Source organism: Primulina tabacum, chromosome 12 (genome assembly GCF_025594145.1).
Source record: "Primulina tabacum isolate GXHZ01 chromosome 12, ASM2559414v2, whole genome shotgun sequence".
In the NCBI taxonomy this organism is placed as follows: Eukaryota; Viridiplantae; Streptophyta; class Magnoliopsida; order Lamiales; family Gesneriaceae; genus Primulina; species Primulina tabacum.
The window spans coordinates 33,823,235-33,895,323 of NC_134561.1; the positions used below are offsets into that span (position 1 = coordinate 33,823,235).

At 33.8% G+C, this 72,089-nt stretch overlaps 3 protein-coding genes across 5 annotated transcripts in view; 1 reads left to right on the forward strand and 2 right to left on the reverse strand.

Moving 5' to 3' along the window:
- LOC142520757 (ABC transporter G family member 11-like) overlaps positions 1–3,951 on the reverse strand; it is a 4,523-nt gene extending 572 nt beyond the window's left edge. Inside the window, exons 1-10 of the mRNA XM_075623874.1 lie at positions 3,247–3,951; positions 2,689–2,978; positions 2,419–2,590; positions 2,208–2,330; positions 1,246–1,374; positions 948–1,142; positions 740–826; positions 379–651; positions 181–288; positions 1–104 (exon numbers count right to left, since the gene is read on the reverse strand). The exon at positions 1–104 is cut by the window's left edge and continues 572 nt beyond it. Coding sequence (XP_075479989.1) covers positions 1–104; positions 181–288; positions 379–651; positions 740–826; positions 948–1,142; positions 1,246–1,374; positions 2,208–2,330; positions 2,419–2,590; positions 2,689–2,978; positions 3,247–3,645 — 1,880 coding nt within the window. The 5' untranslated portion in view covers positions 3,646–3,951. The remainder of the gene's footprint in view (positions 105–180; positions 289–378; positions 652–739; positions 827–947; positions 1,143–1,245; positions 1,375–2,207; positions 2,331–2,418; positions 2,591–2,688; positions 2,979–3,246) is intronic.
- An 18,372-nt stretch (positions 3,952–22,323) lies between these two features.
- Positions 22,324–36,084, forward strand: LOC142521150 (uncharacterized). The gene is made up of 7 exons (XM_075624374.1): positions 22,324–22,664; positions 23,682–23,917; positions 24,956–25,628; positions 31,744–32,104; positions 32,613–32,707; positions 33,507–33,701; positions 35,315–36,084. Exons 1-7 carry the CDS (start codon positions 22,482–22,484, stop codon positions 35,939–35,941), a joined length of 2,370 nt encoding a protein of 789 aa, XP_075480489.1. The 5' UTR covers positions 22,324–22,481; the 3' UTR covers positions 35,942–36,084.
- Positions 36,085–37,451: 1,367 nt separating this feature from the next.
- LOC142520750 (alpha-galactosidase-like) lies at positions 37,452–52,377 on the reverse strand. 3 transcript variants are annotated; one of them, XM_075623861.1, is made up of 14 exons: positions 51,702–52,377; positions 51,374–51,432; positions 51,228–51,284; positions 51,021–51,159; positions 50,859–50,934; positions 40,144–40,202; positions 39,984–40,049; positions 39,531–39,614; positions 39,309–39,373; positions 39,006–39,088; positions 38,829–38,919; positions 38,687–38,736; positions 38,252–38,392; positions 37,452–37,633 (listed from the first exon to the last, which is right to left on the reverse strand). In XM_075623861.1, the coding sequence occupies exons 1-14, from the start codon at positions 51,899–51,901 to the stop codon at positions 37,550–37,552; spliced, it is 1,254 nt and encodes a 417-aa protein (XP_075479976.1). In that variant the 5' UTR covers positions 51,902–52,377; the 3' UTR covers positions 37,452–37,549. The 3 variants fall into 3 exon arrangements, with proteins under 3 accessions (XP_075479976.1, XP_075479975.1, XP_075479974.1); XM_075623860.1 differs by lacking the exons at positions 38,687–38,736; positions 38,829–38,919; positions 39,006–39,088; ... (2 more) ...; positions 39,984–40,049; positions 40,144–40,202 and adding exons at positions 48,073–48,122; positions 48,194–48,284; positions 48,375–48,457; ... (2 more) ...; positions 49,093–49,158; positions 49,624–49,682 and having other exon boundaries at positions 51,702–52,375; XM_075623859.1 differs by lacking the exons at positions 37,452–37,633; positions 38,252–38,392; positions 38,687–38,736; ... (4 more) ...; positions 39,984–40,049; positions 40,144–40,202 and adding exons at positions 47,232–47,454; positions 47,549–47,689; positions 48,073–48,122; ... (4 more) ...; positions 49,093–49,158; positions 49,624–49,682 and having other exon boundaries at positions 51,702–52,370.
- Positions 52,378–72,089: the final 19,712 nt, after the last annotated feature.

Sequence of the window (72,089 nt, forward strand, 5' to 3'; positions counted from 1 at the left end):
TCAATTTGGAACACGTTTTCTAGAATATATTCTCCTGGAATCTTCGGAAGGTCGGGTGTCTGATTATCGAAAATCAGTCCTTTCAGATCATTTTGATATTGCCCCTGTTAGTATTTTCAGGTGTGTCAGATTACCCTAAACTTAAAAAGAGAGACGTTACATTTATGGCGTTTTTTTTACCTGCAGAGCCCAGAAGTGGAAACTTATGTAAGACATTGGGTAACGCCAGAAGGGCTTCGGGATATCATTCGGGAGTCGAAAGTAACCGGAGACAAGCATGAATATTCCCTACATACACAACGCAGAGCATATAACCAGTCAGTTGAGTCTATTTTCTGCTTTATCTCAAGTTTAATTGATCTGTCAGCTATCCACAACCTGGATTCCTGCACCTATGATAATTCCCATGAGGAAATTAGGAACAACACTGGCTATGGCCATCATGAGGCTCTCAACAACGGTGACACTCGCGAGAAGGCACAAGACAAAGAATAGATAATGTGAAAATCCGGGGTGGAGGCGGACCATGAAGTAGCACACAGTGCCGGAAATAAAGGTGATCAGTATGAGAAATGGCGCAGCAGATAAAGTATTGCTGATCACGAAAACACTCACGCCGTAGTGCCCATTAAGCCTTTCCCTTTGGAAAACCTGGGGTAACAAGACAGAACAAGTTATTTAATTTCATCCTCTTCTTTTTCTACTCGCAGGAATTAATTCACCAATCGATGTGATGTACCTTCATGTCTTCCACAAACGAAGGAAACCCACCAATGGACATGAAGGTCACGAACCCGAAGACAAATGATGCACATGCACCTCTAGCCTGTAAATTCAACAGGTAAATACTCCCAAGGTTTTTAATATCATCAGGACTTGGACTAGCTTAAACTCAGACGAGGTATATAGTTTAAGAAGATTCAAAATGCATCAGCAATAAACGTTACCAGGATCGAATTGTATCCAGTTCCCACATTCAAGTAAATGGTTCCAATGCAAATCGTGACAACGATGTAGATGACAAGCCTCAGCCAGTAATAGCCGAAATCCCTCGACATATTCACGAAAGAGCGTTTGGTTAAGGTGTAAGCCTGCATGAAAAAACTGGCCTGGCTCCCTCCAGAATCCAGCACGGTTCCAGTCTGTAATCAACGCATATCATAGCAAGTCATATTCGAATCAGGTCATATAATCTGATGAATGGATCAAGTTAAACTCGAACAAGTGGGAAAAAATGACACTCACAACTTTCGACATCCCCTCGATCTTTTCTTTTGCTGAGTAACAGTAGGTTGAGGTACGATATGAGTCTAGAAGTGCTCGGATTGCTTCGTTTGTTGTCACTCTATCTAGAGGATCGTCGTCCGACACAAACTGATCGGATAAACATGGGAGAGAGGAGTCAAAAAAAGATTAAATGACAACTGCAAATGGAACTAACACGAGTTTCTTGCATATGCGAGAGACGTATGTCCCAAGTATCATACTTCAACAACAAAGTTTCTAGAGTATCAGAGTCAGATAAATTCAAATTCATCTCCTTTCAATTTAGTAGTAATTGTAAAGAATTGAAGGTATTTAAAATTCATTTTGCGAGTCATCACACTCTAATCAAAATCCCTCTGTCAAATCCAATTCTTCCATCCTAGCTAGCAAATGGACTATTTTTTTGGGTCATTTTTTATCTTGAACAAGTGTGGTTCACCTAATCAATTGTGTATCATGAATTTTCATTGGATCCAGGTCATTTTTTATCTTGAACAATGGCTCTCTAAAAATTCAACGATAACGTATTTGTGCATGTAATAACTCTTCGATCACATAAGTTCTTAGGAAACTTTATATATATATATATAAATCCCACAATAAAAATTTTCAAATTCCAATTCGAAAAATGTACCCAAAATTTTCTTTTCTTGTGGGACGGTTTCACGAATATTTATATGTGAGACGAGTCAATCTTACCGATATTCACAATAAAAAGTATGATTCTTAGCATAAAAAGTAGTATTTTTTCATGGATGACCTAAATAAGAGATCTGTTTCATAAAATACGACCCGTGAGATACACTCACATAAGTTTTTGTCATAATAATATAGCTATTTTTTTTATCTCAAATAACTATAAAATTTGAATAAAACACGAGAAAATGAGAGGATGATATCTAATCCATTGGTGCCGAAGACAAGAGTCAAGAATGGTATACCCGCAATTTCATGGATCCTTTGAGAGTTGCTTTAACTTTATCAAAGTCAGAATTGATGCAGCGTAGAAAATGGTCTGATGGGTTTCGGAGAGCCGGACATGGGAAGCCAGCTTGTGCAAAAAACTGCAAATTCAACATCAAGAACATGAGATTTCTATCCTAAATGTAAGTCCCACAAGAAAATGTACCGTTTAATGATGAGATTTCTTGCCTCGTAAGCTTCTGAAGCTTGGCCGAAGTACACTGTTTTCCCATTAGAGAGCAGGTACAATCGATCAAACAGCTCAAAAACCTCACTGCTCGGCTGGTGTATGGAGGCAATAACAGTGCGCCCGTCTCTGGACAAAGCTCGCAACGTTTGTGTCACAAAGAATGCCGATGCACTGCCGCGAGTAAGAAGAAGATTTAATGAGTTTCATCAGACAAATATGCGATCAAGAAGAGTTTTTGAGTGAGGAAATTTCGGAACTTTTTTTATCACCTGTCTAGTCCACTGGTTGGTTCGTCGAGGAAAAGCAATCTTGGCCTCATCAGGATCTCGATTGCGATGCTGACCCTTCTCCTCTCTCCGCCACTCACGCCTCGCAAGTGCCAGTTTCCAATAACAGTGTCCGCGCAATCCTGAAGCCCCATCTCGATTATGGTGCTCTCCACAAGCGCCCGCTTGTCCGACCAAGGCATTCGATCTGGGAGGCGCAATCGAGCCGAATAGGAAATCGTTTCTCGAACTGTCAAAGTGCCGATCAAGTTGTCGTCTTGAGTAACATATGCCTGCATTTGCAGCAGAGGAGCTTATTCTGGTAACTATCTTTTTTAGAAACAAAAACATTTCTGTTTTTTATATGTAATTTTTATAAACAAACAGTACAAATCTCCATTCTTGACTGTAGTAGAATCTTTAAACTTGGAGCAGAGAAATCAACTACAGAGCAACGTAATCTTCTGGACCTTTGAACTCTATTTCGAGTTGTCTAACTGTACTACACAAACTAGCTTAAATTCTTTAGCAAGAACGAAAATGGGTGTCAAAATTACTTACAGCAGTCCCGAATGACAACTTGGCTTTACGGCCATTGAGCATAACGATCCCGGACATGAACGCGTTAGCAGCAAGCCTTCCGGAGAGCGCATCAAGAAGCGTAGACTTCCCGGATCCAGACGGCCCCATGAGCGCCGTAAACGTCCCCGGCTCCGCATAACCCGAAAGCTTCTCCAGAACATTCTGCGTGCCCCCGTTACTCAGAGTCACCACCACAGTCAAATCCTTCCATGTAAGCCTCGCAGAGACATCGCCCACGAACTCCGTATTTGCTTTCTCCTTCCACAGGCTCTCACTCAAAGGGCTCAATCCCCCCACTATCATTCCCTTACCCTGCGGCTTACTCGACTCGATCTCCATCATAACATCGTCCGCCTCCGAGCTCCGTGTCGCTGCCATTTTTCCTTCCCTCTCTTCTACATATCCCAAGCTCCAGCAATCAGTGAAGTATATATATTTATTATATTATCAAACACAGACGCAAAACTTGTGAATTTGACTGGGGGCACAGGAGTTCGATCATGAACATGGATCGATAACGCCAAATCCCATTCCCACGCAAAAGGAGCCTGTCAAGAAAACGCAACTGCAACACCGCAGACAGCTAACTTCTACTCATTACACCAAAAACCCACCATGTGTAATAGCACGTATAACGAGTCTAGCTGCTAGGCAAGAAGAGGAGACTCCGACACCGTTTAATTAATTCTATCCCTTTCTCCATGGTTAAGTGCTACGAATTAATGGTTGCTGGTGGGTGTTGGTGAGCGCATTGAATACGCATCGGCCCGTTTGAATTTAGCCTTTTTAGTTGGTTAGCACATAAATTGCATTGCATGCCCCATTGCCGCAGCCTGCGTTGCGTACGTACGCATGTGCCAAAGTCTTTATTAGACACTTATCTGTATAGCATGCGGGCCGAAGGGTCCTGTTTTTAAACTAAAAGAAAAAATTCCGATTTTATAATTTTAAGAAGACATTGTTGGTATTTGAAAAATTTATCATGACATCAAAATTTGTCATTTTAGGTATCCCGATGTAATAATATAGTATAGAACTAGTGATTTTATTTGATATTTTCATAATATGCACCGGCTATTTGTTATATATTTTGGATTATCCACAAGGGTAAATTTAATTTAAATCACCACTTAGATTTGCATTAAGTCTCTGGTAGAAAATTTATGTGTTTGTACTTTCGGATCCACAACAAAATGTATTTGCATTCCCTGAGCACACGTGTCTTTTCTCAGATGAAAATCGATACAAAAAATTAAAAATATGGTACTAGTATATGATATTTGAGTATCAAATGTTTTAGATCTGGTGCTAATATAAGATTTTTGAGTACCAAACATTTATAATAAATAGTGATATTAATGACACATTTTTTTCGAATAAAAATCAGTACAAAACTGATAGAATTGATTGAAGTGTTTAGAAGGAGGGTTGAATAGACATTTACTAAAAATTTCTTTGTTTATTGATAATTCAGTCTGGCTAGAAACTGAACTTAGTATTCTCGATTGTCAATGTTAGTTGAGTAACAAAATATGTGCGAAAAGAAGTCAAACTGATATATTAAAACAGTTCAAATAATGGATTGGATACGTAAACTGAAAATAAAATGTATATAAGTTTGTTTCTGGATGTTCGGAGAACTTAAGCTCCTACGTCACCCATTCTTCCTATTGAGAAGGCATTCACTAGAAGGTTTTAATCTTTACATACAATTTGTTAAAACTCAATTCAATTTGGACTTAAAACTACAAAAATTGAAACTCCTGGTCTACTCAATTGAACGAGAAAACAATATGCAAACCATTCTCAAATACAATGAATTATCCTAGCACTTGATGATATTCAATGATCAAGTACAATTCTTTGTAAAGTGTGCTCGACTGACTAAGTTTAGCGCAAAAACTTAAAAGCTTGAATCTATGCAAAGGTCGTAGAGTTTTACCAAACTGAACTCTTGCTCTATTTGTAGACTCTGAGTCCAACAGTATCGAGTTTCAAAAAAACCCGTTCCACATAAAAATTTATGTGGATTTGTCTTTTGTCCACATCATCATTTTCTGACATCCGTACAAAATGTAGTGCGGTTTTAATAGAGTACATAAAAAATTATCCAATAATCAATTTAGCCCTATGATGTAAACTGATGTCCTTAAAAATGAATGATGATCTTTTAAACTGAACTTGATAAAAGGTGCTCTGATGTAATTCAGTTTAGGTCCGAGCCAGTTTTGTTTGACTAGTCCAGTTACAGTAAACCAGTTTAGCTTGTAGACATAGTCAATTCCGTTCGGTTCGATGACTCAGTTTTAGTTAAGTTCAATTTAGCTTCGATCGGTTTTGCCTTAAAATGTTTCTTAACACCAAAGCATAATTGTTCTAACAATTTTTATTTTTTTGTGTTTGACAAAATTAAGCCAAAGACCGAAAGTTCTGATAAGAAAATATATGATAAATTGATAACTTCTGAAAAACTATGAAAACTGATAAAATAAACAAAAAAACCTATTATATTATTTGTTCCTTGTCTTCACCCTTTTTTCTCTGACTTCTTTGAAGCAGTTTCAGCCTTAGACTCAATAACCTTGTCATCTTCTTTTTTTTGTCAACACCACAGGGAGCAACATATTTTTTCAGAATATGGATTCTTTGTTCCTTGTCTTCACCCTTTTTTCTCTGACTTCTTTGAAGCAGTTTCAGCATTAGACTTGATATACTTGTCATCCTTTTTTTTTCAACACAAAGGGGAGCAACATATTTTTTCAGAATGTATACAACTGAAGTCAGCTTAACTGACATATTGTCGAATTTTGCATAGAGCAGGGTATGCATTGAATCTATCATCAAATTTAAACTGTCATGCATGGAATCCATCTTCTGTGTAAGAGCACCATGAGAACTAGATAGTTCAGATGTTGAGCACAATTTTTCTTAATGGACTCCAGCTTGATAAACAATGTGTTGACATCTCTTGATAGACATGAGATGTCCTTAAACACTTTGTCTTTGAGATTCTCAACAATAGTTGTAGTCAATTTTGGGCTTGTGTTGACCAGTGAAAGAAGAGCGTCGATTCCAGTCAGACTCGAAATAATATGATATACCAGAAGATCATCTCCAAGATCTAATTCTTGTGATTCAGAAATACTATGAGCTTTTGGACAAGGAAAGATAATCAACTGACTGTTTGGTTCAACAATATCAACTTGCTCAACTGCCTGAACAACTTCTTTTTCAGTTTCTTGAAATTCAATCTGGTTTGCTATTGCAATTGATTCTTCAACTATTGATGAGTTCGTAGCAAGCTAGTTCCTCAAAGATTCAGACATGAAATATATCTCAGGAATTACAACTTCAGTAATTTGAGATGATTCTATCATTGTTATTTCCCGGGTTTTCATTACAGTTGCATCAGTTCTTTCAATTTCTACAATGTTTTCACTCAGTGTCTTTACAATTTCATCGGCATCAATCAGTGGTGCTTTCTCAACCGGTTCAATTGACAATTGCACTTCTGTGGTTAAACTGATTAAACATTCGGTTGAGCCAACAACTTGCTCAGCCAAACAGGAAGATGGAACTGATGAATCCTTTCTTAATTTCTTTGGTTTCTCTTGATTCAGTTCAGTTGATTCTTTGGTAGATTTCTTACTCTTGTTGTCAAACGGAATGAACAACTGTTGGTCCATTTCATTTATAGTTAGCTCAAATCTACATCCCATTGAGTGAACATATATCATCATGGGCAGTTGGATAGGTTGGATCATAATTCCTCTCCAGTTCTTCACTAATCAGGGTTAGTTTCTTAATTTGCATTGGATCAAATAAATAATCTCTCCTCTCCAACGCATGAGCCACTGATACTGCTTTCACAGCCTTCATCACCATCTTATCCAGAGCAATGACCTTCTTCAAGGTCTCATTTATTTCAGTTTGCGAGCAAGGGTAACTATCCTAACTTGATATCATTGATCATAATATTTAATTTTGGTGTTTGTGTACTCATTCACTTCGTCCATCAACAAATCTATCTAAGTTTGAACTGCAGAAAGTGATTTAGGATCCTCAGTTTCTACCAACTTTCCTTTTATTTTCCCTTTGTTTCTTTTGAGGAGAATCTTGAATCCAGTCCAGACCTGGTACACTCAATAGGATCCTAGTAATCACATCTTTAGGCTTTGCTGCCGGTAGAATAGTAGGTAGAGCAACTGTTAGCAGAGGAGCAACTCTCCCAACAAGGTCAAAGTTTCTGCAAGCTTAGCATAAACTTTCTCGTCAGTTGCCTTAGCAGTAGCTGTCTTAGCATCATTTTTGGGCAAAAGCGCATCAATTTCCTTCACTTCGGTCTTTTTATTCTCCTTCTTGTCAACAGACAATGGTGCTAGCTTACTTAGTGATGAGGCTCGTTTATTCTTGGTGGTTCTAGATTTCTTGACTGGTGGTGGAGGTGTTGTCTCAAAATCACTCTCATGAGTGATCAGTTTCCTCCTGGCTTTTATCTTGGGAGCTAAACTGATTTTGCACTTGACATCCTTTGATTTCTTAGCTCGAGCTACCTCCCCTCCAATATCTTTCTTAACCTCTATCAGTCTTGCCGATGAAATATTCTTGGGCCTCAAAGCCATGATGCTTTGTGCATTCAGCATCCTGAGTTTGTGGAAAGTTATTGCTGCATTTAGAGGAATTTCATAATCCTCGAGGTAAACTCACTTATGTCTTATTAGTTGACTTTCTATCTTATCAGTTGACCTTATTAACAATAGATAACCCCCTAAATTAAGCATTAAAATAAATCAATAAGTCCTAAAATATTTATAAAGTAAGAAAACTAAGTCTCTGGTACTGGCTTAGTGAAAATATCCGTTGCTTGTTGATCAGTTGAGACATATTATATTCTTATGTCTTTTTTCAATGTATGATCTCTGATGAAGTGATGTCTGACATCAATGTATTTGGTCCTAGAATTTAGAATTGGATTGTAGGTGATTGTTATAGTACTTGTATTGTCACAAAAGATTGGTGACTCATGTGAAATGATCACATAATCTCTCAACTATTGTTGAATCTAGAACATTTGAGCACAACAGCTTCTAGCAGCTATGTAATCTGCTTCAGTTGTAGATGTTGCAATGGAAGTATGCTTCTTTCTAAACCAAGAGATCGGCTTCTCCTAAAAACTGACATGATCCACCGTTTCTTTAAGATATTTAATAATTCGCTTGGCAGCTAAATAATGAGATTTCTTAGGATCAGATTGAAACCAAGAATACATACAGACAGAAAAAACAATATTAAGTCGACTTGCAGTTAGGTGCAATAAAGACCCTATTAAGTCTCGATACATGGTTACATTAACTCATATTCCCCTTTCATCTTCGTTTAGTTTAACTGATGATCTCATTGGGGTTGCTGCTGCGAAACATGTTTCCATGCCAAATTTCTTGAGTAGTTCCTTTGTGTACTTAGTTTGACTGATAAAAGTACAATTATCTAATTTTTTCACTTGCAGACCAAGAAATAATTCAAGTTCACTCATCATACTTAACTCAAATTTGGCATGCGTCAGTTTAACAAACTTTTCACATAGTTTGGGGTTAGTTGGCCCAAAAATAATATCATCATTCTAAATTTGTACTAATAAGGTGTTATCTTCTTTGGTAAATTTAAATAAATTCTTATCAATAGTTCTTATAACAAAGTCATGTTCAATTAAAAATTTAGAAAATGTTTCATACCAAGCTCTTGAAACTTGTTTTAAACTATATAATGTTTTTTTTAAAGTGATGGATGACTTCCAGTCTAGCTAATTGTGCATATATTTTATCATAATCAATTTCTTCTTCTTGCCTGAATCAATGGGTAACTAGTCTTGCTTTGTTCCTTATTATAGTTCCATATTCATTTAGTTTATTCATGTACACCGATCTTGTATCTATTACCAATCTAGATGAATGATTCTTGTTCCATCTATAATATGGTTCATCATTGTTTTTCTATGGAACTAGGTCGTTTGGGTTCTCAGTTGAGATGACAATAGTTTGTTTTGCATTAGTTGAATTCTCATCGGATCTTTGTGAATCAATAAAATGTTCAATTTGAGCATCATCTCGATCAACTGATTGATCAAACAGCTCAGGCTCAGGAGATAAAAATGTCATTTTTTTGATATAGTCCTCATCTTCACTTTTATCCTCCAGATTGATATCTTCAAGTCGATTGGTCAGTTCACCTGGATCAATTGACATTGTTTCATAAAAAACAATGTGCACAAATTTTTCGACATTTAAATCTCTTCTGTTAAATACTAGATAAGCTTTACTAACTGAAAAATAACTAAGAAATATACTCTCATTTGACTTAGCATCAAATGCAGTCAAATGAATTTTATTATTGTTTTGGATAAAAGATTTGCAAACCAAAAATTTTGAAGTATGATACCACAGGTTGTTTGCCATACCTGATCTCATATGGTGTCTTGTCATGTTTCTTGTTAATCATTTATCTGTTCTGAGTATAGCATGCAGTGTTCACTGCCTCAACCCAAAATCTCTGAGAAATTTCAGAATCAGCAAGTATTATTATTCTAGCAGCCTCTTTAAAGGTCTTATTTCTTCTCTTGTCAACTCTATTTTTCTGAGTGTTCTAGTTGCTGAAAACTCATGTCTGATTCCATGATTTTCCAAAAAAGTAGACAAAGTGTGATTGAAAAATCAGTTCCTCTATTAGATCTGATTTTTCAATTGATTTTGAATTTTCATTTAAAATTCTTTTGAAAATTTTGATCAGTTGAGCAGCAGTTTGGTCTTCTGATTTAAAAAATTTTACCCAAGTAAACCTTGAGAAATTATCAACAAGAACTAGAGTGTATTTCATTTTCCCTAAACTTGTTACTGAGATATGATCAAACAAGTCCATGTGCAACAGTTCTAAGCTTTGGATTTATGAGTTACACCATTTGTTCTTAAAAAATGATCTAATTTGTTTCCAAACTGACAAGATGGACAAAATTTATCTTTGAGAAATTAAATTTTGGTTAAAGCAGTGACCAAGTTATGCTTGTTCAGATTGGCAATGACCTTGAAATTTAGATGATTTAACATCTTATGCCACGACCAGTTCTTTGGTAAGTTTGAAGCAATGAAGCACACTGATCCACTTGGTTGAGTAGTTTAACTGATTTTGTTATGTATTGCCACATCTGTCACATGTCATTATAATGCATCCAAAAATATCTTTGACAATATGGAACTCAATTGAGTAGCCATGATCACAAAGTTGGCTTATGCCAATCAAATTATATTTAAGTTTTTTTAACAAGTAGTATATCTTCAATATTAATGTTGACATGAATAAGCGTACCCTTGCCCACGGTTCTACCTTGAGAAGCATCTCAAAAAGTAATCTTAGGTCAAATAAACTGAGTCAGTTTGATAGCAGTTTAGTTTCACCAGTCATGTGCCTTGAATATCCACTGTCCAAGTACCAAACTGACTTCTTGATTAGTGCTTTTGGAACCCAAACTTGTTGTGTGTGGTATGCTCTGTGTGAAATAGATACAATTTTTTTTTATCCCTTTGAACTTAATTGATCTTCATATATTTATCTGAACATGCTTGCTGTTAAAATATCGTTAGGCTTGTCTTTCATCGAGCTATGCTTAACTAAACTAGTTCGGTTATGCTTCCAGTTTGTCTTAGCATTGGAATTCTCAGGCACATAATCAACACCAAACTATCTGCGTTTACTCATATTTTCAACAAGCTTTACAACTTGAGGGATGAGTTCTTTTTATTCGTATAACAAACTGGATTTAAAAAAATAAATATACTTTCATTTGCACATTTCCAGTTTTGGTTGAGTATTTGTCTCAGCAATGTTTTTATTGTTGTTGAAACCGATACCACTTATGTCTCCAAATGGTTTCTGCAACTCTTGCATTTCAATTAAGGAAATATAAGACTTGTTTTAGGAAGAAACTAGTTCATTTAGCTCCATATTCTCAGATTTTAACATCTGGTTATCATCATGTATTCTTTCATTCTTAGTTTTTAGTTTAACAATCTCTATCTTTAGACTCAACATTTCATTAGATTGTTCCCAGTCATGTTCAGTTTTTTTGTCTAGCAGATGAGTTTGCTTAGCTTTAACTTCTTCGGATGAGAGAGAACCTCTTTGATACTCATTGACCATGTTATAAAATGTATTGACAAGGTCCTCTAGTGTAAAATCAGTTGAGCTAAAATTAAATACATGTTCACTGGTAGATTCTAGCTCAGCATCCCATCAAGCACTTCCCTTCCTCATCATCCTCGGCCACCAATACCTTCTGGTCATGTTTCTTCTTGAAAATTTTGTTCTCATCCTTGGATCTCCTATTTTTGTCAATAGATATTTTGCCTTCTCAGATGACCTCATGTCATCTTTCCTAGGTTGACGGCAGCCTAGTATGAAGTGGTCATTCTTGCCACAGTTGAAACAAGCATTGGAGTCATTAGTTCACTCCCTCTTTCGATAAGATCTTCGGTGGGATCCTTGATTCTTCCTTAGGAACTTTTCAAAAAATTTAACAAACAATAACACGATATCATTGCTTAATTGTTCAGCTGATTTATCATTTGAAATTGATGGTTCCAGTTTCACAGTAGTTAGAGCCTTAGTCAACATAGAGGTAGATTGATCAAGAGAGAAAATTAATCAAAGAACAACTGATGGAGCCCAACTACTAGCATTGTATTTTCAGTCAATTAAACAGCCCGAATCCAAATATTTTTTGAAGATTAACAATATACTTAGTGATTAAGAATCAGAATCTAGCTGAAATATCGAATAAAATTGTTCGTATTAACGATCATTGATTCCCAACAGAATGTCAAAATTAATATTCACTACCAGAATATGTCCGAAAGGACGATGACACGACAATAATGACATCTGTATTTATAAAGAGATATATGATTTTAAAATATGACTGTTGCATATGAAGTTTATAAATAGAACAGTTAGATAAGCTTTTAAAACTCTTTGGATTCTTATAACTCCTTAATTTCTTTAAATGAATTCTGTGATCCAAACTGATAAAAACAAGCATACATTGATAAGTTATAATGTAATCAACTTAGGAACAATTTTTGTTTATAATTTCTTTGTTAAATCCTTGTAATTGAGAGTAAGAGTCTAACCGGTCATTTAATTAAGATTGAATTTTTATAGAGTTTCATTTAGGCAGTGATAAGTCATATTGAAGTGAGTAATTTCAAATCTTTTGTAATTATCAAAGTCTTTTAGTATAATCCTTCCGTATGAAAGAGGAGGAGACGTAGGAGTATTGAAGTCTCCGAAATGAGTGACATCATTTTTTTGTAATTATCAAAGTCTTTGAATGTAATCTTTTTGCAAAGAATAAAATGAGACGTAGGATTATTGAAGCCTCCGAACATCCAAAAATATACATGTGCCAATTTACATTTAAGTCTACCTGCATTTTCTTTCTATTTGATAGTCCCAAACATGATTACTTGAGCAGAAGTTTGATCTTTTGATTTTAAAGAGATTACCCAACTAAACCTTAAGAAATTATCAACAATAACTAGAGTGTATTCCATTTTCCCTAAACTTGTGACTGAGATATGACCAAACAAGTCCATATGCAACAGTTCTAAGCTTTGGATTTATGAGTTACACACTTTGTTCTTAAAAGATGATCTAATTTGTTTCCAAACTGACAAGATGGACAAACTTTATCTTTGAGAAATTCAATTTTAGTTAAAGCAGTGACCAAGTTATGCTTGTTCAGATTGGCAATGACCTTGAAATTTAGATGATTTAACCTCTTATACAACAACCAGTTCTTTGGTAAGTTTGAAGCAATGAAGCATACTGATCCACTTGGTTTAGTAGTTTAACTGATTTTGTTATGTATTGCCACATCTGTCACATGTCATTATAATGCATCCAAAAATATCTTTGACAATATGGAACTCAATTGAGTAGCCATGATCACACAGTTGGCTTATGCTAATCAAATTATATTTAAGTTTTTTTAACAAGTAGTATATCTTCAATATTAATGTTTACATGAATAAGCGTACCATTGCCCACGGTTCTACCTTGAGAAGCATCTCCAAAAGTAATCTTAGGTCAAATAAACTGAGTCAGTTTGATAGAAGTTTAGTTTCACCAGTCATGTGCATTGAATATCCACTGTCCAAGTACCAAACTGATTTCTTGATTAGTCCTTTTGGAACCCAAACTTGTTGTGTGTGGTATGTTCTATGTGAAGTAGATACAAATTTTTTTTATCCCTTTGAACTTAATTGATCTTCATATATTTATCTGAACATGCTTGCTGTTAAAGTATCGTTAGGCTTGTCTTTCATCGAGCTATTCTTAACTAAACTAGTTCGGTTATGCTTCCATTTTGTCTTAGCATTGGAATTCTCAGGCACATAATCAACACCAAACTTTCTGCGTTTACTCATATTTTCAACAAGCTTTACAACTTGAGGGATGAGTTCTTTTTGTTCGTATAACAAACTGGATTTAAAAAAATAAATATACTTTCATTTGCACATTTCTAGTTTTGGTTGAGTACTTGTCTCAGCAATGTTTTCACTGTTGTTGAAACCGATACCACTTTTGTCTCCATATGGTTTCTGCAACTCTTGCATTTTAGTTAAGGAAATTGAAGACTTGTTTTAGAATGAAACTAGTTCAGTTAGCTCCATATTCTTATATTTTAACATTTGGTTCTCATCATGTATTCTTTCATTCTTAGTTTTTAGTTTAACAATCTCTATCTTTAGACTCAAAATTTCATTACATTGTTCCTAGTCATGTTCAGTTTTTTTGTCTAGCAGATGAGTTGGCTTAGCATTAACTTCTTCGAATGAGAGATATTTTCTTTGATACTCATTAACTATGTCATAAAATGTATTGACAAGGTCCTCTCGTGTAAAATCAGTTGAGCTAAAACCAAATACATGAGCTAATCAAATTGTATTTAGATTTTCAACAAGTAATATATCTTCAATAAATAATGTTGACATGAATAAGCTTACCCTTGCTCACGATTCTACCTTGAGAAGCAACTCCAAAAGTAATCTTAGGTCTAGTAAACTGAGTCAGTTTGTTAGCAGTTTAGCTTGACCAGTCATGTGCCTTGAATATCCACTGTCCAAGTACCAAACTGACTTCTTGATTAGTCCTTTTGGAACCCAAACTTGTTGTATGTGGTATGTTCTATGTGAAGGAGATACAAATTTTTTTTCCCCTTTAAACTTAATTATTTTCATGTATTTATCTTAACATGCTTGCTGTTAAAGTATCGTTAGGCTTGTCTTTCATCGAGTTATGCTTAGCTAAACTGGTTCGGTTAGGCTTCCAGTTTGGCTTAGCATTGGAATTCTCAGGCACATAATCAACACCAAACTTTCTGTCTTTACTCATATTTTCAACAAGCTTCGCAACTTGAGGGATAAGTTATTTTTGTTCATATAACAAACTGGATTTAAAAAAATAAATATACTTTCATTTGCACATTTCCAGTTTTGGTTGAGTACTTATCTCAGCAATGTTTTCATTGTTGTTGAAACCGATACCACTTTTGTCTCCATATGGTTTCTGCAACTCTTGCATTTTAGTTAAGGAAATTGAAGACTTGTTTTAGGATGAAACTAGTTCAATTAGCTCCATATTCTTATATTTTAACATTTGGTTCTCATCATGTATTCTTTCATTCTTAGTTTTTAGTTTAAAGATCTCTATCTTTAGACTCAAAATTTCATTAGACTGTTCCCAGTCATGTTCAGTTTTTTTGTCTAGCAGATGAGTTGGCTTAGCATTAACTTCTTCGAATGAGAGAGATTTTCTTTGATACTCATTAACTATGTCATAAAATGTATTGACAAGGTCCTCTCGTGTAAAATCAGTTGAGCTAAAACCAAATACATGAGCTAATCAAATTATATTTAGATTTTCAACAAGTAATATATCTTCAATAAATAATGTTGACATGAATAAGCTTACCCTTGCTCACGATTCTACCTTGAGAAGCAACTCCAAAAGTAATCTTAGGTCTAGTAAACTGATTCAGTTTGTTAGCAGTTTAGTTTCACCAGTCATGTGCATTGAATATCCACTGTCCAAGTACCAAACTGACTTCTTGATTAGTCCTTTTGGAACCCAAACTTGTTGTGTGTGGTATGTTCTATGTGAAGTAGATACAAATTTTTTTTCCCCTTTAAACTTAATTATTTTCATGTATTTATCTTAACATGCTTGCTGTTAAAGTATCGTTAGGCTTGTCTTTCATCGAGTTATGCTTAGCTAAACTGGTTCGGTTAGGCTTCCAGTTTGGCTTAGCATTGGAATTCTCAGGCACATAATCAACACCAAACTTTCTGTCTTTACTCATATTTTCAACAAGTTTCGCAACTTGAGGGATAAGTTATTTTTGTTCATATAACAAACTGGATTTAAAAAAATAAATATACTTTCATTTGCACATTTCCAGTTTTGGTTGAGTACTTATCTCAGCAATGTTTTCATTGTTGTTGAAACCGATACCACTTTTGTCTCCATATGGTTTCTGCAACTCTTGCATTTTAGTTAAGGAAATTGAAGACTTGTTTTAGGATGAAACTAGTTCAGTTAGCTCCATATTCTTATATTTTAACATTTGGTTCTCATCATGTATTCTTTCATTCTTAGTTTTTAGTTTAACAATCTCTATCTTTAGACTCAAAATTTCATTAGATTGTTCCTAGTCATGCTCAGTTTTTTTGTCCAACGGATGAGTTGGCTTAGCATTAACTTCTTCGAATGAGAGAGAACCTCTTTGATACTCATTAACTATGTCATAAAATGTATTGACAAGGTCCTCTCGTGTAAAATCAGTTGAGCTAAAACCAAATACATGTTCACTGGTATATTCCAGCTCAGTATCAGTGGCCATCAAGCACTTCCCTTCCTCATCATCCTCGGCCACCAATACCTTCCGGTCATGTTTATTCTTGAAAATTTTGTCTCATCGTTGGATCTCTTATTTTTGTCAATAGATCTTTTGCCTTTTCAGATGACCTACTGTCATCTTTCCTAGGTTTACGGCAGCCTGGTATGAAGTGGTCATTCTTGCCACAGTTGAAATAAACATTGGAGTCATTAGTTCACTCCCTCTTTTGATAAAATCTTCTGTGGGATCCATGATTCTTCCTTAGGAACTTTTCAAAAAATTTAACAAACAATAACACGGCATCATTGCTTAATTGTTCAGCGGATTTCTCATTTGAAACTGATGGTTCCAGTTTCACAGTAGTTAGAGCCTTAGACAATTGAGAGGTAGATTGATCATTTTCTCTAGATTGCAATTCGAATTCATAATCTTTTAAGTCCACAAAGAAATCATGAAGTTCCATCTTACTTAAATCTTTGGATTCACATATTGTTATGATCTTGACATCCCATTTTTTTATGAGTCCTCTGATCACCTTCAAGATAACTTCTCGGTTGATGTACATTTTTTCAAGTGCACTGAGTTCAATCAAGATTCCATCGACTATCTCATGAAGTCAAACATTGATTCTTTGGGTTTCATATTAATATTGTCAAACTTCTATATGACCACAAAGAGTTTGTTTTCTTTGGTCTGTTCATTACCTTCGCACAACCGAATCAATTTTTCTCAAATTTCTTTTCCAGTCTTGCATATTTTGATTTTTCTCAATGTGTTCTTGTCAAAAGTTTTGCACAGAATGTCATGAGCCACATTATCAATATTAGCTTTCTTCTTGTCATCATTAGTTCATTCATCTATGGGCTTTTCAATTTTCGTGCACATTTATAATATGCAAATATATTATTCTACAACTTTCATTCCATCCAATCTCACGAACTTCTCACTGGGACAGTATTATAGACATTTTCGAGTGTTTGTATGCACGTGTTTTGTTCAAATCGTAAATTAAATATATCTTTAAGAAGTTGTTAAGTTCTTATTGAATTTGATTGAAAATTTTCCATGTTTTATTTATTTTAAATAAAGTCGATTTTAATCAATATTTAATATTTTACAAAAACTCTTACGAGAAAATTAACATATCAATCGACCTATCTTTATTGATATAGATTCATGAGACGATCTCACAAAAACTTAATCTTAATATTTTAATGCTTCGAAAATAACAAATTTTTATATTTCTTAAAGAATAATTTTGTAAAAAGAAATTGATGATGATGTATATACATGTACTCTCCCCAAAGTCGATATATAAGTGCTAAATTCAACTTGGTTTATTTATTTATTTATTTATGAGTAGGTCTTTTGTTAGATGATCTCATTGATCTTTATCTATGAGACGGGTTAACCCTACCGATATTCACAATAAAAAGTAATACTCTTAGCATAAAAAGTAATATTTTTCATGGATGACCCAAATAAGAGATCCGTCTCACAAATATGACCCGTGAGACCGTCTCACACAAGTTTTTGTCTTTATTTTAAATGAACTCAACTTGGTTTATTAAACATATATTTTTAGGCATAAGTTATTATTTTCTTCTCCAACACATGTTCTAGGACTCTTTTATTTCCAGTCTAATAGTTACTTTATAATATAAATAAATCGAAGTTTTGCTATAATTGGTGTTCTTACTCGAACATTGACACAATCCCCACTTCAGAATTATCGATTAATTGTTTTGCTAAAATGTCATAAATTGGATATTTTGTCTATAGTAATCTCTCATTTAATTAATAGTATTTATATATTTTTAATTTAATGTGTTTTTATTAAACATATTTTATATCATTTTTTATTCCAACACGTTTTCGAAGACTCTTTAGTCTCCGGTCTAATAGTTATGTTTTTACAAATAAATTGAGGTTTTGTTATTATTATTGTTTTTTTGTGAGAAGAATTTTTAATTACTATTAGGATTATCATTGTTGTTGTTATATTTTGAAAGAGAAATTTGTTGTAGATTTAATAAAATTAAATCTATAAATCATGTGATTGAATACATATCACAACAAGTCATGAATTCATGTTGAATTATCAGAAAATACAAAAAACAGTAAACACGTACCAGAATCAATTGATTGATCTAACGTTGTAGCTACGGATCTTCCAAAGCAACAAAGAATTGATCACGTTATTATTGTCTCAGATGGGAGAATGAGAGAGGTCTGGAATATGTGTGCCGTACATATTATGTGCATTGGACACCATAACCTTATATAACATTAGCAGTCTTCGACCCATCATAGAAGACTTAATTGGATTGTGTTTCTACACATAAGGTAGATCATATCTGTAGGACCGAGCGCTTGCCGCTTTACCAAAAGTTATAGCTAGTGGTAATTGTGCAACTCAAATCGGTAACTCAAATCGTTTAACCGCACAGCAGCTCAAGCACTATGGTTTGATCGCTCTACCAAGCAGGGACAATTATTGTACCCAACAATCTCCCTCCCAATAATTGCACTCCTTGCAATCAATGGGAATCGAACCCGGGACCTTGGCTCTGATACCAATTGTAGGACCGAGCGCTTGCTGCTTTACCAAAAGCTATAGCTAGTGGTAATGGTGCAACTCAAATCGTTTAAATCGCACGGCAGCTCAAGCACCACGGTTCGATCGCTCTACCAAGCAGGGACAATTATTGTACCCAAAAATATCAATTTATTCAATAATTTGGAAGCTCATAATTAATTAAATCACTTTATTAAATCCTTTATTAGATAGTTTATTCATATATAATTAATTAAATTATATGAGCCCACAAAATAGTATTTATATATTTTTAATTTAATGTATTCTTATTAAACGTATTTTTATTTCATTTTTTACTCCAACACGTTTTGGAAGACTCTTATGTCTCCGGTCTAATATTTATATTTCTACAAATAAATTGATGTTTTATTATTATTTTTTTGGGAGGAGAATTTTTAATAATTATTATTATTGTTATTATTTTTTGAAAGATAATTTTTCTTAATTTTACTTGTTTTGTGGTCAATGACTAAGTCGATGCTTTTTTCTTTTTTTTTTTTTTTTTTTTTTTTGCGTGATGATTTTAGAGTGTCTATTTTTAGTCGTCGGGACATTATTCTCTTAAAAGATCTTTTTCAAAAATTTGGTATCTCCTATATATGTCTCACTCAATCTCTACCACATAATATCACAATTTCAGAATAATTTGAAAAAACAATTCGAGCTCGAATAAAATGATACTCAGAATACATCTTCATAATAATAAAAAAACAATTGTGTGTAAGCCTTAGATGATAATTAAGCTAAAACGGGTACTTGAATGACTTCAATTCGACTCGAATTCAATTGAGGTCGGAACAAGTCGCTAGTAACGATCCCATGATGGATAAAAAAATTGTGGTAGATGAATATCGTTAGATTTGGTCACGATAATAAGCACCGATGATGTCACACTTTTTTTTATGTTTCATCATATCTAATATATGAGTGTCACTTTATTGTAGCTCACATAAATCTGCACAACGGTAGATGTGCATCATAACAAAATTATATATATATTTATTTAAATAATGATTATTTATATACAAATTAAAAATATAACCCCTGTTTTATAAAATTGAAGAAAATGTGTATATTTTTATATATTTAAAATACGTGAATATTTATAAACAAATTAAACCTATAACCCCTGTTTTAATATTTTGAAGAAAATATGACTAATTTAAACATCTTCAACTAAATATTTTAGTATGATTGTACGAATGAACTTTTGGAATTACACGTAAAGTACCTACCAAATAATTACATTTAATTACATTAATTACGAGTGGGCAACAAGTTTACTTCATATTGAATTCTCTTTTTTTTAAAAAAAAAAAAAACTATGACGTGCACTAAATAAATCATTGAACTAATATAATAATATATAAACCAGATAAAACACATTAAACAAGTTATATGTGACACCCTCATTCAAAATTTTCAATTTTTTTAAACAAGATAAAGATTATTGCACAAATCGAAAATAAATTTTTTTATCGCGATAATTTTTTATTAGTGTTTTGTTATTTAAAATAATGTATAGAAAAAATAAATTATAGATGTAAGATTTTATTTCATCTCAATGAAAACGATCATGTGATTAATGGAGGCATGGACCAAAAAAAAAATTGAAATGATAACATTTTTAAAAAATAAATATGGAGTTTACATGAAGACATGGACAAAAAAAAAATTGAAATGATAACATTTTTAAAAAATAAATATGGAGTTTATATATATATATATATTAGGTCTCTTGTGAGACGGTCTCGCGAATCTTTATCTGTGAGACGGGTCAACCTTACCGATATTTACAATAAAAAGTCATACTCTTAGCATAAAAATTAATATTTTTTCATGGATGACTTAAATAAGATATCTGTCTCACAAAATACGACTCGTAAGATCATTTCACACAAAATTTTGCCTATTATTTAATTTTGTACCCAATTAATTTTAAAACCATTATCCCAAGATCAACGTACTCTTCATTTACAATTCTCAAATTCCAATTTTTTCCAAGATAAAATTATATTTTAATATCAAAATAAATGTCAAATTACTGATTTAATAAATTTCAGTGTATCAGAAGAAAACAAACTTTATGTAATAATTAAATTCATTCAATGAGGACAGGTCGCAACATTTAAAATATTCATGTTATAATGCTAGCTGTAGAGTCCTACCTAAATAAGTCGGTTAGAAATAGTGGTATTTAAATTATATATATATATAAAACAAAAATTTGTGTGAGACGGTCTCACCGATTGTATTTTGTGAGACGGATCTCTTATTTGGTTCATCTATGAAAAATATTACTTTTTATGCTGAAAGTATTACTTTTTATTGTGAATATCGAGAGGGTTGACCTGTTTCACAGATAAAGATTTGTGAGACCGTCTCACAAGAAACTTACTCTATATTTAATTACAACAAAAATAATTATAAATATTTATATATCGTTACATCGGCATTTATAATTATGATATCGCGATTTTTTTTATCGATATGTGGCGAAATTTTGTTTTAAGTGAATTTACTCATTTTTTTTATAATTTTAAATTGAAATAACTTAGATAATACTCCATTCGTTTCGGTCCCTGGGGAAAAATTCTCCAAAAGTCTGGTAGAACAATGCACCTAACTCGTAAAAATACTTTTTGAGAATATAGAGTTTAATGTAGATAGAACTAGAGAGCATGACCAGGACTTGTTTTCGTGTCCAATTTTTCAAATATTTCTCCTAGTTATAAAAAACATGAGAAAACTTTCTTCATGCTTTCTTCTACGTCGACATGTCAGTTTTTCTTTTATCACATCATTATTTTTTGATTCACAAGTTAGTGTTCCGACGAAATAAGACTAAAAACCAACAAAACGTGAAGTTACAAAACTAAAACACAAATTTGACAAGATAAAGAACCAAACATTATAACTTAGTCAAAAAATTGTGCGAGACGGTCTCACGAATCGTATTTTGTGAGACAAATATTTTATTTAGGTCATCATGACAAAATATTATTTTTTATGCTAAGAGTATTACTTTTTATTATGAATATCGATAAGGTTGACCTGTCTCACATATAAAGATTTGTGAGACCGTGTCACAAGAGATCGACTCTATAACTTAAATGACTTAATTGAGTATTTTATAAAATTTATATGTCAGCCTTATAATCTATCAAAATATTTTGTATATCATTTGTAAATTTGAATATTAAATTTATAATATATTTTTAAAGTCATTCTATTATATTTTTTCAGTGTGAGAGATGAGTTTAATATAATTAATAAGTCTCATGTGAGATTGTTTTCGTAAGATAAATTGACTGAATCTATATTTACAATAAAATAATATATTTTTATATAAAAAACAATAATTTTCATTAATAAATCGAGTTGAATATATATCTCGTAAAATTAATTCGCGCTATTTCTTCGTCATATCAATGCCATTTCATTCTCACTTAGTATATTTTAAAAAATTCATTTTTATATGAAATCTTAGTTATCCATGTTCATGCGGCGGTTTGCACTTATTTTTAAAATAATAAATAATTGTTTGACTCGCTGTTATTCATTTCAAACCAGATCTGATTCAATAGATCGAGCTCTTCGAATCAATTGGTTTTGATAACGGGATTCGGTTGCGGTTTTCGGAGTGAATCACCAAGTGGTGGTGTAGCAATGGTTTTGCTTCTGCTGGCGGTTTTCGTTCTCGGAGCGGTTACCGTTGTCGCAATGGAGGCGGTGGGGCTCTGGATTTTTTTGCGCCGTTTGACTCGGAAAGTTGAGCGAGAAGAAATCAGGGCCAAGGATGCGGCGTCCGTTCTGTATGACGACCTCAGTTCATCTTTACATGAAAAGCAGGTGATCAATCATGGCAATTTGTGTTGTGTTTTTATTGGTGAATTGACTATTTATCTGTTTATCATCTTTAGATGTCGGGTTTATACAATTATGTGTCTGTGTCTCTAGGATGTAGTCGTTTCCGTTACTGTTTTGACTCTGAAACGAAGAATCATGAGGTGGAATATCAATCTTACTTGAATTAGAGTTAGGCGATTGTGCGATTATGATGAAAATGAAGCCGTATGTATGACGTATATGCGGAATGTGAATAAATGATGCGAACAGTTTATGGGGCTGATATTCAAGGTGGATTTGGCTTTGCGGCAAAGATATCGTGTTTTTTCTTGATTATCTTTCTGTTCAAATGCATTGTTCTAGTTCGTAAATATGCCTTTGCCCCTTGAAAAAATCTTTGTGGGAATGCTCTCCTACTTCCAAATTTTCTTTCCCATCACAGGGGATCATGTGTGTTGAAATTCAAGCGAATATTGGTTTAGCTATTAGGTTTATATCCATGCTGAAGACCCAACTTCTGTTACTCGATCTGAGGCAAGATTAACAGTCCATGGATGTCCCAACCTCGGCTTCATTGTTCATGGGATTTGATGGTTGACATCTTCCTTTCAACTGCACCAAAAACTGATTTTATTAATCTGATTTGTGCTAGTATATAATTTATTTTCTTGGGCTAGTTACGACACCTTGTTCGAAACAATTTGAGGCAATTGGTACGTCACAGACATGCCATTATGATAACAGTAAAGTTTTCCGTTTGAAATCTAGCAAAAACCATGGGATGGGGGAGTTACAGTAAAATTAGTTTATCATTCTTCTTTTAGTAACAAATTGTCACATCATAGTGTGCCCCTTTTGTTTGCATTATGTTCTTCGACTTCCTCTTAAACCTCTTATATCTATACTCGTGTCTGGCCTTCGCACTAGTTAGAAATTTTGCTGTGTAGAAAATTTCTAATTTTCTTTACCATATTTAACCTGTTTTCGTGTTCTTTTTCATTGAATTGTTACTTTGTCCAGGGGGCTCTATGGGTTTTAGAACAAGAAAAAGTTCCAAAATCTTGGTGTGATGGCAAATTGCCTGTGGAGCAAAGGCAGAGAAAAGATATCCTGGAGGTTTCACCTGTAAAAAAATATGCAAAACTTAAAGATCGTTGCCTGATTCTAACCGAGCCCGATGGTTCCCAGGCGAAGATTTCACTCAAGTGCTGCAAAATTGCTGCTGTTTCTGCAACAAGCTTGTCCTCAAAAAAATGGTGATTTTATTTTTTCTAGACACATTTCAATGAACTTAAAAATGTCTGATGACTCAGAACCTAGTCACATTGATACGACATCAGAACCTAGTCACATTGATACGACATTTGGTATATTATGTTGTGATTGTTATGCCTTTCCTTGTAGAGGATTAATGGGCATGTTGTTGGGTTTTTTATATTTTATTTCATTCAAAGAGTACCTTACTAATAATCAGTGAGTAGAATGTGTTCTGACTCAAAGGGGAAGAACAAAATTCTTGTTTTGATTATGAGTACAGTTATAATTTGGCTGGTTCTGAGCTCTTGGATGTTCTAGTTTCTGCTATTGAGTGCTTCAAGCAGTAATCCTTAAGAACTTGACATATTCCTGGTTTTTGAGCTAAAATATAGACAAGAAACATTTATACTTGCCAGTTTGCGAGAATTTACACCACACTGTTTTCTAATAAGGAGCTTAATCTAACCAAATAGATCATATAAGTGTTATAGACTCAAAAAAAATTCCTATAAATAGGTCAGCTATAGATTTTGAATATGACTATCGAACAATGAGTAAACCAACAAGACTCTTCCTCAGTGACATACTTTATAGGAAAATAAGACCCATTTCGTGGATAATACTGATCTTGGTTAAATTAATGGCTTGGCTTATCTAGTTATTGACTTGATGTTTTCTGCTTGTAAGGATTTTTATTTTGCCTCATGCCTTCAAGGATATGTGAGTTTGTTATCAGAAATCTAAGTGATGATAAGACTATATTCATGGCAATAATACAGTAAATAAAAAAGGATACAGTTTTCAGTTTTCTTAGGAGTTTATCTATCTTCATGGGTACTCTGAAATTATATCTATTTTTTCATGGGTCTCCAAAATAAAATTCTTCAACTTACTTTATTAGTTTCCTGGATCCCATTTGGATTGCAGAAATTTATTGTTCTGGAATTTTCAATTGACTTATATCTTCTTCTAATGTTTTATGTTTCAATTTCTGGAAGAGTTTGTAACTTAGATTAGTTTTCCTTTTCTTGTAACAGGGCTAAAAGGTACCCAATCAAATTGGAGAGCAAGGATTCAGTTGTATATAAGGGATATAACATAGTTTACCTATATCTTGAGACATCTTGGGAAAAGGAATCCTGGTGTAAAGCACTTCGTCTTGCTTCATGTGATGATGACGACAGAAATAGGTGGTTTTCCATTTTGAATGTGGAGTTTCAGAAATACCTAGCAGCACTAAATGTGGGATGCCCTTCGGTTTTGAGGCCCTCTGCAGGTTTCGGTGCTGAATTACTTGATAAGTCGGTAAAAGTTGACAATTCTTCATCAAAAGTTCGCCAGTTCCTGAAAAAACTTGCAAAGAAGGCTTCTAAAAAAGAGCAAGAATATAAACTTGGTGGCACTTCAATATCAGGCCACGAAGATAAAAAATTAAGTGTGAAATCTCGCTCATTCCAAGACTCGATTCTTTCCTATGGTTCACGAAAAGTTGCCTCAATAGAAAAGCCTCTGCATGTTTCTGTTGATGATACTTGTTTGTCATCATCAATTTCAACATCAACTGATTCAGGAAGCAGACACCATTTATCTGGAATATCTGATGCAGATTTTGATGAAGGAACAATGTGTTTGAACCTGTTAATTTCACGACTTTTCTTTGACATAAAAAATAATCCGAAGATTAAGGATTCAATGCAACAAAGGATACAGGTTTGTGATATCTATTTGTTCCTAGTTCCATATGCTGAAGCGCATTAGACCATGTTTGACAAAATGTGCCACAAGTTATACATCCATAATAATGTAAGAGCATATTTTAACTTGCATATAGAACGTGAAATTGCAGTTGATATCTCCGGTATCCGTTACATGATCTTGCTATTAAAGGATAATTATAGGTTATGAACATAGTGAGACTTATGAAAAATAGAAAGAATTTTGATTGAGTAATTGCGATTGTATAGCAAGTGTAAGTGTTTTCAACTGGTAATACAGATGGGAATCCAAGTACTGCTTGTATAGGTCATTTGTTTAAGTACTATAATCGGGTTCAATACCCTAAGATAAAAGAGTTGGTCAAATGCCAATTTAATACATAATTAATTAAAACGCAGAGGAAGACAATGAATTCTGCATATTGCTAATGAATACGATGTTACGTCATTTATAGATTACAGCAGGAAGCACTCCCATAAATTAAGGAGACAAGAAAATATTATCGTATCATTCTAAAAGTATAAAATATCCTATCAAATCTTTTAATTCTATCTCAATCGATATTTGCAATATAGACACTTAAAATCTTTTCTATAAACACTTAAAATCTTTTCTACACTCCCCTTCAAACTTGACTATGAATGTTGATGAGGCCAAGTTTGCCAATAAGAATCTCAAGAGTTTGTTCAGTTAATCCCTTTGTAAGAAGATCTGCAAGTTGGTGGGATGTAGGCACATATTCAATACAAAGGATGCCTTTGTCCACTTTTTCCCTAATGAAGTGTCTATCTACTTCAACATGCTTGGTTCGGTCATGGTGAATTGGATTGTGAGCTATGCTGATTGTTGACTTATTATCACAATACAGTTTCATAGGACCTTCAAACTGAATCTTTAACTTGTCCATCACCTTTTTTTATCCTGATCAGTTTGCATACCCATGAGCCATAACCCTAGATTCTGTTTCACCACTGTTTCTTGCAACAACCGACTGTTTTTTGCTTCGTCATGTTACTAAATTCCCCCATATCATCGTACACTACCTAGAGGTTGACTTTCAATCATTGATGGAGCCGGCCCAATCTGCATCGGTGAAAGCGTTCACACTTCGATCATTAGTCTTTGCAAAAATTAATAGTCTCCCAAGAGTTTGCTTCAAGTATCTCAAGATTCGATATACTACATTGAAGTGACCTTGACATGGTGAATGCATGAATTGGCTTACTAAGCTTACTACAAAGGCAATATCAGGACGAGTGTGTGAGAGATAGATGAGTTTTCCTACTAGGCGTTGATAACTTCCTTTGTCCACTGGTCTTCATTCAATAAGTTTTGCTTTATCTCCCAATTCAATTGGGATTTGCTTGGCTTGCATTCCAACATACCTGTTTCTTGTAATAGATCTAATGTGTATTTTCTTTGGAAACTGAGATACCCTGTTTGCTTATAGCAATTTCCATTCTCAAGAAATACCGCAGGGCTCCGAGATCTTTAATTTCGAATTCTCTTGCCATCATCTTGATTTTCTCCATTTCTTCACCGTAATTTCCCGTTAGAATGATGTCATCGACATAGGCTATAAAAATGATGATGCTTCCCTTTGTAGACGGTTTGATAAAGAGTGTGTGATCGTCTTGTCCTTGAATGTATCGGATCCCCTTTATTATTTTGGAGAATCTGTCAAACCGTGCACAAGGAGGCTGTTTCATTCCATATAGTGATTTTTTGAGCTTACACACTGTTTTTACCCCTATTTCTTCAAATCCTGGAGGCTGAATCATATAAACTTCTTCATCGAGTTCCCCATCTAGAAATACATTTTTTTTATCAATTTGATGCAGAAGCCATTCAAGTTTTGCTGCCAGAGATAAAAGTATTCTGATAATATTCAATTTGGCAACCTGAACGAAAGTCTCGGTGTAATCAATCTCATACGTTTGAGTGAAGCTTATATCTTTTAACAGAACCATCTGCTTTATCTTGACTATGAAGACCCGTTTGCAGCCCACGTTATTTTTTCCTGGAGGTAATTCTACCAAGCTCCAGGTAGTTTTGTTTCAAGGCACACATTTCTTTGAGAACTGCAATTTTCCACTCAGGGATGGATAATGTCTCCATGATAGACCTGAGAATCAATATATTGGTTATTTTCAAGGTAAAGTCACGAAATTAAGGTAAGAGATTATAATATGACACAAACTTGGAGATAGGATGCTTGGTACACGATCTTACATCTTTTCTTACTGCAATTGGTACGTCAAGATCAAGAACAATACTTGATTTTTCTAGAGGCTGATGATATACCACCGGTTCCTCTTCCTGACTTTAACAAGGATTCACAAGTTCTCTATCAGTTTGAGGTTTGACTATTCATGAATATACTTGAATTTCTTGCTGACTCCTTGAAACTCCCCCTGTTTTCGATTCTTCATTGTGATTTGGATTGGAATAATTGTTTGCAGTTGAAGTATCATGGGTTTGAGGGTGATCACACGAATAAATGACTGTGGGAATAACTGTGTTATGGATAGTAGTATCAAGTAGGGGAAGAGTGTCCCAAGAACAACGAGCTTCGTCATGAATGGATTATTCCCTCCTTAAAGTGAAGTTGAGGGAAAATAGGGAGTGTCTTCGAAAAAGTTACATTGCATGAGACATGTTTTTTTGGTGCAAGGACAATAATAACAATAACCTTTCTGAGTTGGAGAGTACCCGAGGAAAACATTTTTAAAGCTCGAGGATCAAGTTTACTGCGATGATGAGCGTGAACGTGTACAAACACTGTGCGGCCAAATTTTTTAAAGGTAGGTTATGGGATCGGGAAAGATGTGGATATGTATTTTGGAGGAGAGAGAGAGGTATTTGAAAAAAGAGTGAGCGACTTGGAAGGCGATTTATGAGGTAGGCAGCTGTAAGGATGGCATCCCCCGACAAATATTTTGGGACGTTCATGGTAAACATGAAGGAACAAGCTACTTCCAAGAGGTGACGGTTCGTCCTTTCAAAAACTCCATTTTGTTGGGAGTATCCACACATGAACTTTGGTGTATAATTCCGTGTTCCAACAAATAGTTTCCTAAGGTTGAGTTAAAATATTCTTTTCCATTATTAGTGCGAAGAGTGCAAATATTGGTTTGGAATTGGGTTTGTATCATTTTGTGAAAGGCTTTAAATGTTTGGCTAGTTTCAAATTTGTCACGGAGAAGATAAACCCACATAACCAGTGTATGATCATCAATGAAAGTGAGAAACCATTTTTTCATGGGACGTGGTGCTTTGTGATGGCCCCTACATGTCATCGTGAATTAAAGTAAATGGGGCATAAGGAAGGAGTATATGGGATAGGAGAAAATAAGAATGAGCACGCCTAGCTAACTTACAATTTTCACATTGGAATGAATTAGGAGTTTTATTACTAAACAAAGATGGAACACAAGCTTTAAATAGGAAAAACTAGGATGGCCAAGTTTGTAATGCCATGACATTATTTTCCTGTCAATAGAATTGGAATAAGCAAAACATCAAGGACCGTGGACTGCCTAATGAAGTATCCTAAGTAGTAGAGTCCCATATCAAGTGTGATTTTGCTAACAGAGATCAAATTGCATTTCAAAGCAGGGACATGAAAAACAGATCTGAGAGTAATATGTGGAGATAATTGGATATTGCCAATGCCAGCAACCATAGTTAAAAGACCCATAAGCAATTTTCACAGTGGTTCGACGAGAACAAGGAAAATATGAACAAAATAAACGGGAATCACTTGTCATATGATCCGAGGCCCCCAAATCAATGATCCAAGGGTCTGTAATAGGAGTAAATGAAGACGAAGGAATTTACCAGATTGAGTAACTGAGCATGACCCGTTCATGGTAAACATGAAGGAACAAGCTACTTCCAAGAGGTGACGGTTCGTCCTTTCAAAAACTCCATTTTGTTGGGAGTATCCACACATGAACTTTGGTGTATAATTCCGTGTTCCAACAAATAGTTTCCTAAGGTTGAGTTAAAATATTCTTTTCCATTATTAGTGCGAAGAGTGCAAATATTGGTTTGGAATTGGGTTTGTATCATTTTGTGAAAGGCTTTAAATGTTTGGCTAGTTTCAAATTTGTCACGGAGAAGATAAACCCACATAACCAGTGTATGATCATCAATGAAAGTGAGAAACCATTTTTTCATGGGACGTGGTGCTTTGTGATGGCCCCTACATGTCATCGTGAATTAAAGTAAATGGGGCATAAGGAAGGAGTATATGGGATAGGAGAAAATAAGAATGAGCACGCCTAGCTAACTTACAATTTTCACATTGGAATGAATTAGGAGTTTTATTACTAAACAAAGATGGAACACAAGCTTTAAATAGGAAAAACTAGGATGGCCAAGTTTGTAATGCCATGACATTATTTTCCTGTCAATAGAATTGGAATAAGCAAAACATCAAGGACCGTGGACTGCCTAATGAAGTATCCTAAGTAGTAGAGTCCCATATCAAGTGTGATTTTGCTAACAGAGATCAAATTGCATTTCAAAGCAGGGACATGAAAAACAGATCTGAGAGTAATATGTGGAGATAATTGGATATTGCCAATGCCAGCAACCATAGTTAAAAGACCCATAAGCAATTTTCACAGTGGTTCGACGAGAACAAGGAAAATATGAACAAAATAAACGGGAATCACTTGTCATATGATCCGAGGCCCCCAAATCAATGATCCAAGGGTCTGTAATAGGAGTAAATGAAGACGAAGGAATTTACCAGATTGAGTAACTGAGCATGACCCGATCGTGGAGCTGGATGGAGGATTTATCGACCCCTAAATGATGAGCCGGCAGTATTCCTCGATCTGAGCAATCTGCTATTTGCTAAATGGGGCAGAGACACCAGCTGGACTAGTGTTCTCTTGGCTGGATTGAGTGTGAAATCCTCGGCCATCAGATTTTTTCCGAGGTTGCCAATTAGCTGGTTTACCATAGATGTCCCAGCACTTGTCTTTTGTATGGCCTGGTTTGTTACAGTGTTCACACCAAGACGTTTGCTTGATCGTGTTCCTTGTGCAGGCTGTTTGTTGGACACTAAAGCCGATGCTTCAGGGGCTGACAGAGGTGGATATATATCATCAGTAAGCATCACCTTGCGGCGAACTTCCTCACGTCGAACTTCTGCAAATGCATCTTCGGGAAAGGGGAAAGGATAATGGGCAACAGTCCTGCAACGAACATCGTCTAGTTTTCGATTAAGGTCAGCCAGAAAATCGAACACCCTTTCTTTTTCAAGATTTTTTCTGGATTTGGTGCTGCACATAACACAGGTGGATTGATCATCAAGAAAAAGGTCCAACTCCTGCCACAGATCTTGAATTTCAGCGAAATATTGGTTTACAGATTTTGATCCTTGTTTCATTTTTTTGAGCTTGGACCGAATTTCAATTATTTGAGATGCATTTCCGAGACCCGAGTACATGCTAGGGGCTGCGTCCCAAACATCTTTTTCTGTCTGGAACCATAGATAGCGATGGCTTATCTGTTGCTGACAGCCACTTTCGAGGAATCAGAGGAATCACACTTTCTTGAATCTGTCGACATGGTTGTACCAGATGTGAAATAACTGAGTGAAAAAGCCTCAGGCTCTCGGTACCATAAAAACGCGGAGGAAGACGTTGAATTCTGCATATTATTGATGGATATTATGTTACATCATTTATAGATTGCAGTATGAAGCAATCTCATTAATTAAGGAAACAAGAAAATATTATCGTATCATTCTAAAAGTATAAAATATCCTATCAAATCTTCTAATTCTATCTCAATCGATATTTAAAAAATATAGACAATTAAAATCTTTTCTATAAACACTTAAAATATTTTCTACATTGATTCAACAAGAACACCTGTTGATTTGAGTGGCAAGGGGTTTAGTTATGAAAACAGAAAATATTTGGGTTCTTATTTGTTTTTTCCTTTATCATGAGTTTAAAATTGTTCCATCAAAAAATTAGGACGTTACTTTGAAAGGTATGTATTCATGCAGTTCATACACTGATGCTAAAATTAGTCTATGAGTATGTTTCGTGTATGTGACTAATTTTTGTACCATGCAATGCTATAGAAAGCATTATCCAACATGCGAATGCCCAATTACATCGGTGAAGTCACATGTACAGCTATGGATCCTGGTACTCTGCCTCCACGAATTCTTGCTATGAGGGTCCATCCCTCAAATATGACTGAGATGTGGGCCTTGGAAATTGATGTAGATTATTTAGGAGGCACAATTCTTAATTTTGAGACAAGGCTTAAAGTTCGAGAACTGGAATTGGAAGGAGAAAAAATGCAGTTGGAGACAAATGAGGTTGGTGATGTCACATCTGGTATCCTTGCAGATTTTGAAAGTATTGGAGAACAACTGAAGCATTCTGAAGAGGTGATGGATGAAGCAAAACAAAAAGATGAAGCAAAACCTGGGCCAGGTGGTTTTGTTAATTCAGTGCAGTTTGACTTGTGTTGTATCATATGACGTACTATGCTATGCTGAACAATGATGACAATTGAGTTATCTTGTGACCATATTGATAGTTACTCCAAAATTATTGAAACACATATAAGTTTTTTGAAAGAAGCATGAGTTTTGAATGTGTTCGTTAATTGTGGCCTAGCATCTTATTGGTCAATTTTTGGGTACCTGAAAATCCAGCCCTGCGTTTAAAATAATTTATAGACCCTACACCTTCTCTCAATTGTTGGTTCGATGCTGTACTAGAGGTCAACTGAGCTGAATTGTTAAATGTCTTTTCCTTAGACAGTATCATAATTGACTTGGAGCATAATAAGAAATAGAATCTTTTTGTCATCTGAATTAACAGTTTTGTTAAATGTTGTTTCCTTAAACTGTATCATAATCGTCTTGGGCTTTCGTCGAAGGTATTTTGTTTACTTTTCTCACCATTTGTCATTTATATTACCTTTAAAAATTCACAGGTGAGAATGACAATCCCAAAAGTATTCAAAATGTATCATCTCAAACGTCTAGATGGAAGTCTATGCTGCATTCTATCGCCAGACAGGTCTCACAGGTCTGTAAATGCCTCCTTTCTTCTGTAGGTGTTTCATCCATCAATCAATCAATTTCATGTTGAAACGGACCTGCTATTATGTTTAGATACATGGCATTAGACTGTAGCCAATGCGTTTTCTCTTCCTTAAGATTTCATCATGCGGTGTATACTTGGTGAATTTGTGGGTCCAGCGCGCCTCGGTTTGGTGGAATTCAATTTTGGGCTACTTGCAATATTTGAAATTCCCCATAAATTTTTCGTTTAACTCGAAAGAGATTGTGAAAATGTGATGGAGCAAGTTTATTAAAAAATTAGATTTGTTTAATTTATTATATCCAGATTTCGATGATCAGATTGATCATAATAGCTTAATTCCAACTATTCATGTTCAAATATTTATAATCCTTTTTAATCAGTCACTAAATATGTGCTAATAGAATATAGTAGAAATTGATTTCAGATTATATCAGATTCATTGCCTGTCATAGTCTTATTTAACAAGTATGCCTGCTCTACAAGAGGCTATATGACTTATTTTGTTCACTTCATCCATCCGGTGTTTAATAAAGAAATGATTCATTAATGTTTGCCTTTTGGCTGGCCTTTTTGAACACTATCCTCAAACTATGGGGGTTTTGGTAGTTTGGTATTCCAGGAGATGCACAAATGTGGTCTTTTGGACAATTCTGTTGTCATTTAGTTCCTTTAACCTCCATAGTTTGGGGATAGTGTCACAAATGCTTGTTTCTACGAAGCCATGAATTGCAACAAAATGTGGAATTTCGTCTCTATCTTTATTATTCTTTATTGGGTGAAGGTTCCTATCTCATTAAGGATCAAGATTTCTTCTCTTCGTGGAACCATGCGACTGTACGTGAAGCCTCCACCGTCAGATCAAATTTGGTTTGGGTTCACATCTATGCCTGATATTGATTTTAACTTGGATTCTTCTGTTGGAGACCGCAAAATCACAAGTGGGCACCTTGCCCTGTTGCTGATTAGTCGATTTAAGGTCAGATTTTTGTTTGCTAATAATATTTCTTTATTGTCTTATCTCTACGTGTAACTATTTTCATAAATGTAAATTTTCGTGTATCTTGTGGTAACTTTCTCACTTATTTTTATAGTTTCTCCAATTTCCTTATCATACCTATTTATCCAAATCCAAAAACTTGAACGTTCCACTTGTTGTACATATGGTGGTTCATATTTCATTTAAAAATTATATTTTGCTTGAGGGCCACTTTTTTTAAACATCACGTATTGCCTTTGGCTCTGTTGCCCATTTTGGCATGGAATAGAAAAAGCAGTGAGATGGACCTTGCATCTGGCATGGAATGACGAATATATGGCGAGTATTATATACAAAATATAATAAATGAACACGGGAAAGATTTAGAAAAAAAACCATAGATTTGTTACCCTCATGTATCAACACCTTAATTATCATTCTTCTTTCACAAGTGGTAAATTGATTAATCAACATGATTATTGAGTTTTCAGTGATATTGATAATACGTGATTCCCAAGATGAAATATTGTATGATTTTGTTCGGTCTCGTCAATACACTTAGCCAAACGAGCATTTTTTCTTATATTAATATTATATCGTTGAATTTACGTTAGATTAACACTGTAAGCAACACAAGCACGGAAATGGAATATTTTCATGGGTACTGGAGTTCATTAATTGATATCTTATAGGAATTATACAGATGTATTTTTTAAATTGTTTCAGCACACATACTTTCACTACATTTGATGTTTAATGGTTCAATAGCGTAAATAAATAATTTGGATAATAGTTGCAATAATATATGTTTTGCTATTTTTTACATTTTATTTGTTTGACAAAAAATATGCATGGAACGGTAATGAACTGTACATGATGGTGTTATGGAAGTGACTTGGTCATCTTGGCAATATCTACCATGATCTTTCATCCAAACCATTATTCGTACCACTTGAAATTTGACATTCCTTTTCAAGTACATGTTCTCCACCCAATCTAAGAGTTGAAGTCATAGCATTATTATTGTTATAGTAGCATATGCTGAATCTCCAAACGGTTTGAAATACTCTGTTGGGTACAATAATTGTCTCTGCTTGGTAGAACAATCAAAACGTGGTGTTTGAGCTGTTGTACGATTTAAAATATTTGAATGCACAATTACATTTGCTATAACTTTTAGTAAAGCGATAACACTCGGTCCTACAATTGATACTAGAGTCAAATTCACGGGTTCGATTCTCATTGATTGCAAAAAGTGCAATTATTGGGAGGATTATTGTTGGATGCAATAATTGTCTCTGTTGGGTAGATCAATCGAAACATGGTGCTCGAGCTGTTGTACGGTTTAAAAGATTTGAGTTGCACAATTAGCACCAGCTATAGATTTTGGTAAAGTAGCAAAAGTTCGGTCTTACAGATTTCATCTTGATCCGAGTAAAATCATGGAGATTTATGCATCAATATGTACATGTCATGCGCTTGTTTGCCACTGAGCACTTTTCTTGATCTTCTATATGCATCACTAAAATAATGGGAGTTAGCTTTCCCTGGATTAGTTTGATTTTCCCACGATCATCAGGAATCCGAGACTTATCTCCACATCTTTCTTTCAGGTGGCTATTCGTGAAACCTTGGTTCTTCCTAACCGTGAGAGTCTTGGCGTTCCTTGGATGTTAGCCGAGAAAGATGACTGGGTCCCTAGGAATGTCGCTCCATTCATTTGGTATAAAAATAATCAAGATTCTGTTACTGATAGCACAAAACGAGAAGTACCGAGCTTCCAATCTGGGGAAGCAACACACAACGTAGAAGCCAATCATGGAATTCCCCCTAGATCAGAAACCAACATGGAAAAATCAAAAAATGTTGGTCATGTCCCAGCAACAACTAGTAAATCTGTGGAACCTCTTGCAGCTTCATCAAGCCCCATGCACGACTTGACAGCGAAAGATAGTTCTTACGAAGAACTTAAAGCCCCTCTAGTTAAAAATGATAGACTGCAAGGTTTTGTTCCTCAGAGCATAGAAGATAAGCCAGATGCTCTTATGTCCCAATCACATGAGTTTTTAGAGGGACAACATATTCATAACACAGAAGAAGATGATACAAGACCTAGAAGATTTGGTACAAAAGAGCGAATGCTTGGGTTAGGTAAGAAAATGGGGGAAAAACTTGAGGTGAGGAGGCGTCACATCGAAGAGAAGGGCCGAAATTTCGTGGAGAGAATGAGGGCACCATGAGGATGAAGTTTAAGATCCTAAATGCAATTGCTGGCTGGCCCGCTTTGAGATCGAGCTGTTCAAATTTAGCTTCTTGAATAGTGAATGGCGCAAAAGAAAAGCCTTTGATCTTAAGAGATGCTCCATCAAACTTGTATAGCACCGACTACAGTGTTTTTTTTTAGCAATGGATGACTTAGATATCACTAGAGTTTTCTTTCTTGGTCCTTGGCATGTGATTGATATGATATTATACAAGGAATCATAATTTCCTCCATTTTTTCATGTTGAATACTGGTATAATAAGGAGCCTTGTAAAAATCAAGGATACCCGAAGTTTTGCTTAGCATTTGGATCGAGTACTCTACGCTGCTAAGTTGGTGGAGACAGAGAAAAGAGTAACTCCATTTTTTTTAATATCACTAGCATGAGTACTAATTATATGATAAAAATTAAAAAATTGATTTTCTAAAAAAATAATTTGAATCATTTTGTTATTAATTTTATTTTAATTTTTTGTTATATTAGACGAATAAATTAATCAAGAACTTATAAAATTTACTTTCCAATTTTTTGTCAAATTAAAATACAAGTTGTTAATTTTATGTTATGTAATAAATTATAATTAGCACAATATATAGAACCAAATGAATCGGAACAAATTTTTTAAAAATATATATCAAACCATCACGTATAAGGCATAATAAACTAAAAGTCAATCAAATTATGGACTTTATCAATGCATAATCATAATATACATAATTAAGCACACTAACGATAAATAATTATCAATTTAAAATATCGTGACTAACTCATCAAAACAATATCAAACCTAATGAAATAATAATATTGATAATAAAATATAACTCATAATATTCCATTTAAATAATATTTGAACACCTAAATAATTTTTTAATCTTTTGCTTTTAGAATTTTATATCATAGATAATTAATTTTATATCAGAATCGATCTTTTATAAACTACATCGATGTTAAATATAATTTTAAAATAATAAATAAATCAATATATGTAATGAAACCATAAAATGAGGTTAATTTAGTATTTAATTATTAATTAATAGACTAAGTGTGAAATTACCACACATATGTTAATTGATAATGGAAATAAGTAAACACATCCACACATTTGTATGTATATAGAATGAAATATTTTTTTTAATAATGAAATATGACATAATTAAATATTATAATGAAAAAAAGATATGAGAAAAATTCAAAAGCACAAAATCATAACCATAAAATGTGTTTAATTAGTATTAATTATTAATTAATAGACTAAGTGTGAAATTAATACGTATGTTATTTGATAATTGAAATAAGAAAAAATGTGAAGGGTAATTACGTCCGTTCACAATTGAAAAATATTTCAAGTATCCACGCTTTCATAGTAATATAAAATATAATTTTAAAATAATAAATAAATCAATATATGTAATGAAACCATAAAATGAGGTTAATTAGTATTTAATTACTAATTAATAGACTAAGTGTGAAATTAATATAGATTAATTAAATAAGGCAGAAACCAAATTTGTTACTTTTGCGTGAATCACTCGTAACAAAGGAAGGACCTATATTTGCAAATTAAACCCAATACTCCTTCATATTTCATTTTGGAGACAAAACGTACATTTTACAGTCGTGGGAAGCTACAGTAGCCGAGATTTTTCCTTTCGCTGAGCTTGTTGAATGCTGCACAGGCAAAAAACATGGTTAAGTCTTATTTTTCTTTTTTATTTCTGAAAAAAAAATAGAAAGAATAATGAAAATAATGTTTGATTCTTACATTCCACCTGTGATGTAAATGAACCAAATCGTTTGTGAGCTATTCGAAACTCGATTCGATAAAAGCTCGTTTGAGCTTGTTTAATGAGGCTCGTTAAGATAAACAAACCAAACTCAAGCTTTACATTATTCGGCTCGTTAGCTCGTGAACATGTTCGTTGGTAAGTTCATGAGTAATCTTTTAGATGAAAAATAATAGTTTTGATATTTGATTTATTGATTTTGCATATTATTTATGAAATATATAGAAAAATCTATTAAATTTATTTATTATAATAAATTTACAAATTTTAATAAGAATAATATATTTTTCTTTAAATATATAATTTGTTTTTTAATTAATTTAATAAAAATTTAAATGTATAATTCATATTTATTAAGCTTGTTTAGGCTCGATAAAGGTTTGAATAAGCTCGTATGCCATGCATATATTCGTTAAATAAAGCTCGAGCTCGGCTCGATTATAAACGAACCAAGCTCAAACATTCAAGAGTTCGGCTCGGCTCGACTCGATTACATCCCTACATTCCATAAATCTCTTGCATCAACCTTAGTTGATGGGTCGAGTCCGATGTCTGACCTGTAAGCTGCGATGGTGGCTTCGGAGGATCCTCTGTTCCACAGAACAACTGCCACTCTATTCCCACTCAGAGCTCCTCCCCATACCTGCATTCATAATCAACTCAATTTGTTAATTTGAACCCTTTTGAGAAGCTACTTACTTATAAGCTACATCATTCAAATTATGGCCGTTAATGATTTTGAATCTTTGTTGTTTAAGGATAAAATCATTTTTAATTCCTTGTATTAGAAAATGATCTTGGTCCCAACCGATATGGACAAAAAATGTAACTACCCTTTTTGTATTGGTCCTTGCTTTTGCAAAGATAATTAATAAAATTTGATCGAGCAGCGGTTCACTTGTTAACCCATACGGGATGGGGTGTGACATGTTCTAACCTCTAAATCTCCATCTTTCTTGATCATCTTCCCTTGAACACCAAGTTTATCTGCAAATATGCCAAATAATTGTCAATACTGATGTTTGATTGCTCAGACAATGCAAAGCAATAGCCTCCAACTAGTTTTCTCCATTACTCACCCTGGTTGACTGCAATAACCTCTTCATTGCCTAGAATTGCACGAGTTACATTGTCCATTGACCGAATATCACAGCCGATCAAAAGAGGCGCCTAATGCCAAAAAAATATATCAAGAATGTCCATTTAGTGCAACTTATCCTTGTTTTGTGGACTAGGTAGCTAGTGTTGTCACTTACTTTCATTAATGCCCATATGCTGAAATGTGATCGATATTCTTTGGTTGTCATGCCGCCATTTCCAACTTCCAACATATCAGGATCTACCAAAATCATGCAGCCAAATGCTTTCCTCAGAACTTCAAGATTCTTGTTAGGATAAATGTTGTTCGTGTTTCCCCACTTTATATGAGATACATAGTTACCATATAATTCTAATTACTTGTGTGGTATCATAACAAAGGAAACAATTTTATACATCATTGGTTTTGTCCTAGTATTGAATGCCATATGACACAACTTAGGGGTTGAGCGTGAGTTTACCATTCCATCCACCCGGTGCAGCATATGACGCCCATTTGTCGTTAAGATCTGCCCAAAAAGTCATGCTGTAAAAGCACAAGTATTAAATCACAGAAAATGATATTGATTTACCATCTGCTATGACTCAGGTCCATTATGCTTTCTTGAGTAATTATGCATCATAGAAGGCAATGAAAATAATTAAGTGGAGTTGAAAGGGTAACAAGAAAACAGTTTGTTCACCTCTCCCAGATATCTTTAATGTCTCCAGTTGTTCTCCAACTGTTCCCTAGAGACTTGGCCCAGGTTGCAGGATCATCTCGTCCCCTGCGATTTGGAGTTCGAAGATATATGAGTTCTGTTCCAAGTAAGTCCATGAGAATTGTTACCTCTTATTGCCTATAAACTATTGGTATCTCATGGTAAGAAGCTTTTAATCAAATTTTGTATCATAAATGTGACTACAAGAAATCAATCAAAGATGCTATAAAAATCCATCTTTTACGAGACTTTCGCGAATTTAATATGAATATTTCCTACTTTTCACCTAAATCAGCATTTCTCCATGTCGTCGCTTAGGCCTCATGGCCAAACGACTTAGCTTCTTCCTGTTGTCATGTTATAACCAAGTAATATCAGAGAAACTTCGATATTAATAGTCAGTCCTTCATTGCTGTCATAAGAATCATAACTTACCATTCACAGAGGGAGAAGAAGATGGATCTCCCTGAACTCATTAAAGCCTTTGCCATAACAGGATATCTACTTCACCGAGCCATAAATCACCCTTAGTTAGATGAGCCATTTATAATAAGAAAATTTTATTAAACTTCGATTGAACAAGTAAAAATTTCACCTTTCTTTGGGGCTGGTACCATCATGGTTACAGTTGTCATACTTCAAGTAATCTACACCCTGTCATTTATATTAGCTTGCTTGTGCCGTCATATGCAACTCTTGAAAAAACACACACACATAACGTGCGCACGCATGTATATATGTGTATGTATGTATTAACAACATAGTCCTACCCATAATTCAAGTTCATTATGCATTTGTAACTAATTTGGAAAAAAAAAAACATATTTGTTTAATTTTAAAAATAGATTTGGACTACTCAAATTTTTTTCAAATATTTTTTATCATATCGTATTATTTTGTTATTTAGCATATTCTCTAAATAAATGCATATATTTTATTATAATATTCAATTATTACAATTTTTTGGACAGTCAATGATCTGCAATTTTTTATTTACAATGTTGTTTGCTATCATTCTCTTTAATGTAAACTGACAATAATTGTTATTGGATGTTTCTACTTTCCTTGCCACCTTTAATTTATTACACTTATATTTGATAACATATAAACGGCATATTATTATAACAATCTATTATTACATAAAAAAGTATTGACGTACTAGTAAAAAAAATTGATTTAATGTTGTCATTTATTTGCAATTTATAATAATAATAATAATAATAATATTTTTGTCAATAATTAAAGCATCTTTTTACTGATTTATGACATCTATTTTAATATTTCATATTAACTCATAAGTATAATTAGCACAATTAAATTAATAATGTCATATTGATATTATCTCTAGAAAATAATATCATTAATTTTCTAAATTATTTAAATATCTTCACGGGATAATTTATTTATCCTTATTTTGAGAAAAATTCATTGAATTTATAAAGTTTGAATAGTAAATACAACTTTATAGTATAATACATTTAATTTGAAAATTGGATTCATTGTATGAAAAACAACACTTCTTCTTTCATTTCTATTTTGTGTGTGACTCAAAAGAGTTAATATTTTTGTCTTTTTATCTTCTCCATCTCACTTTAGAAAGTTTTAAAAACAAAAAAAAATTCATGTCAAGAAAAATATTTTTATTTATCGTTTTTTTGTCTATATATTTGTTATATGTGAACATATACTCTACTTCATTGTCTTAATCGACATATATCTTCATTATATAATTTGTGTATATTAAATATGAATAAGTTCATTTTGTAGTTTTTTATTACCTGGATTTAGGCTAGTATATTAAGATGTGAGATACATAAATATAAGAATTTTCAATTTCAATTTATTCACAATGATTTTTCATAACAAAGTGCAACTCAAAATAATGAAAATTTGGATTTATAACTATTTTAAATATGATATAAAAATAATAGGTGGAATTTTTTTAAAAAAAATTTAGTTGCAAAATAAAGTGATAAATGCATATAGGATTTATAAATATTTAGTTGCAAAAAAATTTATTTTATTGTGGCGATTATATCGTCTGAATGATCAAAATTTGTTTATTTTTTATTTTGATGATCGAAAAATCCAATATTTCATTTAAATTTTTTTTAATAATACTTTCATGAGTTTTATTGTGTATTTTTTCAATTTGAAAAGAATCAATTATAATTCAATCTACAACAATATCTGAAAACTGAATAATGCTTCTAAATTTAAAAATCGAGAATGTAAGGGACCAATTCAAAACTAAAAGTTGATGCAACTTTTTTCTTCTACTTTTACAGTCGAATAATGTAAGAACAAGCGTTGCCGCTTTACCAAAAGTTATAGCTGATGGTAACGATGTAAGTCAAATCAATTAAATTATACAACAGCTCAATGCCCAGTAGGAACAATTATTGTACCTAACAATTTATTTCCTAATAATTGTACCAATTGCTATCAATGAAAATCAAAATCGTGACCTTGGCTCTGATACCAATTGTAGGATCAAACATTTATTATTTTACCAAAAGCTATAGATGATGGTAACTGTGCAACTCAAATATTTTAAATAGTACAACGACTCAAGTGCAACATGTCAATTGCTCAACCCAATATTATCATTTATTGTACCCAACAAATAAATTTATGCAAATAACCTTTTGCTTTATCATACGAATTTATAAGACATTTGAGTAGAATATATACTTATATTCCATATAAGTAGTAGGAAAAAAATTATTTTCATCTATTAGACAAATTATATTTCAAAATAAAAGGAAAATTAGAAAAAATACGTAGCGTGTTAACAAGATCCGGAAACCCAAATCGAAAGTTGAATTAATACATTTCTTCTCTTCATTAAATTCTAATATTTAATTTTAATAGATTTAACATGTTTATCCAACTAAAAATATTGAGAGAATTGTTTATACAATTCAATGAAAAAATCGAAATACGCTTTTTTTATTCTAAACAACGATCACATTATTATTATGTTACAATGAAAAATAAATTATTATTTTTAGTTTATCGTCATAATCTTTATCTAAATAAACACATTTTCTAATGTAGGATGTTAAATTTAATATTGACATTAGATAATCATAGTGTTAATTCTAACATTCTATTTTTATTGTTGTCAATACATTACTTTTTCTATCTTCAAATGTATTAATTTATGTATTGTTGTATACAAAGTATAATAATTATTTGGTTAATTAATCACATTTAGGATTATGTGCTTAGAAAAAACTCTAAGATATATCTAAAAACCAATATATGATGGAATTAAATTTGAAATCAAGAGAAAAATTAAGAAAATATAGAACACTACAGTACATAAACTTTCACTTTGTGCAATGACAAATATAAGTTGAGTTAACTAGTTATACCAAGTGAGATACTTATATGTATGAGTTTCATTCAGCTTAGCCCATTATAATATTTTTATTAACCTGCTTTGTCCTTCATTTTTACTTCACTAACTTTGCAGTGTGATAGTCAATCAGTGTGACTCATTCAAACATTAGTTTTTGATTTTTTAGTAAATAATGACCTTTACTCTCACCAACTTCAATAGTTAGAAATCGATATTAGTAATTTATAGGTAATTGATAATTATTTAGTTTTTATTTTCTGTCTTTTGTTTAATTCTATAATTTTTTTATGTCTAACCTAATTCATTTTTAGAATTTTTATAATCGGGATTAGAAGTGTTGCACACATACAATGTACATATAAAATTAATATATTTTAAAATATTAATATTGAAGTGTCAAATAAATATAATAAATCATTATTTAAGAAGAAAAAATATACATCATAATTCAGATTTAAAGTTTAACATACTAATAAATAATGATGTTGAATATCTTATGAAACAAATGATTTTAGTCCAAAAAGACTAAATATGATTATTGTAAATCAATTTTTTGTAATAATTAAAAAAATTTCAGCATATGTGCAGAATAATTAGAATGTTTTCAATATAGTATGTTGATAATTTTTTTTCCGTATAAGTTAGTGATTGAGTCCCTATGAACATTTTTTTATAGTATGTTGATAATTGTTTTTCCGTATAAGTTAGTGATTGAGTCCTTATGAACATTTTTTTAAAAAGAATTGTGTCTTTAGTTATAGTAACGGTGTCTTAAGATTTAAAATACTAAATAAAACAAATTATCTAGATAAAAACTAATCAGAAAATTTAAGAATAAGTGGTTACTCAATTAGTTTGATTGACCCGCTCTCTAGTTGCTGATTTAATATATGTTCAATCCACACTGTGTTTGACAAGAATTATTGTAGAATAAAATACAAATAATGAAATTTTGCATATTTCATATGTGTTTGATTATTTTATTTATAAGGTTGAAATTTTATATATTATGATATAAGATTTTTTATGGATTTTAATATCGATAAATTCACTAAAAATTTATTATTTATATTTTAATTCCAGTTATCGCATAATTCTGGTTTCGCCCCAGACTTTGTATATTCGGTGTGAGCCAAACCGACGGACCCAACCCAAATTGATGGTTATAATCACAACGATCTTTTATCGTATTTTATTCAAATAATTTATAAATATAAACTGAAAAAAATGTTGGTTGAAAAAAACTTTTATTTATATACATTAATTATAACCAACGGCCACAAACAAAGAAATTTAAAAATTAGAAACTTTTTTCATAAAAAGGATTTATCACAATAAATTTTTTGACCATATTTTATTAAAATAATTTTTAAATACAAACATTTGCAAAAAATATTTTTTAAAACGCATAAGTCATAGCTAACGTCACAAAAAAATTAATGAGGACAAGAAAAAGACTAAAAAAACTAAAAAATTGGATTAAAAAATAACATATTATAATTTGAGTAAACATAAAAAAAATTAAATACTATATACAACAATAAATTTTTTGACCATATTAAAGTAATTTTTAAATATAAATATTTGCAAAAAATATTTTTTAAACACGTAAGTTATAGCTAACGTCACAAAAAAAAATTAACGAGGACAAGGAAAAACAAAAAAAACTAAATCATTGGATAAAAAAATAATATATTATAATTTGGGTAAACATAAAAAAAAATTAAATACTAATAATCACACATATTTAAAACATGAATAAAGAAAAAAATAGACACATTTAAAACAATCAATTAATAAGGAGATAAATGAAAATTCACATATGTATTTATATATATAATAATAGATAATAGATGATATATATATTTATATTTGTGACATGAAATATATTTTATATTATAATTATCATATTTCATTTAAAATAATATGTTATGATCAGTTGATTGGTTAGAAAGCGATTGAATAAAAAATCACTAGTTTGTCCGAATTGGAATAACAACTTTGAATTTAGTCATTCTCGTCAAGTCAATGTCAGTTAACTAATCAGTTAAGTTCTGCACGAACTGAAATTAAACTGACATATTGAACACTAAAAATGGCTAAGTAAGAAAAATAGTTGGGTAATTAAGAGTATGCTAACTGAAATGTAAATTACACAAAAATGTTCTATGTATGTTCAGATATTTGAATAACTCCTATGCCACCTTTTCTTCTTTGTGGATATGATGTTCACTAGAACACTTTGGAAATTATCACTTTTGTAACAACCCGATTCAATAAGGCTTTATCACAGCATATCTGAAACTCTAATTTTAACTTACTTAAACAACATTGAACAATACACAAACTGTCATCTTACAAGTATTTCCAAATGAAAAATATTAAGCAAAAAAATTGATCTTCAATTATCTGATATAATACTTAAGTGTGTTAAGTAGCCTTGAAAGCAATTGAACTATTGAAAGCTTGAATATCTGAGCTTATGTGATTATTCTAGAGTAACTAACTGATTTACAAGTTCCTCTATTTATAGATTTAGATCTAACGGTCAGTGAGATCAAATATTATATTTGTTCCAAATATGATAGCCGTTAATCATGTCTTTCTCACGTCACTGCCCATTCTGTCAATTTATACACTGTAAGTAGTGATCACAAATTTCTGACAAGTAAGAGACAGTTGGTACGAAAGACTTTACTCAATAATTTAGCTTTGTAACTATGAGTAATCTTAATAATTCTTCAAAGAATGTTTCTTCAATTACTCAACTATATTTACTCTAATTGGTCTTCAGCTATCACTTCGGTAGATCTAGATATCAGTTAAGCTTCAAACGTAATTTGTCTTATAATACTTTTAGTTTAACTCATTATCAATTTTGTTTATTATCAATTCAGTTTAACTCAGTTTGTTAAATCATCGTAACTTGATTGATCCAATCTTAATGCGCAAGAGTTGACCAATAACATTTTCTTGCATTATTCCCATCTTTTAGCTATCTGACATTACTGTTCAACTATGTAACGTAAGAGTTGACATATAACATCTAATTCAGGTTCACCAATTTTTTTTTTTTTTTTGGAAAAAAAAATTTTAAAATTTTTTAAACCAATTTTTGTTTTAAAAAAAGTAAAAAGTGAGTTTATTCCCAAATATCGAAAAACAAATGTAGAACCGATTAATTTGATACTTATTCAGAATAAATTTTTAAGTATGTTTTTTAAAAATAAAATCGTTATTATATTTGGATATAGTTAGGGAAAGGATATTTCACAAATTCTTGACTTTGATTTTCTAAGCTATTTTTAAAAATAGAAACGTAGTTAAACTTCAATTTTTTTCCTTCATAAAAAATAATAATAATAATAATAATAATAAATCATTTATTTATTTATTTTCAAAATATGCGGCTTCTAAATTCAGACACACAAAAAGTCATACATTTTTGTCCTTCAATTTTTGTTGACTACGTGACACAAAACATAGCATTATATTGGTCTACATCGAGAAAATATTAATAAAAGTTATCTATATTTTTTTATTTTATTCTTAATTTTGGATGTATAATATATTAATATCCATTTAAATATATAGATTTGTCCCTTTTTTTTACACAGATTAAAAAATAATAAGTTACACAAATAATTCGAATGCCGCTTAAAGAAAAGATTAATTTTAAGACTAAAGATTATAGATTTTAACAGAAAATAAGAAACACGACATTTTCTACGTACAAAAGCAAAAACATTTTAGAGTATGTCTCTTATGAGACGGTCTCACGAATCTTTATCTATGAAACGGGTCAACACTACCGATATTCACAATAAAAAGTAATACTCTTAGCATAAAAAATAATAATTTTTCATTGATGACCCAAATAAGAGATCTGTCTCACAAAATATGACCTCGTGAGGCGTCTCACACAAAATTTTGCAACATTTTATTGGAAAATTCGAATGTACTTAATACTTCTACTTAATGAGAAAAACTACAATTTTGGTAATGCATAACGACTTATCCATTGTGATTAATATAATATTTGAGTGCGATGTGAAATAATATTGGATAATATGTTTCTTTTGATTGATTAAATTTGAGATAAAGCGATAAATTATAATTTTATCATTTTCTAATAATTAATTAATATAAATTGAAAATTATATAAATGATAATATTGTAATTTTAATTGAATGATTGGATTGATGTGATATAAATAATTAATGTTTTGATTATTAATCAGATAAATCGCACTGAAAAATCATGTGCAACAAGTTTATCCGAAAAATATTGATAAAGAAAACTGAACAATTTACCATTGACCAAGTTATTCATTATGGAAGAAAAGAGAGTAACCCTAGGCGTGGTTATTAATTATTAATGATTATTACATTTGATTTGAATGATTCAAAGGGGCATAGGCTATATTTGCATTTAAACCCAATACTCCTCCCTATTTCATTTTGGAGACAAAACATACATTTTACAGTCGTGGGAAGCTACGCTAGCCGAGATTTTTCCTTTCGCTGAGCTTGTTGAATGCTGCACAGGCAAAAAACATGGTTAAGTCTTATTTTTCTTTTTTATTTCTGAAAAAAAAATAGAAAGAATAATGAAAATGATGTTTGATTCTTACATTCCATAAATCTCTTGCATCAACCTTAGTTGATGGGTCGAGTCCGATGTCTGACCAGTAAGCTGCGATGGTGGCTTCGGAGGATCCTCTGTTCCACAGAGCAACTGCCACTCTATTCCCACTCAGAGCTCCTCCCCATACCTGCATTCATAATCAACTCAATTTGTTGATTTGAACCCTTTTGAGAAGCTACTTACTTATAAGCTACATCATTCAAATCATGGTCGTAGAATAATAGGGGGCCGTCTTAGGAAATGACTTAGTTGAACTCAAAAGACAGATGCCGTCGCTGCCAAGCGAGGGAGCAACTTGTCTGATTTTTCAGTACACTCATTCCCATGTAGAGAATGAAATGAGGCCCCGGCTTGACTCGAAACCAAGACTTCTATATCAAGAAAATTACATTTTTAAGCCCAAAAAAGGTCTCCTTTTTGTTTCTCTTTGCAAAGATATATGATTAATAAAAGTCGATTGAGTAGTTCAGTCTGTTAACCCATAGGGGATGGGGTGTGACATGTTCTAACCTCTAAGTCTCCATCTTTCTTGATCTTCTTCCCTTGAACACCAAGTTTATCTGGCAGATGTGCCAAATAATTGTCAAAATTGATGTTTTGATCAGACGAAACAAAAGCAATAGACACTCACCCTGGTTTACTGCGATGACCTCTTCATTGCCCAGCAGTGCACGAGTTACATCGTCCATTGATCGAACATCGCAGCCGATCAAAAGAGGCGCCTAATGCCATAAAGATATATCAAGATTAATGCCCATTTTAGTATAACTTATCCTTGTTTTCTGGACCAGGTAGCTAGTATTGTCACTTACTTTAATTAGCGCCCATATGCTGAAATGCGACCGATATTCTTCGGTCGTCATGCCGCCGTTTCCAACTTCCAACATGTCCGGATCTGCAAAAATCATGCATCAGACCAAAAAAAAAAACGTCCGACTAATGTCATTTTTCAAACTATCACATATGGAAACAAATGTCGTATTAGTTTCTTAGTATCGGACGTTATGTGACAAGACTTAGGGGTCGATTGCAACGTTACCATTCCATCCGCCCGGTCCAGCGTACGATGCCCATTGGTCGTTGATATCCGCCCGAGAAGTCATGCTGTAAATCAAAAGTAAAACTATTAAATAAAAAAAAAATAAAAAATTGCATTAGTTCATCTGGTATATGCAGCATCTGCTCTAACTCAGCTCTAGTTCTATTTGAACAGTAGTTATGCATAATCAAAGGTTATGAAACTAACCATTAAAATGGAGTAAAGAGGATAATGGAAAAGAGTCCAAATTTGTTAATTTCACCTGTCCCAGTTGTCCTGAATGTCTCCGGTTGTTCTCCAACTGTTCCCAACAGATTTGGCCCATGTGGCAGGATCTTCTTGTCCCCTACATTTCGCAGATAAGATAAATAGCACGTGAGTTCTGGCCCATGAAAATTGTGAGCAATTATTAGGAATTGTAGTCCCAAATTTTGCCTCTCGGTAAACTTTGCACTCAGAAATTTTGAATCGTAATAGCCAAGATTACTGACCATTCACAAAGGGAGAAGAAGATGGACCTCCCTGAGTTCAGTAAAGCCTTTGCCATGACAGGATATCTATTTCACAAATCCAAATTATCTCTCTTAGAAACATATAAAATTCATTTTTTAGTTAAGTTTAAATTAAATTAATATAGAGTTGGAAAATAGGCATGTAAACGAGCCGAGATGTATCAGGGCTCGAGCTCGTTTAAGTTATATAGACGAGCTCGAGCTCGATTCAAGCTTTTAACATGATTATCGAGCCCAGCTCGTTTTGAAATCACTAAGATTCGTTAATAGCTCTTTTATCATGTTTAACGAGTCTGGCTCGAGCTCGGCTCGTTTTCAAGCTCGTTAAGCATGCTAGTACTAATATTTCTATTTGTTAAATCAATAAACGAGCAAAGCTTAAGATTAAAGAACGATTTCAAAAGAGCTTTTTACCGAGCCGAGCTCTGAATAGCTCGCGAGCAGCTTGATTCGTTTACATCCCTGGCGGAACGTTTACATAATATTCAATTTAGCGAGTAGAAATTGTACCTTTGCTTAGGGCTGGTTCCATCATTGTTACAATTGTCATACTTCAAGTAATCTACTCCCTGTTTAGTTTGAAAATAAACTGATGCATTACATGATCAGCTGGTTGGATTCTTTCTTCATATCATGCAATTTCTCAAACAGATAGCATACATGCAAATAAATATACGAGACGTATTATTTACATTCCGCTTTTCGTTAATTTCGCTATATCTTTATCTTTTATAATAAAATTTGACTCGAATATCGTTTTGATTTATAAAGATTACTAAAGCAATTACATATCACTTGAAATATTCAATGCTGAATAAAGAGACCTTTAATACATCTCTTATTGAGTAAATTAATATTGAAACATAAATAACCAACAATTTTTTTCTCCTAAAGATAATTACTACATTTAAACAGATTTATATATTAGACTGATGAAGTATATATTATTTGTTTTAAATTTTCTGAAAAATCATTAGAAGATATTATACAATGAAGTGAAAGAGGCAATAAATTTTTTTTAATAAAATATAATCTCCTTTAAAATATAGGTTTTATGAGATATAGTTTAGAAATTAAGAGAAACCAACAAGGCTACGTTTGGTTGGAAGATAAAATTATGAAATGATTAAAAGAGAAATGTTAAAAAGAATGATTGAACTAGATAATAATAAAATAATATTATGTTTGGTATGATTGTTAAGAATGTGATAAATAATAATCTTTTGATGAATTGACAAAATTGCCCTTCCACTTTTGCGGCGGCGGTCGGCCGGCGGTGTGAATGACGGCCGTAGGCGGCGGTCGACCGGCAGGAGGAGGGGGTGGTCGGCAGCGGAGGCGGCTGTCGGCCGACGGTCGAAGGGGGTGGTCGGCAGCGGAGGCGGCGGTGGCGGGCGACGGCCGGCGGTGGTCGGCGGCGGGCTGCATCCGGCGGCGAGGTGGTCGGCGGGCAGTCAGTGGAGGGAAGTGGTGGTGAATTTGGATTTAGGAGAAGGGTAAAATTGAAAAAATAGGATGGATTAAGAGTAGGATAAATAATCCTAGGGGGTGAGGAGTGATTATTTTATCCCAGTTAATATAACATAATCATTCATATTAGAGATTGACTTGGTTAAATAAAAATCGTACCAAACATGAGATAAAGTGAGTTAAAAATTAATAAACCCACGTTATCCCCAACCAAACGCAGCGTAAAAGAAATAATATGTATATAATTTTATATATAATAATAATTTTAGTGGTACCCATGAAGCAAAAGTTTTTGCATCTTGTTCTTCATGTCCTAGGGACCCTGGCATTTGTTTACTGCATGTCTGAATCCTGCAAATTATGTAAATTTTGCTGTCAAAAGAGTCCATGTGATATGTTGCTTGATGTAAATTATCGGTGTCGGAAACAAAATTTACCCCGCGTCGGAGTAAACTCCCAGCATTAATCCTTTACCATGAACATAATCAGCCAATCCTTTGATTCCAGAGGGGAACGTGGAGGCCTTTGGGACCAAATTCCCCTGAGAATCTCTGTTCTGTTCGGCCCAGCAATCATCTAAAATCACCAAGAAACTCGTCGTAAAATAAGCAACGTATCGATGGGTAATCGAAGGATTGTCGTACCAAGGTTTATGTATTTGTATCCAAGTGCAGCAAGCCCAGTTGACACGATCGCGTCGGCTGTCGGAAGAAACATGTAACTTGTGATTGTTTTTAAGACAACAAAATTTATGATCCGTTGTTGGTTAAGATTCAAGAAATGGTGTCACCTGTTTCTCTGATCAGTTTCTCCTCAATGTTGCACTGGAAATGGTTCCAGCTGTTCCATCTGATCGATGAAGATGATGTACAGAACCAAAATCTCATTATATTCAATGGCTATACATATCTTATATTATACAGAAAATATAAGATTTAAATTATCAAATATGTCTGCTGCCTTGATGTTTCCTAAGCTTGACATGTCGACAAGCGCAAACCCCGTAAAATTTGGAGATTGGCTCTCTGTTCTTAAATTTAAAAACTTTTTTGTTTGAAGGTCAGATTTCAAACTAGCCCTTTTCTCCACTGAATTCGAAGGGGATGAATGAATCTTACCCCATCTGAGGAGTTAGTCCAAGCCCATTTTCCAAAAGCTTCTGTCGAACCTCTCCCTCCTCCCGATGTGGCTTGATCACGTGCCTCATCTCTCGAGCCGATGACACAATCCCAATGCACCATAATGCAACAATCAAAAGCAATCCTCGTCCTTTCGACGAATACAGCGAACCATGATCATCAGCAAATCTCCAACCCATGTCTCCAATCGGTACAGAGAGAAAGACAAAAGTGTCACAATGATTTATAACTGACACAGAATACACCAAGCTGAAAAATGGATGAGGTTTCTTGCTCGAGTTGGATCACGACTACGACGTCGAAAACAATGCAAATTTCTTGCTACAATACACTAGCATAATTCCAATACTAGCAGACAAATATATATATATATATATATATATATATATATATAATGAAATGATAGCTGTTTACACTTTGTAGTATCCAAATTGAGCTTGAACACCATTGAACCCGACGCTAATTTCTTGACTTTTGATCAGAAGAAACGTGGGAAAGCATTGATGTATAAGAGTCATAGTATTGCGTAGGGATGGATCGATCATTCGGGTATATCAGAAGACGGAGGTTGGGATAGCTGAGGTGTGAGTAATTAATGATCCATCGGTGGAATGCATGTGTGCGTGTTTTGCGAACGTACCAACAAGCACAAGCCAAGAAATCATGAATACTCTTTAATATTTGTATGGTAGGCATGTGCGATGGGGTTTCTATTGGGAACACCCACTGCACTTAGCCCCATCATCTGTCAACCTGGTGAATTCGATCCTGCCGTCCGAGTACTATCTACCCGAGGGTAGAATCGATGACACACTGATCCGATCAACAGTGGTCACCTTTGTCCGATCAATGTTGATCAGTCTTATATGACCAGTGACGGAACCAAGAAGACGACTCTACCCGAACTAGAATTTTAAACTCTAAAATTCCTTAATATTTTAAATTTGTTTACCCTGACTAATATCAAATTTATCCAAAATCATACAAAAATTTACATATAAATTTTTAAAAAAATTAGGACCACCCGAGCTTGGCAAGGACTGTGGCTCCACCACTGTATATGAAAACACATGAGATATTATTGTTGGGGAAAACCCATAAACCGCAGAATCCATCATGCTAAATCATTAAGAATTTGACTGAAATATTAAGCGAAAGCGTACCTGAAGCCATAATCCTGAATTCTTTAGAACGTGTCTTGATCTTCCAGATCTACGCGCTCTTTCCTTGAGAGAGTCCTTTAGTTTCTTTTCAGAACTATTTTCTTAATGGGAGAGAAAATAGTGAAAGTGATAACGCGAGATCTGAAGATCATGACCCATATTTATAGATAATGTTTATCAATATCTTCTGATATTTCTGTTTTAGCCCATCATAAAAACAGAAATTACACTTATGTCTCTACACATTAAAGGCCCACAGCCCATTAGATACATTAAAGCCCAATAACCCGAAACAATAGTTGATCACTTTATTTTGGGCTTAACTTAATAGACAACCCACAACACATAATTATTCACATATAAGCCCATATAAATAAATTGATCCAACAATCTCCCACTTGGGCTATATGTGCAACTTTATAATTATGTTTGTGAAAATAATTTTATGAGCTCAAAATTGTTGTCATTCCGAAATGTATATATAACCAATCCGGTCCATCAATCACATCAACATAGGATCAAAGCAGTCTTCGCTACACTCAAGGTAACTAGACTCATCAATGGTCACATATGCCAACACAACTGAATGACATGGATCATGAAGTGGATGTGTAGCATGGAAATTTCATGCAATGTGACCGTAACATGCCTATTTCCAACTGGTCCTCCCTTTAACCTTATTGAGATCAAACTTTAAATCATAATCAGGGTGTGACTTAACTTGAAATTTATTTCTGCAGAAAATAAATTTACATAACTGTAACTGAAAATGTCTACAACTGAAAAGTATTTAAAATAACAAACTCCCACTAAAACTGAATTTCCTCAATTGACATAACATCCATACTAGCAGTGTGCTCATAAAACTGTTTGGGTGGTAGTCCCTTAGTAAGCGGATCCGCAACCATGGAGTTTGTACCGATATGCTCAATAGACAACTTTCCACTCTGAATTCTTTCTTTAACAACCAGAAACTTGATGTCAATGTGTTTTGACTTCGTCGAGCTCCTGTTGTTATTGGAATACATAACTGCTGATTTATTGTCACAATGTAATCTTAGTGGCCTTTCAATGCCATCAACAATGCGCAGTCCCGTGACAAAATTTTGCAGCCACATTCCATGATTGGATGCCTCATAACACGCTACAAACTCAGCTGCCATGGTGGAAGAAGCTATAAGAGACTGTCTAGCGCTCTTCCAGGAAATGACACCTCCAGCAAGGAGATAGATGTAGCCCGACGTAGATTTCATACTATATTGGCATCCAGCAAAATCGGAGTCAGTATACCCAATGATCTCAAGCTGATCCAACTTCCGATATATGAGCATGTAATCTTTTGTTCTCTGTAGGTACCGTAAAACCCTTTTGACTGCTTTCCAATGTTCCACTCCTGGATTACTTAAATATCGTCCCAACATTCCTGTCACGTACGCAATATCTGGACGTGTACAAACCTGAGCATACATCAGACTCCCCACTGCAGATGCATAGGGAACCTTCTGCATTTCTTTTTCCTCAAAATCATTCTTTGGGCATTGTTTGAGACTAAATTTGTCTCCCTTAGCCACAGGGGTATCTGTTGGTTTACAATCTTGCATCCCGTATCGCTTGAGAACTTTCTCGATATAGCCTTTCTGAGATAATCCAAGAATACCCCGAGAACGATCCCGATGTATCTGAATACCCAGTACAAATGATGCATCACCAAGATCCTTCATCTCAAAATTCTTAGCTAGAAATCTCTTGGTTTCATGCAACAACTCTATATCGTTGCTAGCGAGCAGAATGTCATCAACATATAAAACTAGAAAAATATGCTTACTCCCACTGAACTTATGGTACACACAATCATCGACCAAATTCATCTCAAAATCAAACGAGATGATCACTTGATGAAATTTGAAATACCATTGTCGAGATGCTTGCTTGAGCCCATAGATGGATTTCTTTAATTTGCAAACCATATTATTTGTGTCTTTGGACACAAAATTTTCTGGCTGCACCATATAAATCATTTCATCAATGTCACTATTTAGAAACGCAGTCTTTACATCCATCTGATGAAGCTCAAGATCGAAATGCGCCACCAAAGCCATTATAATCCTTAAAGAGTCTTTCGAAGAAACCGGAGAGAAAGTCTCTTTATAATCAATGTCTTCTTTCTGTGTAAAGCCTTTAGCGACAAGACGAGCCTTATATCTTTCCACATTGCCTTTCGAATCCCTCTTGGTTTTAAATATCCATTTGCAACCAATGGGCTTCGTACCTTTAGGCAATGGTACAAGATCCCATACGTCATTGTCCTTCATGGAATTTATCTCATCATTCATGGCATCATTCCACTTTTGAGAGTTAGAACTTTCCATGGCTTGACGGAAGTTAATAGGATCATCCTCCATCAATCTAATGTCTGCCTCATGTTCTTGAAGAAATACAATGTAATCATCTAGCACTGCATTTCTCCGCTCTCTAGTGGATCTACTTAATGGCATAGGTTCTGGAGGTGCTTGAGTTTGTTCATCTGGAATGAGAGGATATCTAATATTGTCTTCCTGTATTGTGTCTTGGTCAAAGTGAGGAATATGATCCTGATCAATGTCCAAGACACCTGTTGGAATATTTACATATTCCTCTTCAAAGACAATATCCCTTACTTTATCTCCCCCCACAAACTCAACATCCTCAAAGAACCTGTAATTTCCTGACTCAAAAATCGACTTACTCATGGGATCATAAAACTTGTACCCCCTGGATCTTTCAAAGTATCCAATAAAATAACAACTAACCGTCTTTGAGTCCAGTTTCTTTTCATTAGGCTTGTAAGGCCTTGCCTCAGCTGGACATCCCCAAACGTGCAGATGCTTAAGACTGGGCTTTTTACCCGTCCAAAGTTCATAAGGGGTTTTGGTCGCTGCTTTAGTTGGAACCCTGTTAAGGATATATGCTGCGGTATTTAGTGCTTCTCCCCAGAGTGATTCTGGTAAGGTAGAATGACTTATCATACTCCTCACCATGTCCTTAAGCGTTCTGTTTTGTCTTTCAGCAACACCATTCATAGTGGGCGAACCCGGCATAGTGTACTGTGGGACGATATCGCATTCCTCCAGGAATCTAGCAAAAGGTACTGGACGTTGTTCACCTGAACCGTCATATCTACCATAGTATTAACCACCACGGTCAGATCTAACGCTTTTAATCTTTAAGCCAAGTTGATTTTCAACTTCAGGTTTATAGTTTTTGAACACATCCAATGACTGTGCCATTTCATGAATGAGATAAATGAAGCCATATCTTGAAAAATCGTCTGTGAACGTTATAAAATACTGTTGACCATTCCAAGAAGCCGAAGGAAATGGTCCACAAATATCAGTATGTATAAGTTCTAAGACGCCTGAACACCTGTTGGCTTCAAATCTCCTTTTGTTGGTTGTTTTCCCTTTATACAATTAACACAATTATTAAAATCTGTGTAATCTAAAGGTTCGAGAATTTCGTCTGACACGAGTCTCCTTATTCTCTTTTTAGAGATATGACCCAATCTTTTGTGCCATAACGCAGCTGAATTCTCACCGGTTAATTTTTTTTTAGTGCCTTTACTTGTTTGCAGGGATTCATTAAATGAAACAATAACATCCAAAGAATAGAGATTATCGTATCCTGATAAAGAACCAGAACCAACAAATTTTGAATCGAGAAACAAACTGAATATTCGATTTCCAAAAGAACAAGAATAACCAAATTTGTCCAATGCAGAAATGGAAATCAAATTCCGTCTAAAAGACGGCACAACAAATGTTTCATAAAGATCCAAATATATTCCAGTCTTTAACAATAATCTAAATTTTCCTATTGCATCAACTTCAACTTTGTTGTCGTCACCAACATAGATGAATCTTTCAGCATCACTTGATTTTCGGCAATCCAGGCAACCCTGCATAGACACACTGATGTGAGTTGTTGCACCAGAATCTATCCACCACGTGTGTCTAGGCACTGAAGTTAAATTAACCTCAGAACAAACCATATTCAGAAGCATACCTTTCTTAGCACGCCAAGCGTGATAATTACTGCACTGCTTCTTCATATGCCCATCACTGCCACAGAAAAACAACCAGAACTTTGAGAATCACTAGGATTCTTCTATTGTTTCTTTGGAGGCTGTGTATCCGCAGCTTCCTTATCCTTTCGTTTCTTTCATTTAACCTTCGAGGTAGAGGCATAATGAGCACTTTCTGTCTTGTCTTGCTTCAACCTTTCCTCTTCCTGGACACAGTGCGAGATGAGCTCATTCAGAGACCAAGTCTCTTTCTGATAGTTATAGCTCACCTTGAACTGGTGAAACTGAGGAGGAAGAGATATCAAAACAAGATGCACCAGCAAGTCCCAGAGAGGTCAAGCTTCAGTGCTTTCAACCTTGAAGCAAGATGGGACATTTCCATAATGTACTCCCTGATGTTGTCCTTACCCCTGTACCTCATTGAAACGAGGCTTGCCAAAAGTGAACCAATTTCAGACTTTTCACTTTTAGCAAACCTCTTTTCGAGGTCTTGAAGGAAAGCCTTAGCCGTAGCAATGTCGTTAGACATTGTGCCCTTGAATGTTTCTGGAATGGCCCTCTTCATGATCATCATACACATGCGATTCGATCTCTCTCACCTTTCAAACTCCATCTTTTCATCAGAGGTACTCTTATCCGTAATGGCGGGAGGAGAGTCAATCCTTATCGCAAGGTCCAAATCCATGACTCCGAGAACTATCAATAAATTCTCTTGCCACGATTTAAAATTCGAGCCATTTAACATAGGAATAGAATTTATGTTGGAATGAATATTTGCAGGAGTCAAATCTGAACAGAGAACAAAAAAAAACATACATGCTCAACCAAATATCCAAATAAAATAATCAATAAATTCAAATAATGTAAACCCCATAAACAGAATATCGAGCACTCCATTAATGTTTCATCTTTGGACAAAAGACTAACTTGTAAGTGATATCCTGACGCAGCAGTCAAACACTGATAGTAACTATCATGTCAAATAACAACCTTCCTTTGGGCCGATTTATTATTCACATGAAAAACCGAACAACTATCACATGTTTACCACCACAATTGCATATGTGATTATATTAAATATTAATAAAATTAATTTTCATAAAAGAGGTCACTTTGCCTACAATTTATTTCAATCAATCAATTTTAAAAATATATATAACATTTTCATTATTTGAATTAATGAATATTTAACCGAATAAACCTGAACCGAAAATTTTTTTTTTAAAAAAATTCGGAAATTCGGAAGTTCCGTACGGCCCGACCCGAATCTGTACGGGTCGGGTCAACCCGGGTCCGTACGACCCAACCCGAAACCGTACCTGATTTTTTTTAAAAAATTTTAATCCAAATTTTCGATTTTCATCTAAAATATTTTGTTGAACAAAACTGGAAGGAAAATCGAAATCTTATGCCAAATCCTTAAAATTTTCAACCAAATCTTTTTCAACCAAAATATTTTCCATATCTGAAACCATATCAAAAAATTTTCAGATCTAAACCAAAATAATTTTCTGATCTGAAACCATATCAAAATATTTTCAGATCTGAAAATATATCAATATATTTTTCCAGATCTGAGCCATATCAAAAAGTTTTTCAGATCTAAAACCATAACAGAAAAGTTTTAAACAAAATTTTCTTTTCCAGATCTGGATTCAAATAATATGCAAAACTTTAAACAAATCTCAATGATCAAACATGAATGGCTCTGATACCAATTGTTGGGGAAAACACATAAACCGCATAATCCATCATACTAAATCATTAAGAATTTGACTGAAATCTTAAGCGGAAGCGTACCTGAAGCCATAATCCTGAATTCTTTAGAACGTGTCTTGATCTTCCAAATCTACGCGCTCTTTCCTTGAGATAGTTCTTTAGTTTCTCTTCAGAATTATTTTCTTAATGGGAGAGAGAATGGTGAAAGTGATAAGGCGAGATTCGGGGACCATGACCCATATTTATAGATAATGTTTATCAATATCTTCTGATATTTCTGTTTTAGCCCATCATAAAGACATAAATTACACTTATGTCTCTATACATTAAAGGCCCACAGTCCATTAGATACATTAAAGCCCAATAACCCGAAACAATAGTTGATCACTTTATTTTGGGCTCAACTTAATAGATAACGCACAACACATAATTATTCACATGTCCATATAAATAAATTGATTTATATCCATCTGCTAGAATCGAATTTACCTCGTCAATCTAAATCCGTCAAGCAAAACTATGTTACATCGGGAGTAGTGCAGCCATAGTCATAAGATGTGGGCATGTCTCATATCTTGACTTTTGGTGTCACTGAACCAAGAGACCAGTGATAATTTTGTTGTTACCTTGATTAATAAAAGTACATGTTTAAAAAAAAAATTGAATTCTGAGCATAAATATTAGTCGACTAATTGTCTTGTATGTATTATACTGTTGTGTAATATTTTATTTTTTTTTATTTTTCATTAAATCGCTTATAATCATATAACTATGTTCGATGATCGATTTATGTTAATTCTCATCAAAATCATGTATTTAAATTATCAATAGGGAAAAAATTGTGTGAGACGGTCTCACGGGTCGTATTTAGTAACAGATCTCTTATTTGGGTCATATATGAAAAATTATTATTTTTTATGCTAAGAGTATTACTTTTTATTGTGAATATCGTTAGGGTTGACCCGTCTCACAAATCAAGATTCGTGAGACCGTCTCACAAGAGACGACCCGTGAGACCTTCTCACACAAGCTTTTGCCAAAAATATTATGACATGTATTTAACAATGTAATTATAAAATTATAAAAATGATATTACTCGGTTCTTTATATGATTTTAACTAAAATTGATTGTCGGAACATATTTTTAAGATTATAATTGATTGAAAAAAAAAATACATGACTAAAAATATATATAAAATGCTAAAAATTGTCGATTTTTCTTACTAAAACATCATAAATGCTAAGATTGGGAACCTTGAGTTTGTTGAAATAGCTTATTCCAATTGATGAATATTCACATTCAATGGAGCTATGTATGTATGTTGAGGCAAAAATTCGTGTGAGACGGTCTTACGGGTTGTGAGACATATATCTTATTTGTGTCATCCATGAAAGAATATTACTTTTTATGCTAAGATTATTATTTTTTATTGTGAATATCGGTATGGTTGACTCGTCTCACAGATAAAGATTCGTGAGACCGTCTCACAAGAGACATACTCGTATGTTGACGGGTGTTCCAAAAAATTTTAAAATCTTTATTGTATTAATTTTAAAAAATTTTGGATTAATTTGATATTAGTACGACTAACTCACCTTAAAACATTAAAACATTACAAAATTTAATTTTAACTCGGATAGCCCAATATTTCCAACTCCGCTGCTATTCACATTCCATTTGAAATGTGATATCTTGCCCACGTCCATGAAGTGTTAATTTGTTTTCTTCCTCAATTTGGTCACCGCAGCAGCTACGCAACGTAACCAAAATCAGCCTTCTTCTTTCGATTCACGCCTTCGGACCTTTCGCTCTATTTTAATGCTTTCGTGCTGCAATCAGCTTCTACGTGGCCACTGACACCTTCCAAAGTATTACTATTTTCAAGGTAAAAGTGCTAAATTCGCCGCAAAATTTACCAAAAAGCATGCATTTTTGGGTCTGCGAAAATGGATAGTCTATATTACTTCTGACGTTTACCTCTCTGTTTCAATATCATTAGGTCATCAAGATCTGTCAAGTTTTTATAAAAATTGACTTATATGTTGATTACAGAGGACTAAAATTTGAGCATACAAGGAGAAATACTTCAAATATAACATAAAATATTGAGTTTTTGAAAAAACAAAAAATGTTCATTTGCTGTGCAGAGGACAACAGCACTTTGTGCTGTTCTATTTTTTATTTTATTTTTTTGTTTAAATTGGGTTTGGTTTTTATTGGGCTTGTAAAATACAACCCAAATTGCATTACTATTAAAATTAAAAAATCAAAAAATAATTCAATGATAAATAATTGAGTAATTTTACTTAAAAAATTAAACTAGAAAATTTTAATTAAAGTTTAAAATTTTAATTATATATATTAAATTATAATTGAATTTATGTTATATGAAATAATGTATATAATTTATTTCTATTAAGTTAATTAATTAATTTAAAATTAGATATTATTATCTCAGTAATAATATTTTTACTTGTTAACAAATTTTTCATATCACGGAAAAAATTCTACTCCGACCTTAAAAAATGTTTACTTGTTAAAAAAAATTTCATACTTGTTAACTTAAAATTTTTACACACCAAATAAATTTTAAATATCAAATTCAAGCAATAAATGTGTGATATTAGGATTCGTTCTACTAATATTTTCAATAAGAAGCTGCATTTAGAAAAATACATTTTCATGAACCTTGTGAAATTATTTTAATAAGTATAATGAAAACATTTTTACTCAGAAATGCGTTTCAATCGACGTTACAGAAACGCATATGAATGGGCAGCCGAGCCGAGTTTAGCTTAGCCGAGCCGAGCCGAGCCGATATGATCCGAGCCAAGTCGAGTTTAGCTTAGTCGAGCCGAGCCGATCATAGCCGAGCCGATCTAAGTCAATGATCTGAGCCAGCCGAGCCGAGCCAAGCCGAGTCGAGTCGAGCTGAGCCAAGCCGAGACTGGACAGCTGAGCGGAGCCGAGTCGAGTGAGCTGACCAACCGAGCCAACAAGCCCAGCCAGCCGAGCCGATTCGAGACAGCCGAGCCGAGCTAGGAGAACAGAGCTGAACTCAGTCGATCCGAGCCGAGTTGAGCCATCGTGTCGAACTCAGCCGAGCCGATCGGAGGGAGCTAAGCTGGCAGCCATGTTGTTCTCCCTCATTAATCATTTAGCAAAGCTGTCCGCAGAAGAGGCATACTGGGCAGAGAAACAAATCGTAGAGAGAACAAAAGCCGAAGGTGACCTGTAAAGGATTAAATACAAAAAGAAAAAATATACAGAAGCAGTTTTGAGCACAATCCAAAAAGTAGAGAAAAAGTCTATCACAATGATACCTCGGAAAAGGCCGGGTCATGGATGACCCGAAAAAGTAAACGAATAGCCTGGATCATGGTAGGATTGTAGAAAAGGCTCATAAGTTTCCAAGAAAGTAAGTGTCCGGGAAGTCATTCACCCGAGCAACCATAGGTCCGAGCCTCTTGGGTGAATTCCCAGATGATGACTCACTGCTCGGGAAGCCTCGGTAATCATACCATACTCACACTGGTTATCTTCATCTTCACCTACAGACTTAAATATCAGAATGATTACACTGAATATCTCTCCGACGTTCATTAACGAATTATTTGCAGGACACTGTTATAGCCACATTGCAGAAATATATTTTCCCTCAAGATATATCTCCCTCATTTTTTCCTTCAAACAAAACTTTTATCAGATTCAGTAGATGACCCTGACTCAGCTCACCGATTCACCCGGATCACATCACACAAGATGGCCAAGAAGTAAAATTGGCAGGTTTTTTCAATGAACAAGATGGCCAAGAAGAAGTAGAATTGGCAGGTTTTTTCAATGAATAAATTAGAACAAATGGTTGAGGTTAGGATTTAATATAAAGTGTTGAATATTTGATTGTATTATCTTATTAGTAGTTATGATCGGAATAATTTATTTGATAGTGGAAGATTTAAAAAAGAAAAATAACTAGCAATGGATTGACTAATAATTAATAAGAAAACCAAGAGTCGAGTTTAAGTCAAGTTCACAGGGCTCGTGTGTGTATATATATATATATATATACTAGAAAAGTGCACGTGCGCTGCACGTGAGAACCTAAACTGTTGAAAATATATGTACGGAATTTTGATAATATTAAATGAATTAAAACATGGCTAATAGCTTTTGCCAATTGAAACAAACCAAGCCAAAAAAAAATAAAAAAATCATGACCATAGACGTTAAATGAATCGGAGAAGTTATCTTATCCACTTAACACACTTTTCAATATGCTTCTTGGTTGATTTTGACAACTCAACAACTCTTTGTCGTAGTTTGTTATAATATGAATATAACCATTTTGGTATACTCAACAAGTATCTTATCGTTTTTAACATCTATTATGTTATTTACAATCATAATCTAATATCTGACATGCTCGTAGCTAGATTCCTTATCACGACATTTTTTCGGTTTTCTACATTGTTTTTATCTGATAATCTTGTTTTTTCGACTATTTGTTTTGCTGTTAAATGATTTTTCAATTTTTGACAATCATCAACTATAACTCTTAAGAATCATCAACCATAACTCTGAAGAAAAAATGCTTGTAATCGTGATAAATTTTTACTTGTGACTAAAAGTATGCATAACCTATATATTCTTCAAAAGTACACAACCAATGAATGATGTTGCACCTTCTTCAAACATCGTGATATTTGTGATATCGTTTTTATATATTTAGTATCAATATTATCAACATATAACTACAAGGTTAATAAATTTTTAACAACTATCTCTCAATCACTGTGATAAAAAAATACTTGAACTTCAAATGACTATATCTTATAATTGTATCCTCGTTTAATTTGACGCAATTCAGGAAAGTCATCTCGGTGGTTATTTTTTGAAAGCTTTGGAACAATGATTGCGTGTATCATGTCATGAGGATGATATAGTTTCAATCTCATTTGTTGTGTCTAGAACATAATATTATATTATTTATTGAAACAAAACAAATTTTTTTCTATTGAGTTTACATTTTGTTTTTAAATATTTTATATCTTGTGGAACGACATACAAAATTAATTATTGTATTTTAAAAATCTTGAGAAAAGATACGAATAACGTAATTAAGATATGCATATGAGATATTTATCATTCAAATATATGTCAAAGTATTTGTCTTGTTCAATATCTCATATAATAATACAACTGTTTATATTTCATAAGCATTTTATGATAGTCAAAATTAATTTTATGAAATATTGTAGAATTCTATTTGAATTTCAATATTTGGCTAAGTGAATTTATCTGGCTAGAAGTTTTCTATGCTAGCATCATATATCTTATGAATTAGTTGGTTAGACACTTTAACTAAAAATAAAGAGACAAAAACAACATTTTAGCCACCTCGAAATATATCGAGATAATATTAGAGGAAATAAAGTAAAACTGGCTCAATGTCTCCATAAAATGCACAAAATTGATCTATTGTGTCTACAAAGCTTTAGAATTATTCTCATATCATTATAAATAGAATGAGAATTATGAATAATTTGTTTTTCATGCATTTTTTCTGAATGAAAATTTTTTTTTTTATGAAAAACGATTTTATTTTTTAGAAGTATTGACATTTTATATGGAATCCATATGTCACAAACTATGAAGTAGCAATATAATCACTACATAACACTTAACATACACATACAATTCTTCAATTTCTTCTTCATTGTGCTTTAATTTGTTGAAATTTAAATCCGAATCATTCTTGATATTAACATTTTGATTTAAATACGATTTAATATGTAAGGCCCGAGATTATATCATTTTAATCCGAGATTATTTAATTGATGAATTTTGGAATGTTGAGTCATATTCCATGGTTTTACAATTCCATAGGATTGAAATTGAATTAAAAAGAGTTATTGAGGGCTGAATTGCAAATAGTGAAGAATGCAGGGGCTAACGTGCAATTATGGGATTTGAGGACACTTGTCTTGCCATGCATGGAACCATGTATATAAATGATTTCCTTTAGATTTCCAGCAAGAGAGAAGACCGAGAGTTCATAGCTAAAATCCCTCAAGCTTCATTTTGGTTTCAAAATTTGAGTGTGCAGTATCCGGTTATCAGAATTTTGCTCTGAACATATTTCTGTACTCCTCGCGTTACAGGCTTCAACTGGACGTAAGTTTTATTGAGTTCTGCTATCATTTCAAATTATGATATTGTAGAAATTATTATTTGATCATTATTATGTGTTCTGGGAATACTAGACATTGCATAATCGAAGTCGGATCGAAGAACAGATTGATTATTAAATTGTTATGAATTTTTGATTATATCGATTGAAATTGGACAGATTTGAATTATGGATTTATTACAGACTATATCGGATATGTGTTATGATTTGTAATTGATATCTGTTGATATTGTATTGACGGGAATATCGGGATTGTGCCGTTATACCGTTGATTTTGAATTAGATTCACATTGATCAGATTCGGTATTGATTTGAACAATATATTGATATTATACTTCTTGATATTGTCATTGCCAGATTGAGTATTGATAGACTTCGACAGAATCAGATTTACAGAAAGAAAGGTAGAAGTCAATGTGGTACAAGGAGAACAACTCGAGTAGGATATACTTGAGTTTCCCTAAATCACATACTTATTGTTATTATGTACATTGATTTGAATTAATATGCTTGTTCTATTGATTTATAGAAAGCATGTATTAGACGAGTGATCTTGTGACATAAGTGCCGATAGTGATGGAATCGTCACTGGCACATTGCACATTGTCACAAGATAGTGAGTTGGCGATAGTGCCAAAATCTGTGACAGATAGGTCAAGACATCGGATGTTTGGTTATATCGAAGTGGATAGAATTGGAGTTTCTTCTATTACTGATATTCGATATGGAATACCAACGTCTGGAAACCGGGATCCCTAGACTAGGATTGAGTCTAGTCTGAGACATGGAGTCACGAGTCTTATTGACGATTTTATATTAGTTATGTTTTCTGATTTGATACATATTACTGATATTTGTTACATTTTTTACATTGTTTAGATGATTGCATGTTTCATTGACTTATACTGGGATTTTATTCTCACCGGAGTTATCCGGCTGTTGTCGTGTTTGTATGTGTGCATGGCAACAAGTGGGACAGGATCAGGGTCGAGGAGATGATAAGTGATCATGATTAGAGTGGAGACTACGGACTTTGACTTCGCTATAGATAGGATTCAACACTTGACATTTAGTTGTTGAACCTTAGTTTGAGTTTGATGCTTGTTGTACAAGACTTGTACCTTTATACTGATATGTATATTAGATTGAATTCCATTACATTCTGCATTTAAAAAAAAAATTTAGACCATGTTTATTATAATGAATTGAATTGTTCCAATGATGATTAAGAATATGATTAGCGTCCGGGTCCCCACATAATGGGGACATGTTTGATATCAGTGACATCTGTTAGATCTTGTATGCTGCGGTATGATGGGCATGAGATTGAGTTAGATTGCATTGTACTTGGATTGTCTGATTTTGACTGTATTATTGGTATCGATATGTTAACCAAGTACAGAGCTACTGTTGATTGTTTCTACAAGATTGTGAGATTCAGACCGGATATGGCTGATGAGTGGAAATTCTACGGTAAGGGTTCTCGATCTAGAATTCCTTTCATATCCGTATTGTCTATGACTCGATTATTGCATAAAGGAGCGGAAAGATTCCTTGTCTATTCAGTTGATTTACTGAAATCGAGTCCATCATTGGCGGATTTGACAGTGGTGTGTGAGTTTGCTGATGTCTTCCCAGAAGAGATTCCTGGTTTGCCTCCGATTCGAGAGATAGACTTCAGTATTGAGTTGATTCCAGGTACAGTTCCGATTTCAAGGGCTCCGTACATAATGGCACCGATTGAGTTGAAAGAGTTAAAGGAACAGTTGGATGATTTACTGGCCAAGGGGTATATCAGACCGAGTGTGTCTCCTTGGGGTGCTCCAGTACTGTTTGTGAGGAAGAAAGACGGTTCGATGAGACTCTGTATCGGCTACCGGCAACTGAACAAAGCAACGGTAAAGAATAAATATCCCTTGCCTCGCATTGATGATTTGTTTGATCAGTTGCAGGGTTCTTCTGTCTATTCCAAAATCGATCTGAGATCTTGATATCATCAGCTGAGAGTCAGGGATTCTGATATCTCGAAGACAACATTCAGAACCAGGTATGGACATTATGAGTTTATTGTCATGCCGTTCGGTTTGACTAATGCTCCAGCTGTGTTTATGGGTCTGATGAACCGCATATTCCAGAGGTATCTTGATGATTTTGTTATTATATTCATTGATGACATTTTGATTTATTCGAAGAATATGATTGACCATGCCGAGCATTTAAGAACTGTATTGAAAATTCTGAGGGCTGAGAAACTGTATGCTAAACTGTCAAAATGCGAGTTTTGGTTGAGACATGTTGTATTTCTGGGGCATATTATATCCGGTGACGGTATATCAGCTGATCTCAGTAAGGTTGAGGTAGTGATTTCTTGGCCGAGACCGACATCAGTACCCGAGATTCGCAGTTTTATGGGTTTGGCAGGATATTATCGTCGATTTATTAAAGATTTTTCTAGCATTGCCAAGCCAATTACTCAGTTGACTCAGAAGAATGCTCCGTTTGTATGGTCTGAAGACTGTGAGTCCAGTTTTGTTGAGTTAAAGAAGAGATTGACCAGTGCTCCGGTGTTGACTATTCCGTCAGGTACTGGTGATTTTGTTATATATTGTGATGCATCTCACCGAGGATTGGGTTGTATTCTGATGCAGCGAGGGCATGTTATTGCTTATGCCTCGAGATAACTGAAGCCACATGAGACTCGTTACCCAATTCATGATCTTGAATTGGCTGCCATTGTATTTGCTTTGAAGATATGGCGACACTACCTTTACGGTGAGAAATTTGAAATTTATTCTGATCATAAGAGCTTGAAATATCTATTTTCACAGTCTGAATTGAATATGAGACAAAGAAGATGGCTTGATTTGCAGAAAGATTTCGATTGTGAAATCAAGTACTATCCTGGAAAGTCCAATGCAGCAGCTGATGCACTGAGTCGTAAGGTATGTTCTTTGTCCTTATCGACAATAGGTGTTTCAAATTTGATAGAAGATTGCTGTTTGTCTGGATTAGCATTTGAAACAGAATGTCAGCCTATGAGATTGTATGCTATTCAAGTCGAACCACAGCTGATTTTGAAAATTAAAGCGGCTCAGAAAATTGATCAGAATGTACAGAACTCAATTGAGATGGTCAGATCAGGTCATCGATCAGAGTATCAGGTACGTGATGATGTACTGTATATGAAAAATTGTATTGTTGTGCCGAATGTTTCAGAATTGAGATAGCGGATACTGGCAGAAGCGCACAGCAGTCGTTTTAGCATTCATCCTGGTGGCAGAAAGATGTACAATGATTTGAAAGGACAGTTTTGGTGGAAACAGATGAAAACTGATGTTGCAAAATTTGTTTCCAAGTGTCTGAATTGCCAACAGGTGAAAGCGGAAAGAAAGAAACCAGGAGGTCTACTGCACAGTTTATCGATTCTTGAATGAAAATGGGATCACATTTCCATGGACTTCATGACGCAGTTACCACGTTCCTTCAGAGGTTGTGATGCGATTTGGGTCGTGATTGACAGATTGACCAAATCTGCATGCTTCATTCCGTATCAGATGATGTACAGATATGACCAAATGGCAGAAATCTATGTCAGAGAAGTGGTCAGATTGCACGGAGTTCCGAAGTCGATTGTATCAAACCGTGATCCTCGGTTTACTTCGCACTTTTGGCAGAGTTTGCAGCAGGCTCTAGGTACAAAGTTACATCTGAGTACCGCATATCATCCACAGACCGATGGACAGTCAGAGCGGACTATCCAGACACTGGAATATATGCTGAGAGCTGTAATGCTTGATTTTAGCACTAGTTGGCAAGATGCATTGCCACTTTGTGAGTTTTCGTACAATAACAGCTATCAGACGAGTATTGAGATGGCTCCGTTTGAAGCATTGTACGGTAAGAAGTGCAGATCCCCTCTGTATTGGGATGATATCTCTGAGGTACCTGAGTTTGGACCTGATATGATTAGAGATACGACAGAAAAAATGAAGCTGATTCAAAAGAGAATGAAGACAGCTCAAGACAGACAAGCCAAATATGCCAATGTTCGACGTAGACCGTAGGTATTTGAGGCAGGAGACCGAGTATTTTTAAAGATTTCACCTTTCAGAGGAGTTGTCAGATTTGGCAAGAAAGGGAAGCTGTCTCCACGATATATTGGGCCGTACGAGATTCTCGAGAAGATAGGAGATCGTGCCTATCAACTCGCATTACCGCCTTCTCTATCTGGAATACATGATGTCTTTCATGTATCTATGCTGCGGAAGTATCTCCCTGATGATTCTCACATTATTCAGCCAAACGAGGCAGAACTTGATGAATCTCTGAGTTACATCGAGAAACCAATCCATATTATTGATCGTAAAGAAAAACAACTCAAAACGAAGATTATTCCTCTTGTGAAAGTCCAGTGGACTCGTCATGGCATTGAGTAAGCTACTTGGGAGATTGAATCAGATATGAGACAGGAATTCCCAGAGTTATTTCAATGATGTGAGTATTTTATTTTAGCTTCTGTTATATCTTCTAATCGGATATGATTTGACTGCCTACGATTTCGAGGACGAAATCATGTCTCAGAGGGGGAGAATTGTAAGGCCCGAGATTATATCATTTTAATCCGAGATTATTTAATTGATGAATTTTGGAATGTTGAGTCATATTCCATGGTTTTACAATTCCATGGGATTGAAATTGAATTAAAAAGAGTTATTGAGGGCTGAATTGCAAATAGTGAAGAATGCAGGGGCTAAAGTGCAATTATGGGATTTGAGGGCACTTGTCTTGCCATGCATGGAACCATGTATATAAATGATTTCCTTTAGATTTCCAGCAAGAGAGAAGACCGAGAGTTCATAGCTGAAATCCCTCAAGCTTCATTTTGGTTTCAAAATTTGAGTGTGCAGTATCCGGTTATCAGAATTTTGATCTGAACATATTTCTGTACTCCTCGCGTTACAGGCTTCAACTGGACGTAAGTTTTATTGAGTTCTGATATCATTTCAAATTATGATATTGGAGAAATTATTATTTGATCATTATTATGTGTTCTGGGAATACTAGACATTGCATAATCGAAGTCGGATCGAAGAACAGATTGATTATGAAATTGTTATGAATTTTTGATTATATCGATTGAAATTTGACATATTTGAATTATGGATTTATTACAGACTATATCGGATATGGGTTATGATTTGTAATTGACATCTGTTGATATTGTATTGACGGGAATATCGGGATTGTGCCGTTATACCGTTGATTTTGAATTAGATTCACATTGATCAGATTCGGTATTGATTTGAACAATATATTGATATTATACTTCTTGATATTGTCATTGCCAGATTGAGTATTGATAGACTTCGACAGAATCAGATTTACAGAAAGAAAGGTAGAAGTCAATGTGGTACAAGGAGAACGACTCGAGTAGGATATACTTGAGTTTCCCTAAATCACATACTTATTGTTATTATGTACATTGATTTGAATTAATATGCTTGTTCTATTGATTTATAGAAAGCATGTATTAGACGAGTGATCTTGTGACATAAGTGCCGATAGTGATGGAATCGTCACTGGCACATTGCACATTGTCACAAGATAGTGAGTTGGCGATAGTGCCAAAATCTGTGACAGATAGGTCAAGACATCGGATGTTTGGTTATATCGAAGTGGATAGAATTGGAGTTTCTTCTATTACTGATATTCGATATGGAATACCAACGTCTGGAAACCGGGATCCCTAGACTAGGATTGAGTCTAGTCTGAGACATGGAGTCACGAGTCTTATTGACGATTTTATATTAGTTATGTTTTCTGATTTGATACATATTACTGATATTTGTTACATTTTTTACATTGTTTATATGATTGCATGTTTCATTGACTTATACTGGGATTTTATTCTCACCGGAGTTATCCGGCTGTTGTCGTGTTTGTATGTGTGCATGGCAACAAGTGGGACAGGATCAGGGTCGAGGAGATGATAAGTGATCGTGATTAGAGTGGAGACTACGGACTTTGACTTCGCTATAGATAGGATTCAACACTTGACATTTAGTTGTTGAACCTTAGTTTGAGTTTGATGCTTGTTGTACAAGACTTGTACCTTTATACTGATATGTATATTAGATTGAATTCCATTACATTCTGCATTTAAAAAAAAAATTTAGACCATGTTTATTATAATGAATTGAATTGTCCCAATGATGATTAAGAATATGATTAGCGTCCGGGTCCCCACATAATATATATTTATATGTTTCATGTTACTTAGTTAGATTTAATTTTTGCTTTAAATACGATTTAATATGTATGTATATGTTTCATGTTACTTAGTTAAACCTAATTCTAATATCTATAAAAAATGTGCTTGAATTATATAATACAGAAATTAGGACATAGTAATACAAAATATTATTTTTTATTTAACATATCTTTTTTTCATCCAATATTTGTCTTAACTTTTTTGTTCAAAATTTGACGCATTTCGTAGACTATATGTATGAAGAACCAAGAAATTATATATTTCACATAAAGCATTTATTACCCTCTTCGTAGGACAAAAAACCCAAAATACGTGGCTTTGATTGGTGTACTCTCATACTTATTTTCATATAAACAACAAGGCATATCATATAATATCAGAAAAATCAATTATCGTCAACAATATTAATCAAAATGAATAAAAGAACCATTACACAATTAACCTCGATAAGACAAAAATGATAGCTCAAAGTTTAAAAATAATTATTTAGTACTATTATAACAAAGAAATGAAAGTATATATGTAACATACCGTACTTTTTACTACTAAAATTTGCGGAAGAATTAAAAATTTTCTGGAATACGAAAATAAAAGCAATACGGTCGTCACTACATCGTCCGTTCACCAATAAAAATTTGCTGACAAAATTCTTGTTTCAAACATCGTAACCTGCATCAAATCAGAGTATTTTAAACTGTATAAAAATCGTAAAAATAACGTGGGTGGTCCTCGGGTTTAGCCTCCCGCTCATTCCAAGCCTGCTCCTTGGTCCCCACCTCCTGTCTCCTCATAAACATCCTCACCTGCATCGATCAAGTCTAGTGAGTCTAAAGACTCAACACGTATAAACTGGAAATAACGAGTATTACGTAATAAAACCACATGCAACTTTAAAATAGGACATACATATTTGAAACTTGAACTTGCACTAAACTGAACATACGTACATTACATAGACGTGCC

Bases quoted from the DNA above. Each gene is read 5' to 3' on its own strand.
- LOC142521150 (XM_075624374.1), top strand. From the start codon at position 22,482: ATGGTTTTGCTTCTGCTGGCGGTTTTCGTTCTCGGAGCGGTTACCGTT. The intron at 22,665-23,681 runs GTGATCAATCAT...TACTTTGTCCAG, and splicing joins CATCTTTACATGAAAAGCAG to GGGGCTCTATGGGTTTTAGA. The intron at 25,629-31,743 runs GTTTGTGATATC...GCAATGCTATAG, and splicing joins CAATGCAACAAAGGATACAG to AAAGCATTATCCAACATGCG.
- LOC142520750 (XM_075623861.1), bottom strand. From the start codon at position 51,901: ATGGGTTGGAGATTTGCTGATGATCATGGTTCGCTGTATTCGTCGAAA. The intron at 38,393-38,686 runs GTTAGAACATGT...TTATGAATGCAG, and splicing joins AGAAAGATGGAGATTTAGAG to GTATGGGGAGGAGCTCTGAG. The intron at 37,634-38,251 runs GTAGGGATGTAA...TTGCCTGTGCAG, and splicing joins ATGCAAGAGATTTATGGAAT to CATTCAACAAGCTCAGCGAA.